Genomic DNA, 72,089 nt, shown 5'->3' on the forward strand with positions numbered 1-72,089 from the left:
TAGTCTAATATTCATTACCTGCTGGGTTTTAATTCATCTCCAGGAAAATGGGCATTGGTAGACCAAAGGTCTTTAGACAGGATGTGATCCCCTATATATCCCCTCCCATACAGGAAGCACTTTAGTTTCATAGCGAGCACTGAATCCTCAAAAAGAGGGGAGGGACCTCTGTGTTCCATGATGTACTCAAAGAAAAGGATTTTACAGGTAAGTATAGGAAAAAATCATATTTTCTTTTTCATACATCATGGGACACAGAGTTACCCTAATATGCATTACCTGCTGGGACATCCTAGAGCAATAGCTTTGAGGGGAAGGAGACACCCTGCCAAACAATAGCCATCAGACCTTATACGGCAGGCCGCAGTACACTGTGGCTGAAAGCTGAATCCTCGACTGCTCAAACATCCACTTGATAAAATTTGTAAATGTATGCACTGAAGACCAAGTAGCAGCCTTACAAATCTGAGCCACAGATACCTGATGGCTAAAAGCCCAGGAGGTTCCTACACACCTGGTAGAATGAGCACTCACCCCAAAGGGAAGAGATTTACGTTTCAGACCATAGTCCTGACTGAACAATTGATGGACCCAATTGGCAGTGCAAGCTTTGGAAGCTGCCTGCCCCTTCTTGGGTCCTTTTGGTAAGACAAAAAAGGAGCCTGATACTCAGATCTCTGCAGATCTAGACAAATAAACCTTGACTGTGCGGACAATGTCCAAAGAATGCAGTCGTTTCTTTTCTGCCGAACAAGGCTGAAAGAAAAAAGAAGACAAAATAATTGTTTGTTTAGGAATTATAATGGTGCCATGTATAGAAAGTTACAATAAAGGTTTTTTCTTAAAAAGATAATTTTATTCTTACAAAAGTATTATACATAGAGACAAAATATGGTACATAAAAACAAAGAGTTTTTTTTTTTTTACGGATACTGGCCACGGTATCCCATTTACATCCTACAAGGCTCAAAAGGGAGCCCAAGAAGGCTCACACACTCGGGTTAGTCCAAATATTGTGGCGGGGGGCACTTGCGTGGTTACAGAAGGCATATAAGGACCCGAACAAACTCTGCTTATCAAAAAGTATAGGTGCACGCAGCAAGTAAAGATTGGATACCTCTAGAAGCCTCATTTACAGAACTGTCCTTATCATCCTCCCCGTGGATTCCTCATCGATTTATCCCACCGAGCCTGCTGCAACACCCTCTTATAGGCCCAACTTTAAGATGCTTTCACCATGTCTGCAAACACTCAAACGTTTCATCCTCTCCGGGCCCCCTAACCCCTCTAAAACTTAACCCCGACTTCCCACCGGGAATGAAGCAAGATTATCTAGCAGACTGTTGGTCCTCGACCCACATCAGAGCTCACCAATTTTTCCATCGCGGAAAAATACAAACCAGAACTCAGCTTGCGACTCAGACAGGGGAAACCCTTATCCCTCCCTGGTCCTACCTCCTGTTGGCCTCATACTTGCGGAACTTAGACAAAAACTCCTGCTGCTCCCGACAACTCTCCCCTTTCGAAACGCTTTGTACTCAGAAACCCCCCCAAACACATTTCATCTCCTATACACACAATTTGCTCTTTGTGGACCTCAGAGCAAATGACACACCAGCTTGCAGAAAATGGGAAAGGGACCTGACCATCTCACTCTCGGAAAACCAGTGGGAGCAAATTCATATCAACATACATAAAGGGTCCTCTAATGTGAGCACCCAAGAGAATGGATTTAAGATCCAATCCAGATGGTACCATACTCCGGTAGTAGTCCATAAATACAAACCTAACGTTCCTGAGACCTGCTGGAGATGTCATCAAGACAGAGGAACTCTATTACATATTTGGTGGTCCTGCCCATCAATCCAGACCTTCTGGACAGAAGTCCTCCTACACACTAGAATTTACTCCAGCCCAATTTCTCTTGCACCATTCCAGCCTACCACATAGCACATACCACAAATCGTTGACAATGCATCTGTTAAGATCCACAGGTGGTGAGTCTGACTTAGTGGAAGGGGACCGCTCTTACGGCTCTGGTTCTGTCCTCTCTGGAATGGGAACAGGGAGACCGGAGCACAGCGGGGTAGGAGAGTCCAGCCAGGTGCAGCAGCAGCAGGTACCGGATAGGAGAGAATCCTCAGGAGCAGGAACTGGCAGTGGCAGGCAGGCCGCTGGGAGGAGACTGCAGGCAGGATGGCGGGTTCTTCTGGATGCAGGGTACAGATGCAGGAACAAGCAGGAGCTGGCAGAGGTGTCAGGTACAGGCAGGGGTTCGGCAGCAGGTAGACAGTCCAAGAGAGGTCAAACAAGCCGGGGTCAGAGCAGGAGAGGTCAGCAGAGTCAGACGGAGCCAGGTCAGATATCAGGTTGGTAGCAGATGAATCACAGGTTTCTTCAGGCACAAGCTGCAGACGAACAGCACAGAATGACTGCAGCTGCTCCTTTAAAAAGGGCCACTGGTGCCAATAGCGCTAACGCGCACTCGTGCGTGCGTAAGCCGCGCGCAAATCCGAACGACGTGCACACGCTCGTGCTTGGGGGCGCGCGTGCCCACGACGACCCGCGGGACGAACGCGCGTGCGCGAACGGACACCCGATCGTGCAGAACGGGCGGATTCCTGACAGCATCTAATAAACGCGGCCAAGTAATGCATACCTATTCATTGGCAATCCTCCCGAGTTCCCACACCCCATCTAAATACAATATGAAGTGGGCCTGCTGGATTCACTTCCAGACTTCACAGGACTATTTGACACATATGGCAACTCACGCATAGCGGAGTGCTCAGTCCCTAAGTATTGTCACATCTCCCCTTTACTCTATGTTGGGGGTAAGCCAGAGACCCCTCCCTCATGATCCCCCTCATGAAGACCATATCCTAGTCATCCCCCCCATCCCACCCCCCTTGCACCCCCTTGCCCCCTCCACGACACCCCCCCCCCATATGTCATTCGTTCTTTGTCACTATTCTTTTTTATATTAATAAAAATATTTGAAACAAAAAGTATAGGTACAGGTGCGCCAATAGTCCTATATATGACAAGAATGCTTCCAGCATGGGATTCATCACCAGCAGTAAGTTGAGTAAGTAAGGTGCCCCTGGATGACGCAATTTTGTTGCGAAACGCGTAGGGCTGAGCGGTACGCTACTTATCACCTCGGTTTTGTGACGGGTTCCAGGAGAACGGGTCTGTCCGTGTGCGTCCGGCCGGCGCCACGGACTCAAGGCGTATTTTCTTTTATATATCTGTAAGTGCATTTTTATATTTTTCATCCCAAAATAAAAGGGTTTTACACTATTTTGAGTTTTATCTCCCTTTATGATTTTGATGCCCCTGCCTTTGAGTCTTTTTTTGGACCTTGAGCCAAGTATACGGGAGCGAGCTTTTCTTCCCAAGAGTTTCTGAAGCAGCAAGGTCAGGAGGACATCGCGGAATCCCCTCCCCCGTGGCTGGAAGTGGTGCACAATTTCATAGAGCTCTGTGTGACCCTCTGTAGTGGGGGGTCATATCCGTCTGGTAAGCAGCAAATCTCAACATACGTTGGTGGTGGATTGAACACGACTTTTTTCAGTTTGGATTATATGAACATTATGTTTTATTTCTAGAGGTTTTTTATTTACAGCCTTACGTCAACCATTTTGGCGTTCTATACACGGACTTATTGTTTATACACTGGGTGTTGATGTTTTATATATTTCTCGTATTTATAAGTTATGTCATGTATTCTTATTATATATAGTGAATCACAGTAGTGAGGTTTTGAATCTGGAACATTAATACATATGTGTTCTACACTACGTACACATATTTATAGGGTTGTTGTACCCTGTATAGTGCATATCTTAATACTACTGTACAAGTAGTTGGTCATATTTTTCTTTTGTTTAAGCGCGGCTTATGTTTTTTCGTTTACCTATTTTGCTTGTATGTGATACAGTGAAGCCGCAGCTGAACACTTTTGATACTTTTTATTATTTAAGAAATTCACAATTATTTCACACACTTCACAATCTTTCACCTTAGCGCAGTTTGTTTCTCCCTTTTTTTCTAGCAGTAAGTTGAAGCATAGTCACCCCTGTTGTCCACCTCTGGCCATATCCAACATTGGCAAATTTCTTGGAACACCCCTGGGTGTAGGGACCATTCCCCGTGGCAGATCTGCTTGTGGCTGAGATAATCTTCCTTCCGGTTCTCTACTCCCGGGACATGGACTGCCGATAGAATCTGCACATGTCCCTCTGCTCGGGCTAGTATGGGGTTCATCTCCTTCAGAGCTGAATGACTCCTGGTACTGCCTTGGTGGTTTATATAGGGCACTGCAGTGGCATTGTCGGACTGAAATCTGATAAGGCAGTCCTGAAGCTGACCATTTCCCCTGAGCTCTTCTAGGGTCACTGCAAATGTAGTCAGTACTTTCTGATCCTGCAACCACCAGTTTAGGCTTAAGCGTGCCCGAGGAGATAAAAACCAGAGCTTGTCCTCTCCAAGCCAACAAGATGCCTTGTTGTAGAGGACTGGACTGGAACTGGGCATAGGGCACCACCTCAAAGGAGGATACCATCCTCCCTAGAAGACTTATACAGAGCTGAATGGAGGGTTGTCTGGTGCCCCTTATCTGATGCACCTGATCCTTCAGGTCACAGATCCTTGCAGGTGGAAATAATACTCTTGCTTGGACCATATCTAGGATCAGATCTAAATACTTTAGACTTTGATCTGGTTTCAAGGTTGACTTTTCGGTATTTACGATCAAGCCTAAGATTTCCAAATACTGCACTGTGCATATTATGCTCTGTTCTAGAACTGGTAGTGAGTGATATCTGAGCAGGAGGTCGTCTAGATACCCATGCACCAGGATCCCTTGTGCCCTTAAAAGACCCAGTACTGGTGCTGGGACCTTTGTGAACACCCGGGGAGCTGTTGCAAGCCAAAGGGTAGAGACATAAACTGAAAATTATGTTCCTCTACTGCAAATCGCAGGAACCTCTGATGAGGCTGAAAGATAGGTACGTGCATATACACATCCTTTATATCGATGGAGGCTAGAAAGTCTCCCATCTGGAGTGAGGCTACTACTGAGCAGACTTCATCCGAAAGGACTGCATCAGTATATACTGGTTCAGGGATCTTAGGTCCAAAATGGGCCTTGTGTTCCCATTTGTTTTTTGAACCCTAAATAGGTTTGAATAAAACCCTGTGCCCCTTTTAGAGGATTCGAGGGAACGCTAGATCTTACATAGTTACACAGTCACATAGTAGGTGAGGTCGAAAAAAGACACAAGTCCATCAAGTCCAACCTATGTGTGTGATTATATGTCAGCATTACATTGTATATCCCTGTATGTTGCGGTCATTCAGGTGCTTATCTAATAGTCTCTTGAAACTATCGATGCCCCCCGCTGAGACTGCTGCCTGTGGAAGGGAATTCCACATCCTTGCCACTCTTACAGTAAAGAACCCACTACGTAGTTTAAGGTTAAACCTCTTTTCTTCTAATTTTAATGAGTGGCCATGAGTCTTGTTAAAATCCCTTCCGCAAAAAAGTTTTATCCCTATTGTGGCGTCACTAATCTGGTATTTGTATATTGAAATCATATCCCCTCTCAAGCATCTCTTCTCCAGAGAGAATAAGTTCAGTGCTCGAAACCTTTCCTCATAACTAATATCCTCCAGAGCCTTTATTAGCTTTGTTGCCCTTCTTTGTACTCCATTTCCAGTACATGCTTCATGAGGACTGGTGCCCAGAACTGGACAGCATACTCCAGATGCGAACGGACCAGAGTCTTGCAGAGTGGGAGAATTATCACTTTATAGATATTACATGAAAAAAAATTATTCTGGTAAACAATAGTCTTGTGGAAAGATTTGTCCCATAAAAAGATTGGATTAGTGTCACCCGTGAGGGAACAAAATATTGGAAAATCCACCATCAATCTGTGGTCTACCACCAATATGTAAAGCCAGCACATTTACCAGCAAATGTGGACTCATATATATGCGGAGGAAGTAGAGAGGAGTTTTACACTATGTGCAGATGCTTGATGTTTCCTTCACATGTATCTGTGAGCTGCCAATTTTCCTGATGAGGTCTGTCATGTGTCGGGAGCCTGTCCTTTGAGCATTGATTCCTTTTACCTACTTGTGGGTCAATTGGATATTCATAACAACCATTGTGAAGTGTTGGATGCGGTTGGAGTGATTTCCTATAACTGCGTGTCCGACTCAATACTTCTCAATAATCTGATCCCTACAGAACATTGGTAATGAGTCAGCTTCAACAGCTCTTGACAATGTAATATTGAAAAGGTGTAAAAAGCCCAGAACAAAATTACTTCCACATCGCTGGTTCTTCATGTAAATTTGTATACAATATGGGTGTGTTTAATAACATGGTACAAAACCTGTAACTAAATAACTTTTATCTACTTACTATCACCAGAGTGTTGAAAGCAGGTTTGTATTTGGTTACAACAGCTTTTGTGCACTAGAATAGCTACTATATTGTTTTATTATCCAATATTATGGTGCACATTCTTACACAATATTTTATCTGTATGAATGCAAGTTATAGTTGGGAGACTTGACACAGCTATATCCTATTATTATTGAAAAATGAAAGTATGCTGACCATTTAGAATCTAGAAAAGCTAAACATTTTTTTTAAACCATAGCGATGGTAGAATAAATTGCAGAAATATTATACTTTCACCAGATTTACTATTCAACATTCAAGTTGCTATTTGCCTTGAAAGTCAGGTGGTTGAGATGAGACCTGTTAGGTAGGGGTAAACTTATTGTTTGGGGAGGTGTTTGCAGAGTGAGGACATGTCCGCCAGTGAAGAGCCCTGCAAACACATTATCGGTTTTAGTGGATGTAAGCTCTTGTCACCTCTGTATGCCTGATCAACATATTTGGGGTGCCATGATGTACACCTGCAGATAAGCTTCCATTGAAAGGAACGGTAGCATAATCCAGGTATGCATTGCTCTATACTGTATTGCATTGCATTGTATTGTATTGCTGTAACTAACCCTGTTTGTAGGGTTTCTGTATTGTCACATCCTGTGTTGTAAAATCCTTATATGGTCATTCACATCCTGTGTTGTTCATTTTCCTGTGAGGTCACAAACTGTGTAGGAGGGGTTTAGCTGTTGGAGGCAAACCCTCCAGGGTGTGGCCTCCTGTTTATGTATAAATAAAAGAGCCAGGCTCACTGCTCCCAAGGAGAGGGATGCTGAGATGAGGACGTAAGAAGGTGGTCATGTCTGATTACTTGGATGAGTGGGTTGATAAGTAAGGTATTATATCATTAAGACAAATGTGTTTATTATTAGAGACAGGAGATACGGCTGTGTGCATAGCATACAGACAAATTTCCCGTACAGCATTACACCATGATTTGGGTCCAATACCTAACCAATTTAGGGCACCTCCACACCATATGTATTAATGTACCTTCTTCATGTTCACATCATGGGCATAAAGAATTATATCTCCTACTGTCAACTAAAAATTTTTTGGGGAGTTCGATCTGAATGATGTATAATAAACAATTGGGTGAGTTTCTGTGTCTTAGACAGGGATACTTGTCCTATGTTATCCAAAATATAAGTCCATTCCTCATCATTTATATGACCATTATCTATTTGCCGCTGCATTCTACATCTTAACAACCTTATATATAAAAAAAAATTAATAAATGAGAACTGGTGCCAATAAAATTACTCTGAAATATTCGAATGCAGCACCAAAAATTAGTAATAACTAATAAGACATGAAAAATAATGATTAAGGTCGCAAGTAGAACATATGCTAAATTCAATATTAAAGTGTCAACAGTTCAAACTAAAAACAAGCAATCTAAAATAAAAAATATATGTATATCATATAAAACAATATAATATAATAATTTGGGTCTTCTATATAAGCTCCATCACTGTGCTTCCTAAAGTGCAACATGCTTCAACTCTTGCCAAAAAAGTGCTTCACCCGAAGTGACATATAATTGTACTCACCAGATATCTTTGGCCACAAAGTGACCACCAGGCATGTAAAATGAAAGGAACCCTTCCTCCGTTGGCTATACTTTGTCAAGCCTCATATAGACATTTTTTTTACTGCTTCCAAGAATTAGCCCGGGCTTCACTCCAATCATTAATAGTATGAGATAGTAAAATCTTCAATCAAAATAAACTCTTATATAGGGATTCATAGCTCCCTTCCACTCAATCTGCAAAGTTTGTCTCTACCATGAATGAGCCACAGAGAGGCATAGATAGTGTAATACAGTCTTTAATTTCTTAAAAACACTTACAAATCGTGTCTAAAAAGGGCAGGTTGCAGCGCAGCTTTGAGAGGAGGCCAGGGCCGTCACTGGTGTGTGATACGAGAAGCGTGGCAGGCGTCTCAGCTGTCTCAATGGAGGGGGAGAGTTCCTGTACCTAGCGTGTCCAAGCCTCACTTTCGATGCATATCACGCTCAAGCACGTGTCATCAGGAAAATGGTGCAGCTTACCAATCATTACAAGTGGTGGCTGTATTCGTTTTCTTCTTTTAGGCTGTTTCCCTTTATTTTTACCTGGTAATCTTACCCGTAACACACCTCCTATATTACTGTGTCCCCACTCTGGATGAAGGGGCACCTTTGGACCGCAGAATTGTTAATTTGGGGGAGGGTAATGTTAGATGAACTAGTAGATTTACATACACTAACAAACTGAAGCCAAACTCCAGCTAACACTTTTATAATCAGTTACAGCAACAGTTTTTTTTTTTTTTTTTAAAGGTTTTACATTATAATTTACATAAAATAAAAGCATATCATTGTAAGCACCCTGTCAGTGGTAAATGGTATCTCTCACCTCTGTAACTGATACATTCTGCTGGAGAGCTAGTTCTGGTGAAAAACAGCAGACTCACTGGCTGGATTACTGGATGAAAATAGAAAAAAAAGCCTAAAAAAGAAAACAAATGCAGCCATCACATCTAAGAAAAGGTAAGCTGCAATATAATAAATATTTTATTTTGGGTTTAATACCACTTTAACTCCACTCCTCATTTAGCAGATGTGGGATATTCAAGCATATTGCCATTATGAGATGGGCGTATTAAAGTGGCTTTATACCCAGTGTGGTGATTTTTACCTACAGGTAAGCCTTATTATAGTAAAAAGAATATCTCCTAAACTTGCACGGTTTTGGAGATATTCACCCTGCATGCAACTGCTGATGTCAGCAGCGTATGTGCTCTGAAGATACGGTGTATCGTGCTGGAACCTCAGAGCTCCTTGCCGGAACGGAGGGCCCATGAACCGCCAGGGGAACATGTCAGCCCCTTCAGCGGTAACCAGGTGCTGATGCAGGGGGTTCGTACTAAGGTAAGTATTTCATAATGTGCTAGTATGCAATACATACTAGCACATTATGCTATTGTCTTGCTTGTTTTTTTTTCATTTGTTAGTTTTTTTCAGCAGTTTGCTAACGCTTTAAGTGTGTTACTTAAAGTGAAGTTCCACCTAAAAGTGCAAACTCTGCTTATCTGCCTCCCCCCACCTGCCCAGTGCCACATTTGGCACCTTTCAGGGGGAAGGGGGAGCAGTTACTTGTTTTTGACAGGTACCCATCCCCACTTCCGAGAGCTCTCATCGCGACAAGAAGGCGAAGCACACTTCACGCATGAGTAGCAGGGAACCGGTCGTCAAGCCGAAAGTCTTCTCTGCCAGTTTCCCAATGGAAACATTGGCTGGGATGCTGACAGGGGCAGCCCATCCATTAGGGGCTCATGGGCGCCACCCCCATCCATCGCCCCCCTATACATGCATCTAGCCCTTTTTAGGACAGCGGATGCATGGATGCCAAAGCGGGTGGGTGTTTTTTGTAAGCACTGATTAGAGCCAGAGGTTTTAATAGATTTCAAAATAGGGAGAGAATGCTCTCACAGCCCAACCAGGTGTGTAACAACAGCAAATGAATATTCACTATTGTAACATTGATCCTCCTCCCGGCAAATCAGGAAGCAGGTTTTGACACCCATTACCTGGCTAAAAGGACAAGTGATCCTATTGGACACCTAAGAGGAGGGGAGGAGCGGCAATGCTGGAAGCTGCCGATGGAGGAGAGGACACAAAGCCATTGCCCGCCCCCCACTACCTGCCTAGTAAGTGCCAAACCAAGGGCAAACAGCGGGCAGGAGGGTGGAAGGTGCCGACATTGCTCAATTCCAGGACAGGAAAGTGTCCTAATATTAAAAGTCAGCAGCTGCAGCATGTTTAATTGCTGACTTAAAATTTTTTGCTGGGGGGCGGAAATCCTTAACCATCAGTCACATTTAGGAACCTTTGCAGAAATGCTTAACATGACTAAATTTCCCCAGGAGGGACCTAAGAAAAGAATCCCCCAGGTCAGTCTTTGATAGCTTTGTAATTTTCCTAAAAGCTATACTTAAAGTGGAGTTCCGCCCATTTAAAAGGCAGCAGCTACATAAAATGTGTAGCTGCTGACTTTTAATAAACAGACATTCACCTGTCCCATGGTCCAGCGATGCGGCCGCCCAAAGCCCCGCTTCTCTCCCTCTCCTCTTTGGCACCAGCATTGCAAGTGTGGGCGCCCGGCTGTAGCTTCACAGCGGGACACGCACTGTGTGATGTGAATGGTCGGGCAATCTTCTGAGACCTGTGACATGTCCCAGAAGATTGCAGGAAGGGGGCAGAGGTAAACTTTGCTCTGCACTGCAAAGCCAGGAGAGGAAGTAGGAGCTGGGTACCTGTAAAAACCCACACCCCCCGTAAGTACCCACACTCCTCTCAAAAAAAATGGATACTAAAAGTGGAAGTTCCACTTTTGGGTGGAACTCCACTTTAAACTGATCAGCCACTTTACCCACCTTATGTTTATTAAAACATTATGATGATAAAGACATTTCTTTATTGTACATCAGAGGACACAGAGCCATAGTAGTTACTATGTGGGTTATAGGCCACCTTTAGGTGATTGACACTGGCACACCCTAAGATAGGAAGTTCCATAAAGAGCGTAGCACGCTTGCGTTGTGTTCTCCGTTCAGTTCGACCTCTGGTGCCGAGGGGCTGAGCCGTGATCCAACTCCCCGTTGAAGGACACACACACCTCCCTCCATCATGTATGCCTGTGCGAAGTTCATCTCTGCCCCTTCTCTGATCCATGGTGGGTCCAAGGCTCTGTACAGACCAATTTCTGCATCAGTTTTGTCCCAGCCAGAGGTCTGAACTGTAGAGGGAAACACACTCCTCAGTGGGACACAAAATCCATGCACCCAGCTGGTACTAAGGGGATGTCAGACCAGTGCAGTCAGCAGGGACATTGATACTGCTGCTAAATTCATTGGTGCTGGTGCTGCCACAGTCGGTGTGGCTGGCTCTGGTGCTGGTATTGGAAGTTTTTAAAAGTCTCATTATTGGTTATGCAAGAAATCCTTCCTTGAAGCAGCAGTTGTTCTCTTACGCCATCTTGGGATTTGCTATGGGTCTGCCCATGTTTGATGGTTGCCTTCCTGATCTTATTCGCCATGTAAATGATGCTGGGAATGTCAACATTTGAGTGAACAGCTGTAAACTTTATTTTACTGTGGCTCCCAAGAAATGTTGTGTTAAGGAAAATGTACCATATTTCCAAAGTCCTTTCATTAAAAATGGTAAAACTTAAGCCGCGTACACACGTGGCGGACTGTCTGGCCAACTTAGTCCGTCAGACAATCCGACGGACAGTCCGTCATACTTTCGAATGAACGGACTTGTCCACACACGGCACTTTTTGAGCGGACTAATACGGCGGACTAAGTCCGCCATACTATCCGCCCTACTTTTGAAATGAACGGACTCGCCCACACACGCGGAGGAAAGTCCGCTCATTTCGAGCGCGTCTCCAGGTAGGCGGGGCCCGCGAAGGAGACGTCGCTGACCCCGCCGCCTGGTATGGACTTAAAGGGGAACCCCAACGCCGAAAAAAATCGGCGTGGGGTCTCCTCCAAGTCCACAACAGACCCTTGTCCGAGCACCCTACCCGGCCGGCCAGGAAAGGGGGGCGAGCGCCCCCCCTCCTGAGCCGTACCAGGCCGCGTGCCCTCAACATGGGGGTGCCTTGGGGAAGGGGGGCCGCGCGGCCCCCCCACCCCAAAGCACCTTGTCCCCATGTTGATGAGGACAAGGGCCTCTTCCCGACAACCCTGGCCGTTGGTTGTCGGGGTCTGCGGGCGGGGGACTTATCGGAATCCGGGAGCCCCCTTTAATAAGGGGGCCCCCGGATACCGGCCCCCCACCCTATGTGAATGAGTATGGGGTACAATGTACCCTTACCCATTCACCTGTGAAAAAAAGTACAAAAAAAACACAACACAGGGTTAAAATATTTTATTGCACAGCTCCGGGGGTCTTCCGTCTTCGGGGGTCTTCTCGCCGGACTCCTCCGCTATCTTCTTGTAGCTCTTTTGCTAGCGGAGGAGTCCGGCTTTCTTCCTCGCCGCCGGCCTCTTCTCCCGACTTCGGGGGTCTTGTCCCCCTCTTCGGTTCTTCTGCCGGGCCACCGCGCCTTCTTATAGCTCTTTTACAGGCGGTGGCCCGGTCTTCTGTCGCCCGCCGCCTTCCGTTCTTCTTCTTCTTCTCCAGGAGATGTTGCCTCGACGCTCTCTCCGGCCGGAATGCCAGGGACGCGCTCCGCTGCCACTTATATAGGGACAATGGGGCGGTGTCACATGGCTTTATGTCACATGGGTTGGTCACATGGTGACCCCGCCCCCTTACGATGTCATAGTCCCCATGTGACATCAACCCATGTGACCAACCCATGTGACATAAAGCCATGTGACACCGCCCCATTGTCCCTATATAAGTGGCAGCGGAGCGCGTCCCTGGCATTCCGGCCGGAGAGATTGTCGAGGCAACATCTCCTGGAGAAGAAGAAGAAGAAGAAGAAGAAGAAGAAGAAGAACGGAAGGCGGCGGCGACAGAAGACCGGGCCACCGCCTGTAAAAGAGCTATAAGAAGGCGCGGTGGCCCGGGAGAAGAACCGAAGAGGGGGACAAGACCCCCGAAGTCGGGAGAAGAGGCCGGCGGCGAGGAAGAAAGCCGGACTCCTCCGCTAGCAAAAGAGCTACAAGAAGATAGCGGAGGAGTCCGGCGAGAAGACCCCCGAAGACGGAAGACCCCCGGAGCTGTGCAATAAAATATTTTAACCCTGTGTTGTGTTTTTTTTGTACTTTTTTTCACAGGTGAATGGGTAGGGATACATTGTACCCCATACTCATTCACATAGGGTGGGGGGCCGGTATCTGGGGGGCCCCCTTATTAAAGGGGGCTCCCGGATTCCGATAAGCCCCCTGCCCGCAGACCCCGACAACCAACGGCCAGGGTTGTCGGGAAGAGGCCCTTGTCCTCATCAACATGGGGACAAGGTGCTTTGGGGTGGGGGGGCCGCGCGGCCCCCCCTTCCCCAAGGCACCCCCCCATGTTGAGGGCACGCGGCCTGGTACGGCTCAGGAGGGGGGTGCTCGCTCGCCCCCCTTTCCTGGCCGGCCGGGTAGCGTGCTCGGACAAGGGTCTGTTGTGGACTTAGAGGGGAGCCCCACGCCGATTTTTTTCGGCGTTGGGGTTCCCCTGTAAGTCCATACCAGGCGGCGGGGCCAGCGACGTCTCCGTCGCGGGCCCCGCCTACCTGGATACCCGCTCGAAATGAGCGGCCTTTTCTCCGGGCGGGAAAAGTCCGCTCATTTCAAAAGTACGGCGGACTGGCACACACACGGGCAGATTGTCCGCCGAAATGCGAGTCCAGCGGACAGTATTTCCAACATTCCGAAATACTTAGTCTGCCAGACTGCACGCTGAAAAAGTCCGCTGAAGCCCACACACGAGCGGACTGTCTGCTGAAATGTGTTTCGGCGGACTAAGTAGGCCAGACAGTCCGCCCGTGTGTACGCGGCTTCAGACACAAAAAAAAAAAAGATAGGAAATTCACTCCCTATATAACCTCTCCCACTACTGGGAGTACCTCCATTTTTTTCTCCAGTGTCTTAGGTGTTGGTCACGAGTAAAAATGTGCTAGGCTGAGCTTCCTTTGCTGGGGCAAGCTATGCATCCAAATCCATTCAAGGTGTCTTTTCAGGCTGAACTGAATGGTACCCGGGCCTTTAGCTCTTAACGCTTCTCTTGTTTGAGAGCTGGACCCTGGGATCCATTGCTTTGTTTTTTTCAGCCATAACATTTTCTGGTGGGGTGCTTTACGGGTCCAGGGGAGTGGAACCCCCAATAAAAAGGGGCCCCCGGTCCCTGAAGGATTTTTAACGGAGCCCACCATGAGGGTTGAACATTGGGTCTGTTGATTTTACCACAGAATCCCTGCGGAGTGGAGATTTCTAAGGAATTTTAAATTTTCTTATGGATTGTCTCCTTTAAAAGTAAATGTTATCATGCCTAAAGTCACCACTGGAGGCTGTATAGAGCACGTACCTTGTTCATGCTTTCCATAGATCACTCTGTGTCAGCAGAAGCTGCAGGCTTCCTCCGGCTAAGCAGTCTCAGGCCCCCGGTAAGATGTAGAGGGGGATTTTTTTTTACAAAAACACCATAATTTTATGAACACCCATGCCTATGGCTCTAATCAGGTGCTTAAAAAAAAACAACCGTTGCTGTAATTCTGGCGCCCTGCACCTGAAAAGGGTCCCGGCACCTGAATAGGGAGTGGCAGCGGCAGCCATAGATAGATTCATGCATTGCATGAATCTATCTATAGGTGATAGAGGAGTGGCAGGAGAGAAGGGGCGGTGCTACCGTGCGCCCTTAATGCATGGGCCACCATTGTGTTCTGGCCATATTTTTATCTTGATAAAAACAGCTATACAGTCTGTATAGCTGTTTTCATCAAGATCAAAATATGGCCACAACAGATGTATTGAAATATAAAAAGATGTACATTGCATTCTCTGGGCTATATGAATTATATGGGCATTGACTTGTCTGGTTCGCCTGGCCTGAGTAGTAACTTCTAATATAAAGTGAAGAAGACATGAATTATCTCATTAACATGATGCACTAAAGTAACCTTTAATGTTACCTGTGGTTCCTCATGGTTCTTATGTTGCCTAGGCACAGGTGGGTAGCATATCACTGGGCGGCTTGCAATTGAGTGGGCGGTGGCAGTGTCGGCCCAGATCTACATAGTGGCAAACTTCCAGCATATCACTCGGCGGCTCACACTTGAGTGGGCGGATCCATCTACACAACATGAGACATACTACACAGGCAGCCAATCACTGAGGAGGAGCGCGGAAAGGTTGAGCTGTGGAGCGGAGGACACTGGACAGTGTCAGTGTCAGGACAGAGCAGAGAGAGCAACCAGCAGAGTAGCAGACCTATTGAGGCCACGGCGGACATCTCAACACAACACAAAGACACAGTGCAACTGCACTGATGATTCCAGAGGGGGTCAATTGCCCCCTTGCCCCTATTTGTGGACACCCATGCCCACCTGGACAGAAGATCTCCCCCTCTCCCGGAACAATTGACGGATGCCGCTCCATTCTTCCACCGTGGTTTGTCTGCTCTCCTCCTCGCCCCCCCCACCCCACCCCCCCCACACACACACGCCGATCCTGTTGGATCGGAGGCCTGCACTCATGTGGGAAAATGTTCTTTTGAAAAAAGGAAAGGGAAGCGTGGAGGGGGCGTGTCTTGGTGCGGCATTAGCATGCAGCAACGTCCAGCGCAGGAGTGCATTATAAAAAGCTCCATTTGGCTGACTGCAGCTGTCAGAGAGACACAAGTGCAGAAGGGGGCATGTAAGTGGTGACACAGGCATTCCCTTGGCACATTTACTGAGCATCAGGAGGAACATTGATAGCAGCGGCAGTTGCTGGACTATTTGCTCAAGCAGTGGGTGCAATTTCTTCTGGTAGTATCTCTGCATTTGTGCATGGGGCTATGGTCAGAAGAGGAGGTAGAAACACCCCAACAAAGGGCTCAAAAGGGTCTACCTCAAGCTCTAAGAAGCTTAGTTTCATCTCTACAATGGCATCCTCCTCTGAGAGATCTGGGGTGGCTGGTCAGAGTGAGCCATCAGGGCCGTCAAATGTTGCAACTGTTTCCAACACTGCAGCCCCTGTCTATATTACTGAAGAGGTATTTTCCTCAGCTATGATAGGATTGGAAGATAGGTTAGCGGCTTTAATCGCATCTTCCCAGATTGGGACAAAACGCGACAGGTCCCCTTTCACTACCCAGAACCCTCAAACAGAGGAACTGGGGGCGGGCGAAGATTAATTTTCCTCAGGGGACCGTGAAGAGACTGATGATTCCTCTTCTGAGGAGTCAAATGCAGAAGGATCTCCTTCAGCTTCACAATCTGAAAGATTGATGGTGCAATCTCTTACTGAGTTGGTCCGCTCCACTTTTATGCTAGCATTAACCACTTAAGCCCCGGACCAATTGTCAGCCTAAGGACCAGAGGTCTTTTTTACAATTTCGCACTGCACTGTTTTAACTGGTAATTGTGCGGTCATGCAATGTTGTACCCAAATGAAATTTGTTCTTCCCACAAATAGAGCTTTCTTTTGATGGTATTTGATTGCCTCTGTGTTTTTAATTTTTTACGATATAAATGGAAAAAGACTGAAAATTTTGAAAAAATATATATTTTCTACTTTTTATTATAAGAAAAATCGAATAAACTCAATTTTAGTCATACATTTAGGGCAAAATGTATTCAGCCACATATCTTTAGTAAAAAAAATGTCAATAAGCATATATTTATTGGTTTGCGCAAAAGTTATAGCGTCTACAAACTAGAGTACATTTTCTGGAATTTACAGCTTTTAATTTATGACTGCCTATCTCATTTCTTGAGGTGCTAAAATGGCAGGGCAGTACAAACCCCCCCAAATAACCCCATTTTGGAAAGTAGACACCCCAAGGAAATTGCTGAGAAGCATGTTAAGCCCATTGAATATTTTTTTTTTGTCCCAAGTGATTGAATAATGACAAGAAAAAAAAAGTTTACAAAAAGTTGTCACTAAATGATATATTGCTCACACATGCCATAGTTATATGTGGAATTGCACCCCAAAATATATTCTGCTGCTTCTCCTACCGCATACCACATGTGTGGGACTTTTTGGGAGTCTTGCCGCATACGGCACCCCGAAAACCAATCACCGCCTTCAGGATTTCTAAGAGTGCAAATTTTTGATTTCACTCCTCTCTACCTATCACAGTTTCGAAGGCCATAAAATGCCAAAATAACACAAACCCCCCCCCCCCCCCAAATGACCCCATTTTGGAAAGTAGACACCCCAAGCTATTTACTGAGAGGCATGTTGAGTCCATGGAATATTTTATATTTTGCCACAAGTTGAGGGAATATTACAAACTTTTTTTTTTTGCACAAAGTTGTCACTAAATTATATATTGCTCACACATGCTATGGGCATATGTGAAATTATACCCCAAAATACATTCTGCTGCTTCTCCTGAGTACGGGGATACCACATGTGTGGGACTTTTTGGGAGCCTAGCCGCGTATGGCACCCCGAAAACCAAGCACCGCCTTCAGGATTTAAATATAAAACACTACAAAAAAAACTGTTAGCGATCGCAAGGATCAGGCCTGACTCTGCGAACGCTGCAGTTATGTGTTTAGTGTTTTGTAAGTGACAGTGATCGATCGATACTGTACTTGGGTGGGCTGGGCGGAAGGGCAAAACGCAGGTGCTAGCAGGTATCTGGGCTAACAATGTGTTTTTTTGGAACCCTAAACTAAATCAGGGGGTGACTGGTGGTTAAAGTGTGCCTATGTGTACCTACATGTTAGTGTAGTGTTGGTGCACTTACTAGGATGTCTTCTCTCCTCGCCGTCCGGTCAAAAAGACCACCCCGAGGAGAGTGACATCACTTCCTCCTGCCTGTGTTTACACTACACAGGCAGGGGAAGTGTCTCATTCACCAGGAGCGATCGAAAGGGGATGGCCAGAAACCAAAGGCCATCCCCTCATCCCGGATCGCTCCTGAAGCGAAATGGACTGCCGCAGCCAGCAGGAGGGGGTCCGATCGGACCCCCCACCCGCTGGAAGGCAGCCACGTACAGGTACGTGCTTGTGTCTGTCCGTGCCACTGTGCCGACGTATAATTACATGCGGCGGTCCTAAAGTGGTTAACTGAGTCTTGTTTGGGTTTGATAAAGCTTCCTCAAGCTGTGCATGCCTTTCCTGTCCATTCATTGCTGGAACAGCTTATGTATTCTGAGTGGGATCACCGAGATAAGCATTTTTTTCCTCCTAAAAATTTCTCAACACTTTATCCTATGAAGGAAAAAAATCACTAAAAGGTGGGAGATACCAGCAATTGACGCTGCTATATCCTCTGTGAATAAAAGTTTGGCTTGTCCAGTAGACAATGCTCAAATGCTTAGGGATCCAACGGAGAAGAAATTGGAATTCCTGTTAAAAAACAAATTTTCTCTGCCAGGTTCAGTGACTCAACCTGCAGTGGCAGCAATAGGTGTATGTGTATCCTTGAAAGATCAGTTTAAACAGGTGCTCAAGGTTATCCCTGATCAACAGGCCCAGGATTTAGCCGAGCTATATGGTGCATATGCGTAGAATACTATAGTTGAAAAATTGGTCAGCCGAGGCGCCATGCAAAAAGCTCTTAGCTAGTTTTGCATTCCGCGGTGAACGGCTGTTTGGGGATGATTTGGATAAATACATGCAAAAAATTTCTAGTGAAAAAAGTACCCTTTTTGGAAAAGGAGTAAACGGATTGCATTTAAACAAGCTCCTTCTCCAGTACCAAGGGCATCAGCCTCCAAGCAGTCACGACGGCCTCTGCCGTCACGTTCAAAAGGTAAACCTCAGGGTCAACCCCAGGGACAAAAGAAGTTCTGCGGGAGGAAACCTACAAAACAAAATACTAAAGCTTCCTTGTGAAGGGACGCCTCCACTTGCTAGAGTGGGGGAAAGACTTCTGCAGTTCTCAAGGGTCTGGCAGGAAGAGTGTCGAGAAAGATGCGTGACTTCCTTAATAGCTCTAGGGTACAAACTAGTCTCCTCGTTTTCTCAGATCAAACATTCCCAAGGATCCAGAGAAAAAGAAGTCTCTTTCGAGCATTGGATTGTCTTTTGTCTTAAAAAGTGATCTCAGTGGCCCCAATGGAGGAGCAGGGATTGGGATTTTATTCAAACCTTTTCACGGTGCCAAAACCAAATGGAGGTGTCTAGAAGATCTAAACCGGTTCCTGAATATCCGCTCTTTTCACATCCGATCAGTAGTCTCCATTCCACAAGGAGGAGAACTTCTGGCGTCAATCGACATCAAGGATGCGTAACTCCATGTGTCTATTTTCCCCGCTCACCAGAAATATCTACAATTCACAGTCATTTTCAGTTTCTAGCTCTGCCTTTTCGGTCTAGCTACTGCACCTTGAGTGTTTACAAAGGTCCTGGCCCCTCCTCTAGCCAGATTAAGGGCCCAAGGTATAATGATTGTTGCTTACCTAGATGATCTGCTCTTGATGGACCAGTCGATAGCCCGCTTAGACCAAAGTATGGTCACCACAATCAACTATCTGGAATACCTAGGTTAGATTCCCAACCTAAAGAAATCTTCCTTAAAGAGGGATTCCGCCAAAAAAAAAAATATTAAAAGCCAGCAGCTATAAATACTACAGCTGCTGACTTTTAATAAATGGATACTCACCTGTCCCGGGTTCCAGCGATGCCGGCAGCCGAGGCCGATCGACCGCTCGGGCCTCGGCTGCTGCCGCCGCCATTCTAGGTGAGGGAATCAGGAAGTGAAGCGAATCGGCTTCACTTCCCGGTTCCCTACTGCGCATGCGCGAGCCGCGCGGCGCAATAGGAAATCTCTGCGCTGTCACTGGGACCCGTGTGTGTCCCAGCAGACAGCGCGGCAGGGCAGGAAATGGCGTAGACTCCCGTGGGAGTCTATGCCCGGAAGTGGGTGAAAATACCTGTCTTTGACAGGTATCTCCACCCCCCTCCCCCCTGAAAGGTGTCAATTGTGACACCGGAGGGGGGGGTTCCGATCAGCGGAGGTTCCACTTTAGGGTGGAATCCCGCTTTAAATCCATCAAAGAGATTAGAATACTTGGTTCTCATCATAGATACAGCCCAGAAAAGGGTATTCTTGCCCCAGGCAAAGATCAGTGCCATAAAGGAACTGATTCAGGTGGTCAAAGCAAAAAACAATCCTTCTATTTGGCTTTGCATGAGGTTTTTGGGAAAGATGGTGGCTTCATTCGAGGCCGTTCCTTATGCTCAGTTTCATTCAAGGCTGCTGCAAAAGAGTATCCTATTAGCTTGGAACAAGAAGGTCCAAGCTCTAGATTTCCTTAATGTGTCTCTCTCCAAAGGTGTGCCGGAGCCTCAGTTGGTGGTTGATAACCTACAATCTGCAAAAGGGAAACTCCTCCCTACCAGTTATCTGGAAAGTGGTAACAACAGATGCCAGCCTTTCTGGTTGGGGAGCAGTCCTGGAAGAGGCGACTGTCCAAGGGAAATGGTCCAAATCAGAAATGGCCTTGCCCATCAACATTCTAGAGATTCAGGCAGCGCGCTTGGTCCTGAGGGCCTGATCATTCAGGTTATGGAATTGTCCTGTTAGGATCCAATCCAATATTGTTGCAGCTGTGGCTTATATCAATCTCCAAGGGAGCACAAGAAGTCATGCAGCCCAGAGAGAGGTGAATCATATCCTAACTTGGGCAGAAAAAAATGTATCTTGCCTATCAGCACTCTTCAGTGCAGGAATAGAAAATTGGCAAGCGGACTATTTGAGTCGCCAGCAGTTGTTCCCGGGAGAATAGTCCCTTCGCCCCGAGATCTTCCTAGTAATATGCCGAAGATGGAGGATCCCAGACGTAGATCTGTTTGCGTACAGGTTCAACAAGAAGATCAACAATTTTGTGTCAAGGGATCCACTAGCATGTGGAACAAATGCCTTGGTGGTCCCGTGGAATCATTTCTAATTGATTTATGCATTCCCTTCTATTCTGCTGCTTCCACAAATTTTTCACAGGATCAAGCAGGAAGGGAAGTCGGTATTCTTGTGGCCCCGGTGTGGCCCAGAAAATCTTGGTATGCAGAGATCATAAGGATGTCGGTAGACGATCCATGGGCCCTACCACCACGTCCAGACTTACTCTCGCAAGGTCCAGTATTCCATCCTACCTTACAAACGCTAAATTTAATGGTTTGCCTATGGAGACCCACATTCTGAAGAAGCATGGGCTGTCACGTTCAGTGGTATCTACCTTGATTAATGCAAGGAAGCCGGCCTCTAGAATCATTTATTATAGAGTCTGGAATGCATATGTTTCCTGATGTGAATCCAGGGATTGGCACCCTAGGAAGTATGTCATAGGTAGAACCCTTGACTTTCTGCAAATGGGGTTAGAGATGAAGCTGGCCTTGAGTACTATCAAAGGCCAGGTCTCGACCTTATCGGTATTATTTCAACGATCACTTGCTTCGCATTCTTTGGTCCATAGCTTTATACAGGGGTAACGTGGCTTAATCCACTGGTTAGGTAACCCATGAAATCTTGGGACTTGAATTTAGTTCCGTTTGCTTCACAGAAACAGCCTTTTGAGCCGATACAACATATTCTCTTGGTCCTTTTGACAAGGAAACTAGTTTTTCTGGTAGCCATATCTTCTGCAAGAAGGGTATCAGAGTTGGCTGCTCTTTCTTGTAAAGAGCCATATTTAATTATTCACAAGGATAGGGTAGTATTGCGTCCTCATCCTAACTTTCTATCGAAGGTAGTGTCAGGTTTTTATCTAAACCAGGATATTGTTCTGCCTTTGTTTTTTCCAGAACCCTGTTCCACTGAGGAAATGTCACCACATTTTTTTGATGTGGTGAGAGCAGTCAAAGTTTACTTGAAGGCGACTGCTGAGATTCAAAAAACGGATGTTTTGTTTGTGTTGCCTGAAGGTCCTAAAAGAGGAGAGGCAGCATCGAAATCTATTTCTAAATGGATTCGGCAAGTAATTGTTCAAGCTTATGGTTTGAAGAGGAAGATTCCACCCTCTCAGATCAAAGCTCACTCCACCAGGGCTGTTAGTGCTTTGTGGACAGTGCATCACCAAGCCTCCATGGCTCAAGTCTGCAAGGCTGCAACTTGGTCTTCAGTCCATACATTTACCAGATTCTATCATCAGGTGGTTGTAAAAAAGCATGAGGATATTGCCTTTGGGCACAGTGTGCTAGACATGGGCGGCATCAAAAAATTAGTATTTCGTAATTCGTGTACGAAATTCAATTCTCATTCGTACGAAATATGAATTTTCGTTAGGTTCATAAACTTTTCATTAAAATAACGAAAGTTAATTATGATGAATTTATCATTATGATGGGCTCCCACCATCCCTGTGCTGTGCTGACTTCCTGGGTTTTTAACCTTTAGTTTCATTAACTTTTCGTAAAAATAACGAAAGTTCGTTATGATGAATTTATCATTATGAGGGGTTTACACCATCCCTGTGCTGTGCTGACTTCCTGGGTTTTTAACTTTTAGATTTGTTCACTTTTCGTAACAATTACAAATGTTCGTTATGATGAATTTATCATTATGAGGGGTCCCCACCATTTCTGTGCTGAGTTCCCAGGTCTGTACACCCGCTGTGCCCATTATGAGGGGTTCCCACTATCCCTGTGCTGTGCTGACTTCCTCTGACTGGTGAACAAAACACCAGTCATGTTTCTGTTAATTTGGATACGAAATTCCGAAATTTGTTAATTAAATTTCGTATTTCGTATGACATTCGTAAGCATAGAAATTCCCATAGGGTTCCCACCATCCCTGTGCTGAGTTCCCAGGTCTGTACACCTGCTGTGTGTCCATTATGAGGGGTTCCCACCATCCCTGTACTGAGTTCCCAGGTCTGTACTCCTGCTGTGTGTCCATTATGAGGGGTTCCCACCATCCCTGTGCTGAGTTCTTGGGTCTGAGTGTACACTCGCTGTGCCCATTATGAGGGGTTTCCACCATTCCTGTGTTGTGCTGACTTCCTCTGATTAGTGAACAAAACACCAGTCACAATTCTGTTAATTTGTATCTCGAAATTCCAAAATTCATTAACGAAATTTTGTATTTCATATGAAATTCGTAAGCACACAAATTCCCATAGGGTTCCCACCATCCCAGTGCTGAGTTCCCAGGTCTGTACACCTGCTGTGTGTCCATTATGAGGGGTTCCCACCATCCCTGTGCTGAGTTCCCGGGTCTGAGTGTACACCTGCTGTGCCCATTGCGAGGGGTTCCCAACATCCCTGTGCTGTACTGACTTCCTCTGATTGGTGAACAAAACACCAGTCATGTTTCTGTTAATTTGGATCTGAAATACCGAAATCTGTTAACGAAATTTTGTATTTCGAATGAAATTTGTAAGCATAGAAATTCTTATAGTGTTCCCACCATCCCTTTGCTGACTTCCTGGGGTTTTAACTTTTAGGTTTATTAATTTTTTGTAACAATTACAAATTTTCGTTATGATGACTTTATCATTATGAGGGGTTCCCACCATTCCTGTGCTGTGCTGACTTCCTGGGTTTTTAAATTTTAGGTTCGTTAACTTTTCATAACAATTATGAATTTTCGTTATGAATTTGGATCCGAAATTCGTAAATGAAATTTCGTATTTCGTACGGAATTCGTATGCATAAAAATTTGTATTTCGAATTCGTACAAATGTATGAATTTTCAGAAATTCGTACGATTTTTCTATTCGTACGAACCTAATCGCACATGTCTACAGTGTGCTGCAGGCAGAAGTATAAGTCTTATGGTCTCATGGTGCCCTACTTTTGTTGTGTCTCCCTCCCTTCAGTTGGCATTGCTCTGGGGCATCCCACATAGTAACTACTATGGCTCTGTGTCCCGTGATGTACAATAAAGAAAATAGGATTTTTATAACAACTTACCTGTAAAATCTTTTTATTTGAGTACATCACGGGACACAGAGGTCCCTCCCCTCTTTTAATACACGTATATATTGCTTTTCTCAAAAAACTGGGGTACTCCCAGTAGTGGGAGGGGTTATACAGGGAGTAAACTGTGTCCATCATCTAAAAGTGGCCTATAACCCACATAGTAACTACTATGGCTCTGTATCCCGTGATGTATTCCAAGAAAAGGATTTTACAGGTAAGCTGTTATAAAAATTCTATTTTTGTACTGTATTTCTGGCAATCCCTAAGTGAGGTTAAGAATGAGTTAATATATGACACGTGTTTGATTTAAATTGTAAGTGTATCTATATTGTTGATGTAGCAATATTCTTGGGCATGTCACAGAACACTAGAATGTAGGATTCTGTTGCCAGGATCTTTGTAAAAACATGTTTTCCATACAACATAAAATACCTCTAATAATAGGTGTGTGCTTAACCCGGAGGCTTCCCTATAATGTTATAATAATTCATCCATATCTAAGTTTCAAAAGGCTTTTATATATAATTACAGACTTCATATATAGGATGATCCTGTAGGTATAATTATTAATACCTTTTGGCTAACAAAATGATTGCATGGTATAATAAATCAAAACTATGACCACAGCAAATTTTTCATCTTATTGCTGTTATATCTACAGATGACTGTGAAGTGTAGGCAGATTAGATTTATTATTGATACAGCAGAGAACATCTAGGGTTTATTTAAAGATATACCAAATTCAGTCATAAAAATTTCATATAATGTTTTTTTTTTTTTGTATGTTCAAATGTATTTGCTTTCTACCTCATTTTTTTTATTAAATGCTGTTGCTGTATATTATCTGATTATGCATGATGGGAATTGTAGTTCCTGACTAACTGGAGGGCCGTAGTTTAAAGACCCTTGTGCTAGACCATGATTATGCTTCCAGAATTGGGAGTATGGCATCTACCCAACTTCTCTTTGCTGGTGGACACAAGAACCTAACATCTATAGATATGCATTTGGGCAGCACAGCGGTGTAGTGGTTAGCACTTTTACCAAGCAGCAAAAGCGGTTGCTGGTTCAAATCCCGCCCCTGACACCATCTGCCTGGGCTTTGTTCTCCCTGTGCCTGCATGAGTTTCCTCCCTCATTCTAAAAAAATGCTGTTAGGTAAATAAGATCCTGTCTAAATTGGCCCTAATATGTATGAATGTGTGTTAGGGACCCAAACAAACACCACCCCATGTTAAAAAAAAAATTCTCTTCCTCAGAGAACAGCGAGCCGGGCATGGTGGTGGGAAGAAATTAACAGAAGTACCAGCAAATTCCTGTAGGGCCGTGATGTAATTCCTGTGTGCTGGCCACCGCTTCCGGGAACATTCGCGCACACAGCAGTTGCACATTTCACATACAAAGTGGTCGCGCATCTAGCTGCAGGAACCCAATTTTTAGGGAAATTAAAAGTAAAGCAAATGCAGATTTCCAGGCCTGGACTAACAAATGTTTCTAGTGAAAGACAAGACAACTGGTATTTTATATTAAACAAGGTCTAAATGGGCCATTAACATGCATCACAGTTGAACTTAGGAATGTGTCTTTGCAAAGTTAAACTAAATTAAATCTTTTCTTATTTTTGCTTGGGGATAGAGTGCAGAGGGATTAGAAGTCTTGTCAGTTTTTGGGGATGTCTGCACCCCTGATAGGGTAAAGACACCTCCAAAATTTTGCCACTTTCTCCTTCAAATGTATTCAATTTCTATCACATAGCCAAACAGAAAGTGAAGGTAAAACTCTACCAATGTCTGTCTTTCTTTGGGGACAAACAGGTCAATCTAAATTGTTTTCCCATTAAGTAAATTGCACTCTAGCATTTTGCTGTGTACACCTCAAATTATTAGCTATCTTGGACTTTGGGGTTTATTTACTAAAGGGAAATCCACTTTGCACTACAAGTGAAAGTGCAGTTGCTGGAGATCCGAGGGGGACAAGCAAGGAAAATAAAAAGACAACATCTTTGCTTCTACATAATTGGATTATAAAATCACCAGTGCTTCCCCTCAGATTTACAGCGAGTACACTTGTATTGCAGAGTGGATTTGCCTTTAATAAACCCCAAAAGACCTAATAATGTGGGGTGTACACAGCAAAGTGCTAGAGTGCAATTTGCCTAATGGGGACACTAGTTAGATTGACATGTGTGTCACCAGGGAAAGACATTGGTAGGGTTTTACCCTCACTTTCTGTTTGGCTATGTGACAGGAAGTGAAGCCAATTTTAACCACTTTTTGCGATTCGGCACTGCGTCGCTTTAACTGACAATTGTGCGGTTGTGCAACGTGGCTCCCAAACAAAATTGACGTCATTTTTTTCCCACAAATACAGCTTTATTTTGGTGGTATTTGATCACCTCTGCGGTTTTTATTTTTTGCGCTATAAATAAAAATAGAGCAACAATTTTGAAAAAAACGCATTATTTTTTACTTTTTGTTATAATAAATATCCCCCAAAAATATATAAAAAAACATTTTTTCCCTCAGTTTAGGCCGATACGTATTCTTCTATATATTTTTGGTTAAAAAAATCACAATAAGCGATTATTGATTGGTTTGTGCAAAAGTTATAGCGTTTTAAAACATTTTTATTAATAATTTTTTATTATTTTTTTTTTACTAGTAATGGCGGCGATCAGCGATTTTTATTGTGACTGCGACATTGTGGGGGACCCATCGGACATTTTTGACACATTTTTGGGACCATTGTCATTTATACAGTAATCACTGCTATATAAATGCAGTGATTCCTGTGTAAATGACACTGGCAGTGAAGGGGTTAACCAGTGGGTGGCAGTGTAGGGGTTAAGTGTTCCTAGGGGTGTGTTACTAACTGTGGGGGGGGGGTTGGGCTTTCATTTAGTGAACACTGATCTCTGCTCCAATCACATGGAGCAGAGATCAGCGTCACTAGTTGCTAGACAGAATGGAGAAATGCCGTTGTAAACAGCATTTCATGCCTTCATTTGGCCGCTCCGTGAGACGATCGCGGGTATGCCCGCGGCGATCGAGTCCACGGGTCCCGCGACCGGATTCACGGGGGTCCTGACCAGCGCGATCGCCAGCGGCGCACTCCTGATGGCAGGGTGGCAAATTTAAAGGGACGTACATGTACGCCCATTTGCCTGCCCGTGCCATTCTGTCGACGTACATCGTCGAGCACTGGTCGGCTAGTGGTTAAGAAAAGGGACACAAATAGGGTTGCCACCTCACCCCTTTAAAACCAAAAACATATTAATTACACAGGTTGTGTGGCTGATTATGGTGGTAATTAAACTCGCTTGGTGTCTTATCTGATTTAAATTAGCCTCAGAACCTGTGTAATTCATATGTGTTCGGGGTTTGAAGGGATGAGATGGCAACCCTAGACACAAAGCCCAACCTAAAAAAAGACAAGCAGGGAGTTCTAACACTCACTTGGTTTCCCTCAAATGCTCACAACAGGCAAAGTTTGCAGGTTTTCCTTCATCTTGCCCAGGTGCTTTAAATCACAGTCAATGGCTTGGTATTTTGGACAGCTATTTTAGCTAAGATAAATTCCCAAAACATGTCCTGTCGGGGGTACTTGAGGACTGAGACTGAGAACCACTGCGCTAAAATTGAATACTTACCATTCTGTAATTCTCCTTTCCTGGTGACTATCCATGGCAGCATACGCACAATCCAAGCATATGCTACCATGGAGGCACCAGAACAATAGGATGTTTGACTTACCATAAAATCCATTTTTTTTTTTTAGTTAATTGACAGACACAGCCTTCTTTATTCAGAACCATAGGTTTATATCGCCCCCTACAGGAGTAGGACACTAGGCAGAAAAAAAACTTGGCTACACCTATGAGCAGTTCTCCATAGAGGGGCGGGTGCTGTGTATGTCAATGAATTCAGAGAAAACTGATTTTACGTTAAGTCAAAAATCCTATTTTCTCATTCATTCATTGACAAACACAGCCTTCCTTATTCAGAACCATAGGGATGTCCCAAAGCAGTGCCAAAAAAAAACAGGCCAACCAGACAAACTGAAGCTCAGCGAGAACAACCTAGAGGCCACCTGACCAGCAAAAAAAAACCAACCCCTTCACGAGGGAAAGAACCTCTAGACTGCAGCCTACATAACCTTGCGGCCAAAATAAGCATCTGCAGATGCCAGCACATCCACCTTGTAAAATTTTGTGAAAGTAGGCACCGATGACCAGGTGGCTGCCTTGCAAACCTTGCACTACTGACCCCTAATGATGGAAGGCCCAAGAGGCACTCAGCGCCCGAGTCGAGTGCACCTTCACCGGGAAGGGAGGAACCGGACCCATAATAGAATAGGCCTGAGTCACCGTCTGCCTGATCCATATAGAAATGGTCTCAGAGGAAGCAGATAGCCCCTTCTTTGGTCCGTCTGTGATCACGAACAGGGAGTCTGACTTTTGAAAAGACTCAGTGGCCGCCAAATACACCCTGACGGCCCGTACCACATCTAAGGTGTGCAAGGCAAATTTCCTTGAATGTTGTTGCCTGGGACACAGAGAAGGCAACACAATGTCATAATTTAAATGGAAATCAGAGACAACCTTTGGAAGAAAAGAAGGACAAGGAGGAAGCAGCACCTTGTCCCTTTGAATCACCAAGTAGGATGTGCGACAGGATAGCGCCGCCAACTCTGACACCCTACAAACATAAGTAATAGCCAACAAGAAGGCCACCTTCTGTGATAGTGTGAGCAGGGGAATTTCTTGAATATTTTCAAATGGAGGCATCTGTAGAAGTGAAAGTACATAGTGGCAAGGGAGATCACACCGGTGGAGCCACATGTCAAACTCCCTGAATGAAGGTATGCACCAGGAAATGCGAAGCCAGGGAGCGTTGAAAGAAAACTGCCAAGGCTGACACCTAGCCCTTGACTCAAGGCTAAATTCTTTTCAATGCCCCTCTGAAGAAAAGTCAAAATTTGAGTCACCGAAAAAGAACCTCTGAAAATATGCCTTCCTGGAAGTAGACTTTCTAGCTTTGAGCAGCGTCTGAATCACCGACGCAGATAAGCCCCTATCCTTCAACACTTGGCTTTCAATAGCTAGGCCATTAAAGCCAGCGATGGTAAAGCAGGGTGGAAGATCAGCCCTTGGGATAGCAGATCCTCCCTGAGAGGCAGCCACCAGGGAACTTCTGCAAGAAGCACCAGGTCAGCATACCAGGGCCACTAGAATGACCGGAATTCCTTCAGCCTCAATCCTGTGCAAGAGCCACGGTAGAAGCTTGATAGGAGGAATGGCGTAGATCAGATGATACTGGCCTTATGGAGCAACCAGAGTGCCTGAGGCATTCGCCCAAGATCCTGAGACCTGTTCCTTCCTGGTGATTGCCATAGGCCACTGCCATGGCATTGTCTGACTGGATCTGTATCAGGAGCCCCTGAAGTTGATCCGTCCAATGATCCAGACATAGCCTGATCACCCGGAGTTCCAAGATGTTGATAGGTAGCCTGGACAGTGTCCAGTGACCCCGAGCCGAGCTCAGGCCCAGGACTCTTCCCCACCCGGACAGACTGGCATCGGTGGTGACCACCATCCAGTACAGCGGGAGAAAGGATTTTTCCTGCCAAAGAGCTGGGGAACGAAGCCACCAGATCAGGGACCCTTTGGTTCCTTGACTCAGCTGAATCTGACTGTCTAGAGACTTGGAACATTTGTCCCATTTTAACAAGATCTCCCTTTGCAGGGGTCTTGTATGGAACTGAGAAAACGTGACTGCCTCAAATGTAGACACCATCAGGCCCAGTACCCACATACAAGTCTGCAGGGAGACCCACCTGCTGGACAGCAGCAATCGGGCTGCCACCTGTAATTTCTGGAGTTTGTCCTGCGGAAAGACCACTCTGGCCTGAGCAGAATCCAGAGTCAGACCCTGATAAACCAATTTCTGAACTGGAAAATAATAATTTATCAGCCACCCAAAATCTGAGTCTGAACAGTGATCGCCACGTCACCCCTCAAGGGCCCCTGGGGACTCTGATCACAGCAGAAGGTCATCCAAATTGCCCAGGACAGCAATTCCTCTCTGACGCAGAAGCACCAGAACCGGGGCCAACACTTTGGTGTAGACCCGAGGAGGTGAGACCAAAGGGTAACGCCGCAAACTGATAATGCTCCTCTCCCATGGCAAAGAGGAGGAACCACTGCTGCTGTGTATAAATTGGAATGTGTAGGTAGGCATCCTTGATGTTGATGGAAGCAAGAAAGTCCCCCTGATGAAGAGATGCCACCACAGAACGAATGCACTCCATTCTGAACTTCCGCACCCGCACAAAGCGGTTCAGGGCCTTGAGATCCAGAATCCAATGTACCATACCCTCTTTTTTTTTTAAACAATATAGTTTTTATTGAAAAAAAAGGTTAATTTTAACATACATCATTGAAAAAAAGTAATTTTTGTAAATGAAACAAATCTGAGCAACGTTTACATCATGGTACAGTTCAATCATAAGAATACAAATCAAAGTTAACACACAAGATGTAATTGTTGTTGATCCATAGGTAGCACTAATGGTCAGCAGATAGGAAAGAGGTTAGAGAGCAAAAAGAGTAGAGATAAGTTAGAAAGATCAAAGAGCCAGTATCGAGGGGTTATAAGAAGGGGTAGAGAAAGGGGGGTTGGGGAGGGAAGGGGAAGAAAAGAGAGAAAAAAAAAGGGGGGGGGGGAGGGTTCATCCAAAGAGGAAATGTTTCTTCATTCCTCCTCTATGTGCAAGGTATATTCTAATATGGCAAAATAGGTGTGGAAAGAATTCAAGCATCAAGAATTTGTCTGTATTTGTGGGAGCAAGTTTTGTGGTGACGCTCCAGACGGTCGTATGCCATAGTTTGTTCCATAGCATGCACTAACTTAATTTCTGAAATCCATTCCTTGATGGATGGGATGTATGTAGTTTTCCAAGCTCTGGTTATTAAGATTTTAGCTGCATTCAGCAGGTGTCTGGTGAGGGAATGTTTGTAGTGTCTGATAGGTTGTGGGCATATATTTAATAAGCAAAAGGATGGGTCAAGGGTGATATTTGTTCCAGTGATTGTTTTAGTAAGATCTCAAACCTTTCTCCAGAACCCTGAGATCAGTGGGCATTGCCACCAGACATGTATCATAGAGACTATTTCCCTTCCACATCTCCAGAAGAGATTGGAGGTCTGTGGATACCAAGAATGTCTGGAGTCGCATACCATTGAGTGAGAATCTTGTAGGAATTTTCTTGAAGCTTACTGCTTATGGAGCACTTATGGGCTAAGATGCATGCTTTCTTCCATTGGGAGTTAGTAAAGCTCGTATCTAAGGCCTTTTCCCATTTAGCCTTAACGACAAGGTTATGCTCACTGGTATGCGCTTGGAGCCATGAACTCAGGCAGATGTTTTCAAGTTGCGTTGTTGTCTTAAAAAATAGGTGTTTTTCGATTTGTGTTTGCTCAGGAAACTATGGAGTTGTAGGTAAGTCCATTGGGGGAATAATTGGTCTTTGCACAAAGTTTGAAGGTTTTCTCTTGATTTGATTAGGCCTGCCAGCGTACAGTGTGAGATGAGCAGGGGAGATCCTGACGAGGTAGTGGGAAACCCCTTACAGTGCAAGCCTGGGGTAAATTCTGGGTTATCTGCGATTCTGGTTAGAGGGCCAGGTATAGTCGCTAGTTCATATTTGTGCACAACTAGGTGGAAAATTTGTAGCGTTGTGCCTATAAATGGATGATTTTGTAAGTTAGTTGGGTAGAAAGGTAAAAAGCACTGACATTGAGCCTATGCCAATGAAGTAACCTCATAACGTAGGTAACGAAACCACCTTGCACAAAACTTTGTTAGGTAATGCCTGCGTAAACCTTATACAACGTTGAAACAATAAAAAGAAAAAGAAAAACAGAATAAAAACAATAGGGCAATAACAAATTTAAATGATATAACCCTCTATATGCTAAGCATCGTGGGCCCCCCCCCCCCCCCGGTGACCTCCCAGAACAACCAAGCAATGCCAGCGAGAAACCGACCACACAAACCCAGAGTGGCCTGGGAGGGGGGGAGGAGGGGGAGAGGCGAGGGGAAGGGGGGCAAGGACATCTATATCCAGGCTGGTGGGGAAGTCACGTGCAGAGGTCACTAATGCAACTAGGTAGTTTATGTACAAGTTTATCAAAAGGATAGTGCAGGGGAACACTACCAGGAGGAAAAAGAAAAAAAATTTTAGACAAGGAGGCTGTAGGTCAACGGTCTCAAATGGCATCTACAGCTCTAGGTGATCTGGAGCCAGAGGGGAGGGTGAGTTGATCAGGGTTGTACTGCCTCTGGTATTTGCCTCTTTTATGAGGTGTGTTGGATGGAGAGTAGTTTGGAGACCTGGTAGATCCGCCCATGGGAACAGGCAGCTTGAAATCCTGATACCACTCAGGGAAATCCACCGGCGGGATTTTCAAGTTGTCACAGAAATCCTGAAGGTCCTGCGGCAGTCTCAATATATGCTGTTTACCATTTGCTGAAACTTGCAAAGCAAAAGGAAATTTTAATCTATAGGATAGATTGTGATTTTTCAGAACCTCCAGCAGAGGTTATTATTCCTATTATTAAGCGTTATAGGAGAGAGATCCTGGAAAAGTTTGAGAGGACTTCCATTAAAGTAAATAAGCTAATTTTATCTGGCTTTATTAAGAATTTCTTCTTTTAGAGGGAAGCTGGCTAAGCAGCAGATGATATCTCGAGGAGGGGCACTATCTGGGCCTTTGGGTCTGAGCGCTCTGTGTGCTCTCTCAAAGTGTTTGGGGATATCAGTGTCTCTCTCAAGCAGACTGTTAAATATTTTTTGCAGAGCTGGTTGTAGTTGTTCCTCTGACACACTTTCAGGCAAACCTCTGAGTCTAATATTGTTTCTTCTTCCCCTATTGTCCAAATCTTCTAAATGTCTATTGATATTTATGAGATGGTTGGAGTGGATTTCAGAAATCTATTCAAGTCTGCTTATGGCCTTGTCCCTCTTTTTCCCTGCCCTCTCCTGCAGCGCCATGTTCTTAGACATCTGCTTGAGCTCTGTTTTCAGCTCAGATGTCACAGAGTGCTTTATATCATTAGCAATATCAGTCATGACTGCTAGCATTAGGGGAGAGTCTGCGGAAGGGGGTTCTCTTACCCACTCATCTGAAGCTGCCGTGGACCCATTGTTGCTGTCCTCCTCATGTCGGGACGCTGCCATCTTGTCTTCCAGGCCGAGCTGTTGGGACGCTGCTCGTAGGGAGAATATCTCCGGAATGAAGCGGGTGTTTGCTTCCACGAGCCGCTTACTTTTTGCCTGGGGTGTTCCCCTGTTTGTTCTGCCCATCGCTTGAGCCAGCAGACCGTTCTAAAGTGATGTGGAGCCGTGGAGGACCGGGAGCTCTTCTAGAAAGCCGCTATCAGCGCCGCTCGTCAGGCCACGTCCCCATACCCTCTTTTTTGGAGATCATAAATAAGTTTGAATAAAAGCCCTGGAAACCTTCCGACACCGGAACCGGGACAATCACCCTTTGGAGCAACAGGCCTTGCACCACACCCTGAAGAGTTAACAAGCGGTCTGGAGACAGATGCAGATTGGAAGGAAAAAATCTGCTTGGGGGACAAGTCTGGATTTTGATTTTGTAACCAGACAGAATCACTTTGTGGACCCACTTGTCATTTATCAGAGAAGTCCATGGGCCCGGAAACCAGCCAGGCCCGGACTGTGGGTGAGGGCTTCTCTTCATGCCAAAGGAGCCTTATCTGGGGGTTTGGAGAAGCCCACTCTCGGTTTGCCTGACCAGGGCCGCTTGGGACCTCCCGAAATGGGGGCTTGAAAGACTCTGAGCCTTTGTCAGTGGACCCTGAGGGACAAAAAAGATTTCTGTGTGCCGAGAAGGAAGGGCCACACTTGCGACTTGGCTCCTTCCCCTTCTTTGACTGTGGAAGAAAAGTACTCTCCCCCTTGTGACACTCTTAATGATATCATCCAGAGTGGCCCCAAACGAGGCAGATCAGCTAGGGCCTTTTTAGAGGCCTGGTCCCCAGTCCAACACTTCAGCCACAATACCCATTGAAGCACTACTGCTGAAACAGATACTGTAGCTTAGAAAGCAAGGGAGCTGCATCCAAAGAGGCATCACGGACAAACTGCAGCCCCTGGACCAGTTGGTCCTGTAATGCCATGAAGGTAGGAGGAAACTGGTCACCTTCCAGGTCACAGCGCAACAGCTTTGCCCATTCTGTCAGCGTTTGCCACACAAGAGCAAACCAGACCCTTGAGAGGTCCTTTGATGAAGCCCTGTGGGGGGGCGAAATGTTGTTTCGGTCCCATGGAACGCACGCCACAAACAACCTTTTCACATGTTCAGATTTATATTTGAAGCCTGTTAGATCGTATTTTTTGTAATTACCCATTCCCCTGTACAAATAAATTAGTTTTAATGGTACTTCACTATCAGTTCCATTTTTTTCTTCACTTTTGGGTACCTGTTTTGTCCTGCTGAGAAACTTCTTAAAGAGATACCACATCCACCATTCCTGGATACCATTACAAAGCTTTAAGTGACCCACCAGACTGAAAAGCGTGGCGACACATGAGGGGGTGTTGTACACCTGAATGTTTCTGAAGCCTTTTGCACTGCTTACCTTCGGATTGGAGCACTTTTTTTTCACTGTTTTGTTTGGTTTAATATACATTGTGATATTTTTTCATCGTGTTTTGCGAGTGCTATATTAAATTTTTTATGTCAGATTTTGTTATTCAATAATGCCTAAGTCCGGACCCATTCTTTGAATCTGTTGTGGGACCTAAGACACCTTACCCTTACAGGATAAGGTTTGTTTGTCTAGATGGGGGTCACTATGATAGTAGCCCTTTTGGTACATCTGATCATATGATCTTGCATCAAGTCTAAGGCCGCGTACACACGGGCGGACTGTTCGCCCAACCTTGTTCGGCAAACAGTTTCATCAAACAGTCCGCTCAAAATTTGCATGAGCGGACTTGCCCACACACGAGCGGACTGTTTGACGAACAAGGTTGGGCAAACAGTTCGCTCAACTTTTGAAATGAACGGACTCGCCCACGTAAGGAGGAGGCAAATCCGCCCACTTCGAGCGCGTGTACAGGTAGGCGGGGCCCGCGAAGGATACGTCGCGGGCTCCGCCGCCTGGAATGGGCTTAAAGGGGAACCCCAACGCCGAAAAAAATCGGCGTGGGGGTTCCCCCAAGTCCACACCAGACCCTTGTCCGAGCACGCTACCCGGCCGGCCAGGAAAGGGGGGCGAGCGAGCGCGCCCCCCCTCCTGAGCCGTACCAGGCCGCGTGCCCTCAACATGGGGGGGTGCCTTGGGGAAGGGGGGGGCCGCGCGGCCCCCCCACCCCAAAGCACCTTGTCCCCATGTTGATGAGGACAAGGGCCTCTTCCCGACAACCCTGGCCGTTGGTTGTCGGGGTCTGCGGGCGGGGGGCTTATCGGAATCCGGGAGCCCCCTTTAAGAAGGGGGCCCCCGGATACCGGCCCCCCACCCTATGTGAATGAGTATGGGGTACAATGTACCCCTACCCATTCACCTGTGAAATAAAGTACAAATAAAAACACAACACAGGGGAAAAAAATATTTTATTGCACAGCCGGGGGTCTTCCGTCTTCGGGGGTCTTCTCGCCGGACTCCTCCGCTATGTGTGTGTAGCTCTTTTGCTAGCGGAGGAGTCCGGCTTTCTTCCTCCCCGCCGCCGGCCTCTTCTCCCGACTTCGGGGGTCTTGTCCCCCTCTTCGGTTCTTCTGCCGGGCCACCGCGCCTGGTCCGGTGGCCCGGTCTTCTGTCGCCGTCTTCCGTTCTTCTGTCGCCGCCTTCGGTTCTTCTGCCGGGCCACCGCGCCTTCTTGTAGCTCTTTTACAGGCGGTGGCCCGGTCTTCTGTCGCCGTCGCCGCCTTCCGTTCGTGTTCTTCTTCTTCTTCTTCTTCTTCTTCTTCTTCTTCCAGGAGATGTTGACACGTCGCTCCCTCCGGCCGGAATGCCAGAGCCGCCCTGCGTTGCCACTTATATAGTGACAATGGGGCGGGGTCACATGGTATATGTCACATGGGTTGGTCACATGGGTTGATGTCACATTGTACAAACTGACAAGGAGAGGATTAAACAGAGAAGCAGCCAAGAGATCCACACCTCAGGTGGGAGAATCTGTCCACAGGACAACTATTAGTCAAATCTGGCATTTATGGAAGAGTGGCAAGAAGATAGCTATTGTTGAAAGGAAGCTATAAGAAGTCCCGTTTGCAGTTTGAGGAAGCCATGTGGGGGACACAGCAAACATGTGGAAGAAGGTGCTCTAGTTAGAGGAGACCAAAATTGAACTTTTTGACCTTAAAGCAAAACACTATATGTGGTGGAAAACTAACACTGCACATCACCCTGAACACACCATTACCACCATGAAACATGGTGGAGGCAGCATCATGTTGTGGTGATACTTTTCTTCAGCAGGGACAAGGCAATCTGAGACTTTTTAGCAGACCAGATTGCAGATAGGTGAGTGTAAACGGACATGAGTCTGTTTACATATGCCGCTCTATAGAGGTGAATGGAGAGTCCCTTTGAGTTCACCTGAAAAACAGACAGGTGGACCCGATCAGACCGATCATGTGAAAGGGGCCTAAGGCTGCACAGCGGTTTACCTGCACCTCAACTGACCTCAAACTTCTTCCTCAGAAAACCTGTTAGAGTCTGCAAAAGACTTGGTGTTTTTCTCATGTCAACCTTGAAGTAGCATAAAAAGAGGACCCATTTCTTGCTATACGGTATTTGTTTTTTCTTTTTTTTTCTTTGCGGTGATAAATGTACCTATGTACAGTTCCCAGTTCGTCCTGCTCTTCTTTGAAAATTCCTTGCCTATTAGCTTAGAAAATAACCAGAATTGGCTATCAAAATGCAACCCCTATAGACTTGAATAGAATAAAAGTTTACATTCTGCTTTTTCAGACTTCACACAAGATTCAAAGTACCCCCTGCTAATCCTGCCCAGGCACATTTGCTCATCCCTACTAATAAGGATTTATATGAATGTGGGGAACACACAAAAAAAAAGCTCCCCACCACTAAAATTCACAGAAATAAAGCCCAGGTTGAAAATTGTCACAATATACAGCATTCCTATATAATCAATGATCTCTTTCTATCTTCTACCTACAGAAGCTTATACACAAAAATGGGTTATCCAGCCCGCCACCACCACCCACCACCCATTATTGTCTGTTTTGAGTCTGCTGCCCAGGGTTAAAAGGTGCACAGGGCATTATGTGTGAGAACACACGTTCACCCACTGAAAATTCACCAAAAATTCAGTTATTCAGCTTGGCAACCTGGGAATTTGTTAAAAATGTATCATTGGGCAAATCCGCATCACATTTCTATTGTGCACATCCCTAATTGTAGCTTGCCAATCAACTTTTGCATGATTCTTTGGTGGAATGAGATGAGGATTCGACCAGGGCCAAGTGACAGGGAAATTTTTTTTAAATAAATATAGTTTCTGCAAACATCAGATTTGGAAGAAATCTTCCTGGTATGCTCCTGAGCATCTTCGAAATTCTGTAAATGTGAAAAAATCCTTCCTATGTAGAATGATCCCAATAATTTTTAGGGCAACAGTAGCTGAACTTAGTTTATACAGTGAATAAAATATAGGCAAAATATTGTATTTGTACAATAAATATATATATATATATATATATATATATATATATATATATATATATATATATATATATATATATATAAATATCTGTAATTGCAATGTTTACTCCCTCTAAACAAGCAATATTTAATTCGTAGAAAATGGTATCATCTACAGGCCATCTGTGTTGTTTTTTTTATGTTTTTTTTTTTTTTTTTTTATGTTTTTGTTTTGTTCTAAAGCTGGTTTTGTCTAACAGATAGCAGAATTCTAAGGAAACTAGATAGAGATGGACAATTAAATGTAAATGAGTGTTCTGAAAACAAGAAGATGAAAATTACATCTTATAGAAAACGTGATTCCTCAATCAGATGATGGCTAATTATCATAATGTCGGAAGTCTGTTGTTTGTATGACCTATTTGTCGATGCTGCAATGTAAATCAATATTTCAGCTGTTCAACTGGGTGTTCCCAAAAGCCTACGGGCATGCTGACAAGTTGTTAATGTTTACATGCCTATATATATATACAGAGAATGTCTGTGCTTTGTCAAGACACATTATGTAGCCTTTAAGAAGAAAGGAAATCACTCATAAGTGGGTCATGACAGGATTGAGCTTCTCAGTACTTATTCTGAATGCCTTAAATACTGACGTCAAAGATTACCACATGGTTTTACATTTTTACATCTGAGGAAATTAGTACAACAATATCTACTTTTGCCAGTGCATCTCTGAGAGAATTTCCTGTAAAATTGGCCTGTGTACAAAGAACTGAAGCTTGAAAAAAAAAAGAAAAAGAAAATCCCTACCACTAAATTACCATGGTGGTTACTTAAGGAGTCTGAGAATCATCTCATTTTATAACTTTACAAAAGAATAAATAAAGATTTAACATTCTGTTTACAGTAAAATTCAGGGAGCCAAAGACTACCCTAACCCAGCCCACAATGATGGCATGACAAGAAATGTCCTCCCACATGTATCAAAAATAAATAAATAGCTGTACACCCACCACTTTTCAATAGCCTCTCTCACTTATGTACATATATATACACCAGCGTGCATGTATGTGTATGTGTGTGTGTGTGTGTGTGTATATGTATATATATATATATATATATATATATATATATATATATATTGTCAATCAGCTAAATGTAAATAATATTATGCATATTAAAGTGATAAGTACCCTTATTACTTTGCCAGGTTTATACTATATGTACTTGAGGGCAACCATATTTATTCATCATCACACGCATTGACTTCAGCTTCTTGCTTTGCAGTGCCGCTTGCAATAATCTGGCTTTAATGCTCCTTCACATTCAAATCTATATTTTATGTTACCAATGCTGAGACCAGGTCATCCAGTGGGCAGGGTGAAGATTTCAAACTCTGCTACCTACCCCCCCCACTCCACCCCCACCCCAATGTGCGCACCCAGTAATTTTATTTTATCCCACTCCCAGCCACCACCACGCTTGCCTTAGCATCACTGCACAGTCCTAGGTCCACCAGTTGGGTTTCATGTGAGCCTAAAATTGGGCAGTGAAGTTGTGGGAACTGATTGTGAATAGCGCCAGACCAGCCAGAGGCAAAACAAATGGTAAGGCACATTTGATGAGCATACCTGGAAGCTTTACAAAGTTGAGGAGCCTAAGCTTGGTTTGGAGCAAGGAGTGGGAAGGGGAGGAGCCATTAGTGACTGATCTCTAGTGACTGATTTTACCTGGCTGCTATATGATAGCTGTTATCAGTATTGTCATTATGATCAAAATGGATACATTGGCTCAGTTATGAAATGCCTCAGAATAATGTTTTAAGAAGCAGTGTAGGCTGTAGATTTTAGCAAATTTCAGGGCAATGTGACAGGTCCTCATGTTGATAATCCCCAAACGATACTTATCGTTACCTCAAGTAGCCTGGATGGTGGCTCATTTAACTTTTTTTTTAAACTTGTTTCAGTTTGTAACTCCTGTTTGAATTGTGAGAAGCTCACAGTGTGCAGTGAAATAAGAATAAACATTTTCAGTACACGAGCCTGTACAGTTGTGTTGAACTATAGAGGATGTCGAAGTTCAGATATAACCAGTTCCCTACCGCCGTATTGTAAAATGACGGCGGCAGGAACCGTTCCTCCCTCCGGGTGGGCATCATATGTCGGTATGACACCCTCTGTTTCCCGGCATTGTGGAGAGCGGGCACGTGCGCTCACCACATCGCTGGGGACCCAATGCGTGTGCCTGGCGGCCGCGATGTCCGCCGGGCACCCGCGATTGTAAACACACAGATCCACATCCTGTCAGGCAAGAGGAGGACTGTTTGGATGTTCCTTGTACAGAGGAACACCAATTGGTCTCCTCCCCTCATCAGTCCCCTCCCCCCACAGTTAGAATAACTTCTTAGGACACACATTTAACCCCTTCAGAGCCCCCTAGTGTTAACCCCTTCCCTGCCAGTCACATTTATACAGTAATCGGTGCATTTTTTATAGCACCGATCGCTTTATAAATGTGAATGGTCCCAAAATTGTGTCAACAGTGTCCGATCTGGCCCCCGCAATGTCACAATCACAATAAAAATTGCAGATCACCGCCATTAGTAGTAAAAAAAATAAAAAAAAATAAAAATGACAAATCGAACCCCTATTTTGTAGACACTATAACTTTTGCGCAAACCAATCAATATACGCATATTGGGATTTTTTTTACCAAAAATATGTAGAAGAATACATATCGGCCTAAACTGAGGAAGAAAGTGTGTTTTTTTTTTTTTTTTTAATGGATATTTATTATAGCAAAAAGTAATAAATATTGTGTTTTTTTTTTTTTTCAAAACTGTCGCTCTTCTATTGTTAAAAAAAATAAAAACTGCAGAGGTGATCAAATACCACCAAAAGAAAGCTCTATTTGTGGGGAAAGAAAACAATCAAAATTTAATTTGGGTGCAAAAAAACCTGAAAATTGTCCTGGGCAGGAAAGGGGTTAAAATGCCCTGTATTGAAGTGATTAAATAAAATAGATATGTTTATTTGTTAAATACTATATAGATTGTGCCATTATTTGAGATAGGTCATTGAAACTCAGGCTGCATTTAGGAATCACAAATCCTGAGAACTTTAAGGCTCTGTTTCCACTAGTGGGAATGTTACGTTGCATGACAAGTCAAAATGCATGTAGTTCAATGGTCTCCATTCTAATTGGTGCGACTCAAGTCGCAGCAACTCCAAAAAAGGTTTCTGCACTACTCTTTGCCGACTTTTGTGCGACGTGTTCTCCATAGAAAGTAAGGTAAGATGGAATGAAGTCACATGTACATACATGACACTGCGACTTTGTTGCGACTTGTTGTGACTTCAACGGAAGCACGTGATCTCTGCATCTGCCAAAGACATCACTATATGTATGTGAGTGTGGTGACAGTAGGAAGCATTCCCAGGCCTAGAAAGAACAAGCAACAAGTTAATAACATTAAAGAAATAATTTGGCTTGTCAGACAACGTCCACCGATATATGTCATCAAAGATCCATTTTACAATGATCTTGTAAAGAAGGAGAGAGTATGGTTGGAAGGGGCTTGCATATATTATGAAACCTGGGACTCTTTATCAGCTACAGAATGGTCAGCAAAAAGTAGGTGGTTGATATATGGTGCTTATCATTGCAGCTAGTACCTATTTATTCCTATAGCGGGGGCAAGGCCAGTTTAAGTGTGTGTGTGGGGGGGGGCCCAAAATAATATTTGCCCAGGGTCCAAACAATATTAAAGATGACCCTGAGCACATCCTTCAGCACATCACAGATTATTCTGCAGGTGTCATGGATAATATAGCTAGCGGTAGTTTTCCAACCATCCACTAATTATGCAGCCTAGCAAATTAATGACCTATGCCAGGTAAAGAACATTTTTATTGACGTGGTATTGTCTTCATGTTTTGCAGTGCACTTGTTACAAACATGATGGAGAAGTCTCAAAGACTGTTACAACCGACATCTCTGTAAACTGCGAGAAGGAAGGAGTTGTTCCAGGTCTAAAAGATTAGCCCCATATGCCCATGCCAGGGATTTTCAATTTTTAAAACTGGTGCTGGAAATGGGAAAGTAAGTTATCAACAGCCATATTTACAGTATTTGACATATAACATTTTATAATAAGGCTTCCTTTAACAATTTGTTATTCATATTTCAGAACCCAAGCAAGCTGGTAAGGTGGCACACAGGGTTTGCCACAGGAAGAGGAGTCGGAGGAGGCTGCTGCTGCAGAGGAGGAGGAATTCCAAGACACTGTTGACTAGGAACAGTTTTTAGATGAAACAAGGTCAACACCAATCTGCATGAATGTTCCCCCAGTTAATGAGGAAGGGACTGAACCAGGGTCCAGCAATGTCTCTAGGCCTTGCAGAAGATCTACAAGGGTAAGTACTAGGGCTGGGAAACCCATGGACAAAATCTTACAGGAGGTCAGTGAGATGTCCACTAAAATGGCCAAAAACCAGTGTGAAGACACTGCATTTCTCACTGTAATTTTAGACATGTGTAAAAAGCCCCCCCCCAGAGAAAATATATATGCACTCAGGATGACTTTGCTGTCAACTGCTCAATCCTTTGTGTGTGAGGAGCCAAAAACATCCTCAGCATGTATACAACCCCCGCATATCCCCCTTATCACTAGTATCCACCTCCTCCAAGTAAACAGTATGCCCCACCAATAAACTGCCCATACTGTGATGATTATGGTAATATGCTGAATCCCATAAAGCATGTTACATCCAATCCCTGCCACCATTACCTCCACCCTTGGCCCCCCGACCATTCACCAATTTATGCTGCCTACACCCAGTCAGGTTCCGCCTTTTCAGAAAAGGCAATACTACCCAGGAACATCAATGAATTACCCTGGACCACCCACTAGTTGAGGTTCTGGGTCCAACCAAAAACCTTCCAGCAGTTGTATTTTTTTTTTTTTTGGTGGCGTTATATTCTAATTTATGTATATTTGTTGTGGATGACAAAAAATGGTGTAGTTCATCAAAAAAAACATTATTTTGTGTGCATTCTTTCAAAAAAAGTTTTAAAATAAAAAATATTCTGGGTACATTTTGTGTTTTTTTTTTTCTCTCTTTTTTGTGTTGTTGTTCTAATTGGTACCTGTTAATTTATGTATATGTGTTGTGGTTGACAAAAAAAACAGTGTAGTTCACTGAAAAACAACTTTATTTTTTGTGCATTCTTGCAAAAAAAAGTTTGAAAATAAAATATTCAAGGTACATTTTGTGTTTGTTTCTACCCTTTTGTTTTTATTCAAGATCTTTTTATTCAGCATTTGAATGCAATTACACATAAACAGACATATAAACCAAAAAAAAAATAACCAAACAGACAAATTAGGAGTATAAAAAATGTCACCTACGCAGGGGAGTAAGGCAAACAATATGGCATAAACGTGGTGTAATAACATTGGTGGCTTAACAAAAAAAATAATGATGCTGCAGTATAGGCAATGATGTGGCGCTCCTCCACCCAGTACCAGGTGATTAGGGGACATGTCCAGAAAATAGGGGACAAATCTATTTGTAACCATAAGAAAAAAGAAAATGCTGGAAAGTGAGATACATTCATTATGCAATAGCACCCCCCTGCCAGGGGACAGAACCAGCAGCAGACATGAAAAACATTGCTGGTGCCCCTATTGGCATTCCATTGTGCACCCTCCATAGCATGCATGAGGGAATCTTCAAAAACACATGTTGCTTTTACCGCAAATATTGCATTCTCCATTTTAAAATTTATAGATGTATGTAGGAACCGCCACATGTTAGCGAAAATTCCAAAAGCGCATTCGACAACTCGTTATGCCCTCATTAAGCAGTAGTTGAAAACTCGCTTCTCTTCACTTAGAAACCAATTGAAATAAGGCCTTAGTAGATGCTGACTAAGAGCATCCCCATCATAGACAAATGGCATTGGAGGTCCATTTGTCCCTGGCAGCAGACAGTCCTGTGACAAGTCCAGGCCATTTTCCCTTAGCATTCTTCTGAAAGATGATCGTGCAAAAATACTAATGTCTGAGCTGCTGCCATACAATCTTATGTCTACATAGCTAAAGCAATCATTTCCATCAGCCACTGCTAGTAAGAAAAACAAAAAATATTTCTTATAGTATTTAGTTGCACCGCCAATGGGCATCACTATTGTTATATGTTTTCCGTCAATTGCAACGGCACAATTCAGGAAATTGCATTGGTCCCAGAAAATTTCCGCTATCTTGCACCAACCTCGGTAGTGGGCTTCTTCATGACCAAATTCCTAAGAACATTCCAGATGGCTCTGTAGGTATCATTACAATATTGCTGGCAGTAGTTTTTCCAACCAATAACTCAAAATGCAAACATGCAAAGGAATGTCTAGTTGCCAGGTATCTAAAATGGCAGAGTATATACAGTTTATTAGAATGATGCATATTAACAATAAGCTACTTCTATATTTAGAAATAAAAAATACATTGGAAGGAGGTGCCTGAAGAACTAGAAAGTGAAGGATGAAGAGGAATAGGAGAAAGACACTGGTGATGTACAGGGGCAATTAATATGGTATAAGTAAAAAGGGTCAAATAAAGATATAGATCTCCAAATGCCACACATGAAGAAGAAAAAGAAGATATGAAAAGTTACCTCAATGTTATGAGTCTTTCAACGGATGGAAAACTTCTTCAGAAATTGATGTTTTGTCTCTCTAGATGACTAGAGAGCAAAGCCACCAATTCATCAAAACTGCAAAGAGAAAATATATGGCTATTAGCTACATTGATCATGTAAAAATGGACCATTTCCTTTGCTTCTGATCTGCTCAGGTTTTATATAACACCACTAGTTATTCTTTGCTAAAAAATAGAAATAGAGTCATGGTGACCATGGATATACACATTTTACAAAAAATATCTTGTAGCAGTTGCAAGTTGACATGAACAAATGTTCTGACCCTCTAATTGACATCTGTGTGCAGTTGTAGAATTTGACTTCACGAGCATGAAGGTCTTTATAAAGGACCCAAAAGGGGCCTCTCTTTTCCCTTTGGGCAATGACAGGATGGATCCAAAACCTATGACTTCTACTCCTTCGGTTCTACTCTCTCGTCATCTATTAACACTGCCACAGCAGTCATAATGACTTCTGACCCAACATATTGCATAGCCAACATGTTTGATAAGCACTATGCAACACCTGACAACAAAAGAGGAAGGGGAAATGACTGAACAGGGAAAGAAAGTGATGTCACTATCAGCAAATTGCATAACATCAAAGTTGCATGAATTAATTTGTAAAGTCGCATGAAATGTCATCAAAACTCGCATTGCAAAGTCGCATGTGAAATCACGTGACTTTTTAGTCGCACTAATGGAAACATAGACAAAAGCTTAAAGAAAAAGTATAATTTTTTAGTACATTTTTATAAAACCTTTAACAAAACGATTTTACAATAAAATATTTATTAGAGGGTGCCTGTATGACACTTTGCTTGCAAAGAATGCTGGGCACATGCAGGGCTTTCTAGTAAGAAAACATGCTGCTGCCAGCATGCTTGGATGCATCCTTTTTACTGAACAAGCCAAACTGGTCATTCTCTGCCGAGATAGAAGGGTGTCTTTCATGCCTATACCACTTTGCAATCTGTATAGCCTGATATGTTAATCAGCCAACAGCAAACTACTACACTCAATTGGAGTTCAGCATTATTTGCTGCAAACTGATCAAAAAGAGATAAAACATTTTTCATTCTCAATCATTAAGGACACAGGATCCAGGTATTGGCAGAAAATTGGGTTATACAGTGCCAGAAGAATTGGACATTCAAAAACAAAAAAGCCAACAAGGTATAACCCCCCCCCCCCCCCCCATCATGCTTCAGTTTTTGGTAGTGTTCTAAGAGGATTGATGATGAAAAATAATGTAACCATTTTTATTTTATTTTTTCTTAAGGTTTTTGTTGCTTTAATTAAAACTTCATCTGCATGCTCATCAGTTCCTTATGTAACTATCTGAAAAGGTGTATCTTCAGCACTAGCTTTTGAGGAAACACCCTTGCCCTGGGCCGCCATCAGGAGGGTACAGCCAATACAGGATAGGTTCCACTCAGAAAAGGCCTCGCCATGGTCGACCAAAGAAGTTGGGTGTATGTGCTCAGTGTCATATCCAGAGGTTGTCTTTGGGAAATTGACTTATGAGTGCTGCCAGCATTGCTGCAGAGGTTGAAGGGGTGGGGGGTCAGTCTGTCAATGCTCAGACCATACGCTGCATACTGCATCAAACTGGTCTGCATGGCTGTCATCTTGTAAAGATGATGCACCCAGAAAGCCCACAAACAGTTTGCTGAAGCCAAGCAGACTAAGGACATGGAATACTAGAATCATGTCCTGTAGTCTGATGAGACCAAGATAAACCTAATTGGTTCAGATGGTGTCAAGCATGTGTGGTGGCAATCAGGTGAAGAGTACAAAGACAAGTGTGTCTTGCCTACAGTCAAGAATGGTGGTGGGAGTGTCATGCTCTGGGGCTGCATGAGTGCTGCCAGCACTGGGGAGCTACAGTTCATTGAGGGAACCGTGAATGCCAATATGTACTGTGACATACTGAAGCAGAGCATGATCCCCTCCCTTCGGAGACTGGGCTGCAGGGCAATATTCTAACATAACGACCCTAAACACACCTCCAAAATGCTGAGGGTAAAGGTGATTGACTGGCCAAGCATGTCTGCAAACCTAAACCTTATTGAGCATCTGTGGGGCATCCTCAAATGGAAGGTGGAGGATCGCAAGATCAATAATATCCACCAACTCTGTGATATCGTCATGGAGGAGTGGAAGAGGACTTCAGTGGCAATCTGTGAAGCTTTGGTGAACCCCATGCCCAAGAGGGTTAAGGCAGTGCTGGAAAATAATGGTGGCCACACAAAATACTGACACTTTGGGCCCAATTTGGACATTTTCACTTAGGGGTATATTCACTTTTGTTGCCAGCGGTTAAGAAAGTAATGGCTGTGTTGAGTTATTTTGAGGGGACAGCAAATTTAGACTTTTATACAAGCTGTACACTCACTACTTTACATTGTAGCAAAGTGTAATTTCTTTAGTGTTGTCAAAAAATATTTTAAAAAATGTGAGGGGTTTACCCACTTTTGTGAGATACTTTATGTACAATCAGTCTAGTGTGTGTGTGTGTGTGTGTGTGTGTGTGTGTGTGTGTGTGTGTGTGTGTGTGTGTATGTATGTATATATATATATATATATATATATATATATATATATATATATATATATATACACAGTATATACTAGACTGAGATATATATATGTATATACATATATATATATATATATATATATACATATATATATATATATATATATATATATATATATATATATATATATATATATATATATATATATATATATATATATATATATATTCAGCCAGTGCAGATAGTGTATTTGGTATATATATATATATATATATATATATATTTTACATTCAGTATAGCCTATACGTGTACAGTATATAATACACTTCAGGCAGTGTAGTAATATAAATATATATATATACACACATACATATATATATATATATATATATATATATATATATATATATATATATATATATATATATATATATATATATATATATATATACAGTGGTGTGAAAAAGTGTTTGCCCCCTTCCTCATTTCCTGTTCCTTTGTATGGTTGTCACACTTAAGTGTTTCGGAACATCAAACCAATTTAAACAATAGTCAAGGACAACACAAGTAAACACAAAATGCAATTTGTAAATGAAGGTGTTTATTATTAAAGGTGAAAAAAAATCCAAACCATCATGGCCCTGTGTGAAAAAGTGATTGCCCCCTAAACCTAATAACTGGTTGGGCGACCCTTAGCAGCAACAACTGCAACCAAGCGTTTGCGATAACGTGCAATGAGGCTTTTACAGCGTCCTGGAGGAATTTTGGCCCACTCATCTTTGCAGAATTGTCCTAATTCAGTTACATTAGAGGGTTTTCGAGCATGAACGGCCTTTTTAAGGTCATACCACAACATCTCAATAGGATTCAGGTCAGGACTTTGGCTAGGCCACTCCAAAGTCTTCATTTTGTTTTTCTTCAGCCATTCGGTGGTGGACTTGCTGGTGTGTTTAGGATCATTGTCCTGCTGCAGAACCCAAGTTCGTTTCAGCTTGAGTACACGAACAGATGGTCGGACATTCTCCTTCAGGATCTCTTGGTAGACAGCAGAATTCATAGTTCCTTTTATCACGCCAAGTCTTCCAGGTCCTGAAGCAAGAAAACAGCCCCAGACCATCACACTACCACCACCATATTTTACTGTTGGTATAATGTTCTTTTTATGAAATGCAGTGTTCCTTCTACACCAGATATACTTGGACACACACCTTCCAAAGAGTTCCACTTTTGTCTCATCGGTCCACAGAATGTTGTCCCAAAAGTCTTGGGGATCATCAAGATGTGTTGTGGAGAAATTGAGACGAGCTTTGATGTTCTTTTTGCTCAGCAGTGGTTTTCTCCTTGGAACTCTGCCATGCAGGCCATTTTTGCCCAGTCTTTTCCTGATGGTGGAGGCATGAACGCTGACCTTAACTGAGGCAAGTGAGGCCTGCAGTTCCTTGGACGTTGTTGTGGGGTCTTTTGTGACCTCTTGGATGAGTCGTCGCTGCGCTCTTGGGGTAATTTTGGGCGGCCGGACACTCCTGGGAAGGTTCACCACTGTTCCATGTCTTCGCCATTTGTGGATAATGGCTCTCACTGTGGTTCGCTGGATTCCCAAAGCTTTGGAAATGGCTTTATAACCCTTTCCAGACTGATGGATCTCAATTACTTTCTTTCTCAATTGTTCCTGAATTTCTTTGGGTCTCGGCATGATGTGTAGCTTTTAAGGATCTTCTGGTGGACCTTACTGTGTCAAGCAGCTCCTATTTAAGTGATGCCTTGATTGTGAACAGGTGTGGCAATAATCAGGCCTGGGTGTGGCTAGAGAAATTGAACTCAGGTGTGGACAACCACAGTTATAGTATGTTTTAACAAGGGGGGGCAATCACTTTTTCACACAGGGCCATGATGGTTTGGATTTTTTTTCACCTTTAATAATAAACACCTTCATTTACAAATTGCATTTTGTGTTTACTTGTGTTGTCCTTGACTATTGTTTAAATTGGTTTGATGTTCCGAAACACTTAAGTGTGACAAACATGCAAAGGAACAGGAAATGAGGAAGGGGGCAAACACTTTTTCACACCACTGTATATATATAATGTATGTGTGTATATATATGTATGTGTGTATATATATATATATGTGTATATATATGTATATGTGTGTATGTGTGTGTATATATATATATATATATATATATATATATATATATATATATATAGTGGCAGAGCAAGGCTCTGCCCCTATGAAAATAGGGTTAAAGTGGACACGGAGTCTGCTCTGGCAGTTTTCCCCAGGTTTTGCTAGTTCCCTATGGGGCTCTGTAGTTTGGAGATCCTTCAGAGTCTCGGGTGGGATGGGATCTCCAACCCTGTGTCCGAGTCTTGTGGGCAGCCAGCAGGGTGTGTGTCCAGGTGCACACAGCCCATATAACAAGGGGCTGGTGAGAGCAGAGGGTGGAGGAAGGTGGAGTGTGAGCAGCTTGCTGTGGCTGTGTGAAGACAGACCTGTGTCTGGAGAGTGGTCTGCCCTGTGGGAGACTGTAACCTGTGTAAGGGGGATTCTTTGCCCAGGGACTGGGAAAGACTGTCCAGCCTTGAGAGTTGGGAAGACTAAGGAAGCCAGTGAGTCCAGGGGGCTGGAAAGAATCAAATCTGTTGAGAGCAAGCAGAGGAACTGCTGACAAGAGAGAGCCAGGTAGCTTGGTATGTTTTCATTTATGAGTGCTGAATGAAGTTAAACCCCTGCGTGGGATTCCTGGATGGACTTTTGTTTTTTCCTCTAATAAACATGGGCTACTAGCCAGGTCCTTAACTATAAATGCCTGTCTGACGTGGACTCACTGCCTGCACCAAAACACATCTATCCACTTAAACTAAACACCCTAATATCACTATATATATATATATATATATATATATATATATATATTCTAGTAGTATATACAGTGTGTACAGTTTCCAATACACTTCAGGCAGTGTACACAGTATATAATACATTGCAGCAAGTGTACAGTTTATAATACAGTGTAGAAGGTGTACACAGTATATAATACAGTGTGTGCAGTTTCTAATACACTTCAGGCAGTGTACACAGTATATAATGCAGTGCGGCCAGTGTGCAGTTTCTAATACAGTGCAGGCAGTGTACACAGTATATAATACAATGTGTACAGTTTCTAATACACTTCAAGGAGTGTACACAGTATATAATACAGTGCAGCCGGTGTACAGTTTTGTAATACATTGCAGGCGGTGTACACAGTATATAATACTAATATAATGCTAATTGAGGGGAGGGGTTAATTGTTCACAGGTGTATAAAGGTAGGTATAAAAACTCCCCAAAGAGCTTGCTCCCTGTTGGTGGTTTGCATGTGGATTTTGTGATCTCAAGTGGAATTTTGAACTAAAGTGGGGAGTTAATAACCAGGAGTTGAAAACAGGAGTTAAGACAGGAGTCTCTAACCTGTAAGTAACATCTTAAACTTCATTTAAGTAATTGTATTGTAACTGGGAAATGAGTGCTAGCAGGGTTGAAGGTTTTGCTCAGTGCACAGTGTGCCACATGTATGCAAAACTGGTGCAAGAGCTCCAGGATGCATACCGCTGTGACAGATGTGAGCAGGTTGCCCTTCTAGAAGCTCGCATTAGAGATCTGGAGGAGCAAGTTGCAACACTGGGTGGAAAGGACAACCTTGAAAGGGGTCCTCTGCTCGCTGAGCAGGTGGTCAGTAGGGTTGATGTGGAGGGTGGAGGGGCAAGTCAGGATTATCACGTAGGAAGATGGGTTAATGTAGTTAGAGGGAGTGGAAGGGGCTCGCAGAAAAGGAAGGCCAGTCCTGTGTTTGTGCATCAAAACAAATTTGCCGAGTTGGGTGAAAATGTGGAGGTGACAAACACAGAGGTGGCAGCCCTAGATGTCACTGCTCCCCCTAACAGCCGGGAGAGCAGCCCATCTAGTAGAGGAGGTGAAGGGAGTGCAGAAAGGCCTAGACAGTTGGTGGTTATAGGGGATTCTATAATCAGAAGGACTGATAGAATAATTTGTCGCCAGGATCGCCTCAACCGAATAGTTTGCTGTCTCCCTGGTGCTAGGGTTCGGCATGTGGTGGACCGGGTGGATAAATTACTGGGAGGGGCTGGGTATGACCCAGCAGTCTTGGTCCACGTTGGAACCAATGACCGTATACATGGAAGGTGGAGGCTCCTCAAGAATCAATTTAGAGAACTAGGCTGCAAGTTGAAGGGAAGGACCTCCAAGGTGATATTCTCTGAAATATTGCCTGTGCCATGCGCAACACAGGAAAGGCAGGGGGTGATTAGAGAGCTGAATGCATGGCTAAAGACCTGGTGTAGGGAGGAGGGATTTGGGTTTCTAGAGCACTGGGCTGACTTTTCATTGGGGTGCAACCTATATGCTAATGATGGTTTGCACTTGAATGGAAGGGGGTCTGCTGTGCTGGGGAAGAGGTTTATGGGAAGGCTGGAGGAGTATTTAAACTGGGTTTGAGGGGGGAGGGTGAACCAGAAGTACATTGGGCAGACAGGTCAGTTAGGGGTCAGACATTAATGGAGGGTGGAATGGGGATAGATGGGGGGTGGGATATGGCAGGTGTCAAGAAATTTCCCATGTTGCAAACAGCCATTGAAAACTATAGTGCAATTTGTACTACTAAAAATAATATGAAAAACACCAGAGCAAAATGTAATAATGCATTAAAGTGTTTATTCACCAATGCCAGAAGTCTGCCAAGCAAAATAGGTGAGTTGGAAGCTGTGGTGCATCAGGAGAGCTATGATGTAATCGGTATTGCTGAAACTTGGCTTCAATCCTCACATGACTGGGCTATTAATATTCCTGGCTATGCACTCTTTCGGAGAGACAGGGTAAAAAGGAAAGGTGGCGGGGTCTGTCTCTATGTGAGAAGTGATCTCAAAGCAAGTGTGAAAGAGGACCTGGTGGATGGAGAGTGTGATGAGTCCGAAGCATTATGGGTGGAACTGCATTTAGATGGGGGTAGTTCAAAGTTAATCGTTGGAGTTTGTTATAGACCACCCAATGTGAATGAGGAGGTGGAGACTCAGCTCCTTGCACAGATGGAAAGGGCTGCAAGGGCTGGGACAGTGATAATAATGGGGGATTTTAACTACCCAGAAATTGACTGGAGTAATGGCACTGCTGGGACAGTTAAAGGGCAAAAAATGATAAACCTATTACAGGACAATTTTATGGTCCAGTTTATTGAGGCCCCAACTAGGAATGAAGCTCTGTTGGACCTGGTAATCTCAAACCATGCAGAGCTTATTACTAATGTCCAGATAAAGGAACACCTGGGTAGCAGTGATCATAACATGATTTCCTTTGATGTTAGCGCTAAACAAGAAATACATACGGGTAAGATAAAAACACTTAACTTCAAGAGAGCTAATTTTCCAAGGATGAGGGATACTCTCCAGGACTTAGACTGGGAGAGAATATTCGCTTCAATGGGCACAGAACAGAAATGGGAATTCTTCAAAAAGACTGTTGGGGACCTCACTGCAAAGTATATTCCCATGGGCAATAAGTTTAAAAGGCTAAAAACAAAACCTATGTGGCTCACGGCCAAAGTTAAAAAAGCTATAAACTGTAAGAGAAGAGCTTTTAAAAAATATAAAAATGAAGGATCACTAGTGTCATTTAAATGTTACAAAGAAATTAACAGTATATGTAAAAAGGAAATCAAGGATGCAAAAATTCAAAACGAACGACAGATTGCAAAAGATAGTAGGACAAACCCCAAAAAATTCTTCAAATATATTAATAGTAAAAAGGTCAAGTCTGAGCATGTAGGCCCTTTACAAAACAATCTAGAGTTGGTGACTGGGGACAAAGAGAAGGCTAATTTATTAAACACTTTCTTCAGCTCTGTGTACACAAAAGAGCATGGGGGAGCTCATGTCCATAATGGGGGTGGTAGTGACACAGCCCCAAATGATCCACAATGGCTCAAAAGGGATATGGTCCAGAAATACTTAGACAGAATAAAGGTGGATAAAGCACCTGGACCTGATGGCATCCACCCACGGATCCTAAAAGAATTGAGCTCTGTAATTTCAAAGCCATTGTATCTAATTTTTAGGGACTCATTAATGACGGGAATAGTCCCACTGGATTGGCGCAGGGCGAACGTGGTGCCTATATTTAAAAAGGGATCAAAGTCTTTACCAAGTAACTATAGACCTGTTAGCTTAACTTCTATAGCTGGGAAGATACTGGAGCGTTTAATAAAAGACCACATCGACGAGTTCTTGCTGAACAATAACACTTTAAGCAACAGACAGCATGGATTCATGAAAGACAGAAGTTGTCAGACAAATCTGATTTCTTTTTATGAGGTGGTAAGTAAAACCTTGGACAGAGGGGTGGCGGTGGACGTGGTATACTTGGATTTTGCAAAAGCATTCGATACAGTTCCGCACACACGGCTCATGTGTAAGGTAAAGTCTACAGGTTTGGAAATATCAGTTTGTAAATGGATAGAAAATTGGCTAGAAGACAGAATTCAAAGAGTCGTGGTTAATGACTCTTACTCTGAATGGTCTAAGGTTATCAGTGGTGTACCCCAAGGTTCAGTGTTGGGACCCTTACTTTTTAACATCTTTATAAATGACATTGGGTCTGGCATCAAAAGTAATATTTCTGTCTTTGCAGATGACACCAAGATATGCAGTGGAATAACGTCTTTACAGGATGTCTCCAATTTACAAGCCGACCTCAATACACTGTCTAATTGGGCGACTATGTGGCAGATGAGGTTTAATGTTGATAAATGTAAAGTTATGCACTTGGGGCCTAAGAATATGCATGCATCATACATGCTAGGGGGAGTACAACTGGGGGAATCCATAGTGGAGAAGGATCTGGGGGTTTTGGTAGACCATAAGCTCAATAACAACATGCAATGCCAAGCTGCTGTTTGCAAAGCGAGCAAAGTCCTTTCTTGTATTAAGAGAGGTATGGACTCCAGAGAAAGAGATATCATTTTGCCCCTGTTCAAATCATTAGTAAGACCTCACCTGGAATATGCCGTTCAGTTTTGGGCACCAGTTCTCAAAAAGGATGTCGGGGAACTGGAGAAAGTGCAGAGAAGGGCAACCAAACTGATAAGAGGCATGGAGGAACTCAGCTATGAGGAGAGATTAGAGGAACTAAATTTATTCACTCTTGAGAAGAGGAGATTAAGGGGGGGTATGATTAACATGTTCAAATATATTAGGGGTCCATATAGTGAACTTGGTGTTGAGTTGTTCTCTGTACGGTCAACCCAGAGGACACGGGGGCACTCTTTACGTCTAGAGGAAAAGAGATTTCAGCTTCAAGTACGGAAAGGTTTCTTCACAGTTAGAGCAGTGAAAATGTGGAATAGACTCCCACCAGAGGTGGTTCTGGCCAGTTCAGTAGATTGCTTTAAGAAAGGCTTGGATACTTTCCTGATGGTACATAATATAACTAGGTACTAACATAGGTAAAGTTGATCCAGGGAAAATCCGATCGCCTATTGGGGGATCAGGAAGGAATTTTTTTTTCCCCTGCTGTAGTAAATTGGAGCATGCTCTGCTGGGTTTTTTTTTCGCCTTCCTCTGGATCAATTGTGGGCATAAAATTGGGTATCTGGATTGTACGATTATTTTTCATTTTATTTATTTGTTTTTAAGGTTGAACTGGATGGACTTGTGTCTTTTTTCAACCTGGCTAACTATGTAACTATGTAACTATGTAACTATGTGTACAGTTTCCAATAGACTTCAGCTGGTGTACACAGTATATGATACAGCGCAGTCGGTGTACAGTTTCTAATACAGTGCAGCCAGTGTACAGTTTCTAATACAGTGCAGGTAGTGTACACAGTATATAATACAGTGTGTACAGTTTTTTAATACACTTCAGGCAGTGTATTAAAATATATATATATATATATATATATATATATATATATATATATATATATATATATATATATATATATATTATACAGTCTAGTGTATTCTGCATTCAGTGTAGCCTATATTACAGTGCATTCTGTAGTGTACAGTTTATAATACAGTGCGGCGGTGGACACAGTATATAAAAAAATATCATGTCCGGTAGGCCAAGAAGGAGAGGCAGACACTCACAGGCCACTAAAAGATGGCAAGCAGCCTCTGTGTCTACAGTGAACAGTGGTGGCTGTGGACATGGTGCATCCTCTGCAGGTGGCCGTGGAGCAGGCTTGTTCCTTTTTTTCTTTTGCTGGGAATGTTATTGAGCCACAACATGCAGAAGAGTTGGTGGAGTGGATAATGAAGCCGTCTTCATCCTGCTCATCCTCTGTCACCCAGGCTCATAGTAGTTTGCCTTCCAACGCATCTGCCAAAGCAGCCTATTTCACAGGTTCCTTGTCCACAGTTACTCCTTCCATAGCCCCACCATCATGCATGGAGGAGTCACCAGAATTATTCGACCATAGTATCGGTTACATGCTGCTGGAAGATGCGTAGCAGCTTGAAGGCTCTGATGGTTCCCAGGTTGAGAAAGGGAGTAACGTGAGCCTAGAGAGAGAGGATGCTACAGAAGGACAAGAAAACTGACAGTCATGTTCTGCCAGCTGCAGCATACCGCCAAGTTTGCTCCAGTAATGAGGAGGGAGGGGATGATAAGGTCACTGACTGTACTTGGGTGTCTGAGAGAAAACAGAAGGAAAGGCAGGATGTCCTCCAGGGGTAAGCTTGAGGGCAGCCACCCTATTGCATCACACCACAGAGCTCCGCAGGTGCAGGGAGCTGACTTGCAAAAGTTGCTTGATATGGGCTTTTTGTGACACAAGTGCAGCAGTTCGCACCATTGCTGCTTGCAACCTATGTTTGAAGCAGATCAAGCATGGCCAGAACAGAAGTCACTTGGGCACTGCATGCTTGACCAGACATATGATGACCTGCAATGCAGTCCATTGGCAACAGCACCTGAAAGACTCACATTATAGAAAACATAGAAACTTCTCCTTATTCCTCATCTGGAATCTCAAACCTTACTATACCTCCAGTCCTCTCAAAAACCTGCACTGAGGGGAATGAAAGTATAGCAATAGGTGCCACAAGTACTTAAAGCCAATCTGCTAGCAGCTAGCAGTACACCACCAGTTGATTTGAGCAGGCAAGTATCACTATCCCAGTTGCTGAACTGTAAAAATAAATTCTGTCACAGCTACCCACGTGCTCAGCGCCTAAATGTTAGCTTGGCCCAATTGCTAGCACTGCAACAGCTACTTTTTCTGCTGGTAGATTCTACCCCCTTTTGTGAATTCTTGTAATGTGCTGTACCTCAGTGGCAGGTTCTACAATGGCATTTCTTTTCATGTAAGCCATTCTGCCTCTCTACTGTCATGTGGAAGGCAATAGGAGCGGTCAGCAGCAAGGTTCATATTACCACTGACTCATGGTCCAGTAGGGATGGACAGGTTCGTTACCTTTCCTTCATGGTGTACTAGCTAACTCTGCTGGCAGCTGGGAAGGATGCAGGACAGGGTTCAGTGTTGTTGGAGCTTGTTCCACCACCATGCCTCCAAAAAGCTGGTGTTGATTCTGCCACAGTTCTCTGCTCCACCCCCTCTTCTTCTTCCTCTATGGCCTCTTCTGTTGAATTGTTTTCTGAACCAGCAGTGCTCCGTAAGCTTTCAAGGGGCTCTGCAAGCAGTCAGGCTAAAAGATGCCAGGCAGTGCTTGAGTGGGTCTGCCTAGGGGACAGGAGGCACACTGGGTCAGAGATTCTGTCAGCTCTACAGGGGCAGGCTCAGAGGGGGTTGACGCCATGGCAGCTTAAGCCAGGAATGGCTGTATGCAACAATGGCACCAACCTTCCCTCCACCCTCTGACAGTGACTCTTGACCCATGTTCCATGTTTGGCACATGCCCTGAATTTGGTGGTGAAGCGTTTCTTGACCAGGTACCCATGCTTACAAGTTCTCTTGAGACAGGCCAGAAAAGTCTGTGGTAACTTCCACTGGTCATACAATGCCAGTTCTTGGTTGGCTGACATTCAACAGGAATGCAATAGGCCAACCAACCTCCTCATTTGTTACATGCCCACCAGGTGGAACTTAACATTGGCAATGTTTTAGCGACTGCACACAAAGCAGAGGGCCATCAATGAGTACCTCTGCTAGTATGGCACCAGGACAGGGTCAGGGGAGCTTGGCTCTTTTCGCCATGCCAGTGGCTACTGGTCAAAGATGCATGCACTGCCCTATTGCCATTTGAGGAGGCCACAAGAATGGTGAGCAGCGACAATGCATGTATCAGTGACACTGTCCCTCTAGTCTTCCTGCTGGAGCACTTGAGACAGAACAGCGGGAGGAGGACTTCCTTTCCTTTCAAGGCCCCCTTTATGCAGATAGCATTCCTGCGGGACCACCAAACACACAGGAAGAAGAGGAGGAGGAAGAGGAGGATTGTATCAGCGTGGATGTAGAGGATAACACACAGCAGTCTTCAAAGAATGGTTTTCAGTCCCCAGAAACCCAAGGAGTTGTATGTGACTGGGAGGAGGTAGTTACAGATAATGTCATCCTTAGTGACCCAGAGGGCTCAGAATCGAATGCCTCTGCAAACTTACACTGCATGGCCTTCCTGATTGTGCAAAGCCTGAGAAAGGACCCTAGGATTCGTGGTATCAAGGAGAAGGATCATTATTGGCTGGCAACCCTTCTTGATCCATGTTACAAGGGTAAAGTTACAGAACTCATCCTGCCTTTGCAGAGGGCGCAAAGAATGAAAAATCTTCAGGAGGCCTTGAGGAAAAGTTTGTGTAATGCCTTTTTAGACCCTGGGAGGCTACCATTTCTCTTGTGCTGGACAACGTGTTTATGAGGCTTTGTTCGGTCAGTGGAAGAGTGGTGGAGAAGGTGGCCACCTGACCGATGCCTTTAAACAATTTTTCAGTCTTCAGCACCAAGGTCTGATAGGTTCAAGCAACCATTGTCAGGGTCTGCATTATATGGTGCAGGAATATTTAGGGTCAAGAGCAGACTTGGAGACCTTACCAACAGAACATCCACTGGGTTACTGGATCTTGAGGATGGACCACTGGACACAGAACTTGCTCAATATGCAATCAAGCTTCTTTCTGCACTTTAGGGCACTGCCCATCTTCTAATTACCTCTATTCTCTGTTATAGTTAAAATATTTTGAAAAGGAATGGGAACTGGACCCGCAGGGCTACAATATTCTAGCCTACTCCTTTCAAATATACAAGGTAACCACATAGATAGATGTGAACTACCATTGTCCACGCATGAACCATCCCCATGCAAACATATGCTCAGGGACATTACCACACCTGCACTGTATCCACGGACACATCTAATCAGGGAAAAGGTTCCACCCTATATCAATACTGCCAATGTTGTGTGATACATGCCTATATACCCTTACGTGTACTAATGTTATTCTGATTATTTTGTTGTTGTGGTCTCTGTGGACCAGTTTCCTGATATAAATATAAAAAAAAAAATACAATCAAGCTACTGGCCTGTCCTGCATCCAGCGTGCTTTCTGAATGCACATTCAGTGCTGCTACAGGGTTTGTAACGGATCAAAGAGTGTGCCTGTCCACATACACGTTGATAGGCTCACATTTGTAAAAATGGATCAGCAGCTATCAAGCACCTAATGCTGATGTAACTGATTGAATTTGCAATGGATCTGGGATCCTTTGAAGACTGCCTATGATGCCTATCCTAGTCATCCTAATTCTTGATGATGCTAGTTTCCAACAATATTTTGGTATGGGCACCACCAACACACAAGGCTCAATTTCTCTGCCCCTGTTTAACAGGGGCATGTAATTACAATTTTTGAAATCATATATAATACCAAGGCCCGTTCCTGCATTTAACAAGAGTAACTGTGAGGGGTTACAGTGTTCTGGCACCACTAAAACCAAAGACCCAATTTTTCTGCCCCTGTTTATTAGGGGCATGTAATCACAATTTTTTAAATCATATTTAACACCAGGGCCCGTTCCTGCATTTAACAAGAGTAACTGTGAGGTGTTACAGTGTTCTGACACCACCAAAACCAAAGGCCCATTTTTAGTATATAGTGAAGTATATATACTGTAGTTCAGAGTACATAGTGCAGTCCGTATAGGAAGTATACTCTATATACTGCAGTTCAGAGTATATAGTGCAATATACAGTGCAATATACAGGTATTGAAGTGGTTAAGGGGAATCCTGTGACAGAATTAAGAAAAAAATTGGTTCCTTCCCTGCCCCCAGTCCATACCAGGCCCTTTGGGTCTGGTATAGGTTTTAAAGGGAACTTCACGTTAAAATTGAAAATAAAAATGGTGTGGGGTCCCCCCCAAAATCCAGGCAAGGGTTGTGGGGATGAGGACCTTATCCCCATCAGCATGGGGACAAGGTGCTTTGGGGGGACCCCAAAGCAGTCTCCCCATGTTGAGGGCAAGCAGCCTTGTATTCAGGAGGGGTGCTCACTTGACCCCCCCCTTTCCGTGCCTGCCACGGCTGCTTGCTCGAATAAGAGCCTGATATGGATTTTGGGGGGGACCCCACACTGTTTTTTTTTACATTTTGGCATGGAGTTCCCCTTAATATCCATACTAGACCTGAGGGGCCTGGTATGGACTGGGGGGGAACCCACGCTGATTTTTTCATTGATTTTTTTCTATATTGCCAGTATCCAGCAATACATTACAGTCACAAGCAATTTTAAATTACATTTTTTCCCTTGGAAATTACATTTTTCAGCGGCACAGTAAAACACATGAGAAATATTCACCACTTAACAGGCAGACTAGGCATGATATTCAAAGGAATATTTCATTTTTATTGCTTCACTTTAAGCATTATTAAAATCACTGCTCCTGAAACCCAAACACAAAACTCAAACCCTGGGTCCCCAAACACTTTTTATGGCAATAACTTGCATATAAGGCTTTAAAATGAACACTTTTGATTTTTCATGTTCGTGTCCCATAGACTTTAATGTTGTTCACATGTTCACACAAATTTTTTGTCTGTTCGCATGCTCTTTTGCAAACCGAACCTGGGGGGTGTTCGGCTCATCCCTACCCTTTAGCATCCGAGTTTGGGAGAGGGGTAGAAGGGCTCCTCAAGAAGCCAGCTATGCTGACCAATTATGGTTATTACAAGCTACAGTCCTTTTCGGGGAAAGTCCCTACACCCTCAGGAGAGGATGACTTTGACACCAGGATTGACAAAGCTATCCAAGCGGTGGAAGAGTGGGAAGTGGCCAACGTAGTGAAAAGGCAGAGTGGTTAAAAGTCTGCGGGCTCCAGCTCTGGATGTGATTAGGAACCTAAAATGGGATAAACCCAGCTGCACTACAACTGAGTGTTTGGGAGCACTCTGTGAGGTCTATGGAAGAACCGAAGATGGTGCAAAATTGATCGATCTGTTTAACCACACTTACCAAATGGAGGGTGAGAAGCTATCAGCCTATGTTATGCGGCTAGATCACCAAGTCATAATAAAGGGTGGAGTGGAAGCCAAAGCTGCCAGTAGAACTCTTATGCGACAAATACAAAGGGGAACACAGCTGCTGAATCCTACCATGCTGCAACCTTGAGCATGGGGTCTGAGTGACTCTCTCACCTACTCTAAACTGATGAAGGTCATTAGAGAAGAGGAGGCTCTGCAGGAAAGCAAGAAGAAGGGTGGAAGGTTGGAATCTGCTGTTGGGGTCAGAGTCGCCAATACAGTCGAGAGTGAATCGGAGACCCAGGTCTTAAAGACTCAAGTTTCCCAGTTAAGAGAGATGATGACTGGATCATCAAGCCAAGTCATCAGAGCAAATATGGCTGCTATTTCCAGGTTGTGCTCAGAAGCAGAGCAGCTGGACATCAAGTCTGAGAAAGCTGCATTGAAGTTACAAATAGTACAGATAATGGATATGGTAAACATGTTGGCAGCAGAGTTCACCGAATCATCCAGTGGGGGGTGTTGTGGGTTGGAATGTGCCCTCGGACTTGCCTGCTGTGCCTGGCCAGAGGCCAACGAGTCAAGACATCTGTCTAAACTGTGGAGGTGTGGGTTATTACCAGAGAGTTTGCCCAAGCCTATGGAGGGTAGAAGACTGGCATGGACCACAGAGATGTGATCCAAAGATGGAGAGAAGCCCTGGGCCTTCAAGAAGAACCTTCACTGATTCTGCAAGAAAACAACGGAGGACACCTGCAGTTTATGCCGTTTCAGTGAGGGATGCCTATCAGCCTTCAAAACGACACCAGAAACAACATTCCCAATGCCGGAAATGTCACGCCCACTTACTGTTCCAGATGCTTCCAACAGGCCTCCTGTCCAGTTAGTAGGCCCTTTGTCTGTAGTGCCTGTATTGGTGGAAGGAATCTACAGATGAGCCATTCTTAATTCAAGTGCTCAGGTTACCCTGCTGACTAGAGAATATTATTATGAGAAGTATTTGTCATACATACCCCTACGAAAGTTGGAAGATATAGAAATCCAGGGTATTCAAACGGAGGATTACCCTTGTGATGCATATCTGCAGATCTAGTTGTCGTGCAAACCATTGTGTGCTCTTGGCTGCCGGGGTCCACAGGAAGTCCGTTAATCTTAGGGACCAACACAGATCTGGTGAAGCGGCTGTTAGCCCCTGCTGTCCCCAGATGCAGTGGCTTAGCATGGGGGGTGCTAGGGGGGTGGGGGCCCCGGGCACAACATTTGGGGGGGGGGGGGCGAAATCCCATGTCGGTGTGTGTCACTCTGGCTCTGTCATCCTATTTTCTATTTCCTGTGTCCCCTGCTATCCGGCCTCCATGTTTAAAGTCAGCTGGGCGGCCAGCGCCCTGTGATTGGGTGAATAGGGTCATGTGAGGCGGTGAGGTTGACCTGTTCTTAATGCTCCTGGAGTCCCACCTCTACTATATTCTTCTCCTCCTTCTCTCCTCCTGACCGCAGTATCTGGGACTCGTATATTCCCCATTGATTGTGGCAAACAGCCAGTGAGTCTGGCAGTGTGGCAGACAAAGGTCAGATCGATGGTGGACAAGGCGAGATGAGGGAGCAGCCGCTCCAAGGCAAAGCCAGCACTGTGAGTGAGTTCTGCCTTTCTCCTCACAAGAAGTGCATGCATACTTTCCTGGCTTCCTATTGGCTGTAAGACTCGGGACACTGAGCTGCTTCCAGTCCAAGGAGTCCATGCAGCATACTGCTCAGAGGCCCTCTGCTGTTCCATGGACATGTGTGCTGCTGTACCCAACATGTAATGAAATAGACATCTCTGGGTCACTCACTGTGGTATCTGACACTCAGCATGTATAACACAGTCATATAGGATAAACTACACTCACAGTCTACACTACACATATACACAGAGCATCACCCTCATCCCCACTTATCCCAAATGTCCCTCCTCTCCCCCCACTTATCACATATGTCCCCCCTCTCCCCCCACTTATCACATATGTCCCTCCTCTCCCCCCACTTATCCCAAATGTCCCTCTTCTCCTCCCACTTATCCCCAATGTCACCCCTCTCCCCCCACTTATCCCCAATGTCCCTCCTCTACCCCCGCTTATCCCATATGTCCCTCCTCTCCCCCCACTTATCCCATATGTCCCTCCTCTCCCCCCACTTATCCCAAATGTCCCTCCTCTCCCCCAACGTATCCCATATGTCCCTCCTCTCCCCCCACTTATCCCAAATGTCCCTCCTCTCCCATTACTTATCCTAAATGTTCCTCCTCTCCTCCCACTTATCCCAAATGTCCCTCCTCTACTCCCACTTATCCCAAATGTCCCTCCTCTCCTCCCACTTATCCCAAATGTCCCTCCTCTCCCCCCACTCATCCCATATGTCCCTCCTCACCCCCCACTTATCCCAAATGTCCATCCTCTCCCCCCACTTATCCCAAATGTCCCTCCTCTCCCCCCACTTATCCCAAATGTCCCTTCTCTCACCCCACTTATCTGAAATGTTCCTCCTCTCCCCCACTTATCCCCAATACCTCTCTAGTCCCATCACTTATCCCAAATGTCCCCTCCTCTCCTCCCATATATCCCCCCACATATCCCCAATGTCCCCCTTCTTCGTCTACATATCTCCAATGTCCCACTTCTCCCTCTTATCCCAAATGTTCCTCATTTCCCCCCACTTAGAACCAATGCCCCCCTCCCTCTCACTTAGCAACAATGTTCACACTCTTCCCCAAGTTAAAAATTAGCACATTGCCCCCCCCCCCCCCATTTAGCACCAATGCCCCATTAACTTAGCACCAATGTCATCCTCTATCCCCTCTCTTTGCACTAATGCCCCCTCTCTCCACTTAACATTGCACTCCTATTGTAAGTTGTAGTTGCTTTTCTGTAGCAGACCCTCTTTCTGATACTATGTAGGTGGGGAAGAGATGATTTTGGAGTGGAAGGAGAGCTCTGTACTGGAAGGGGGGTAGTATACTGTCCTGTGATATATGCATTCCTGATTCCTGCAATCTGTACGTAGCACAGTCATGAACTCTGCACTCTGTATGTAGTGCACTCCTGAACTCTGCACTCTATACGTAGTACAATCTTGATCTTTGCATTTTGTATATAGCAAAATCCTGATCTTTGCATTCTGTACGTAGCAAACTCCTGAACTCTTCACTTTGTAAAGAACGCACAAGTGGTATTTCCCCATTAAGACTCTCCCACTGTTAGGTGGTGGTGGCGGCATGGTTAGGTTCCTGCACCAATTATCTGAGGAAAATAGCCCTGCATATAGAATGTCTGCAGTCTTTCACTGTATCTCCTGTAGTATGTCTGCAGTCTCTGACCATCTCCTGTAGTATGTCTGCAGTCTCTGACCATCTCATGTACTATGTCTGCAGTCTCTGACCATCTCCTGTAGTATGTCTGCAGTCTCTGACCTTCTCCTGTACTATGACTGCAGTCTCTGACCATCTCCTGTATCATGTCTGCAGTCTCTGACCATCTCCTCTAGTATGTCTGCAGTCTCTGACCATCTCCTCTAGTATGTCTGCAGTCTCTGACCATCTCCTGTATCATGTCTGCAGCCTGCTGTTCCAGGATGTTCATTTGGGCCTTGATCGCAGGATTGGGTGAGATGGGATTTTTCCCATCTGCACCGAACAGAGATACTGCACCATAGAAGGAGTATGAAAACTGTATACAGACATCAAGACATTGTTGCTGGTAGTTATCTTGCTGACACTTGTAGTACCACAAGGATAATGGATAAGGCTATCCATCTCTGGGACACTGTATACAGATATAATTGTCCTCTCACCTTGATGAGGATCCTGCCTCTTTCACTTGATAAGCTGGCCCAGTTGTGTTGTTTGGGCCTGCTATACAGTAGTTTAAATGCACCAAGAACGTGGCTATCTGAAGACACCAAATTGTATCTTTTCTACTAGTGCCATATGGATACGCACACACATATTCAGGGCACTGTATATGCATTGGGTGTGTGGGACAGTTTATCTAGGAAGTTAAGCCATTGCATGCTGATTTGAATAATTGTTTAAAGTTGGGCCTCTGCTGTCAGGGGATAGGAGAGAGATGCCTGACACAAAAATGGTAATTTCTCCTTGTGCCTGGACTCATAGAGCCAACCTGAGTAAAGGTATATAATCTGATTTAAAGTGTCATATTGTGCCTCTGCTCTTGTGGACATTCTCAGTTTTGGAATCCCCTGAAAGCAGCTTGAATCTATATTGCTCTTAAAGCAGGGTTCCACCCTAAAGTGGAACTTCCGCTCATTGGAACCCTCCCCCCTTCCGGTGTCACAGTTGGCACCTTTCAGGGGGGAGGTGGGGTGCAGATACCTCAAATCTAGTGCCAAAGGAAATCACCAACGGTGAACATAAGAAAGGCACTAGCAGCGCTTTTATTAAAAAAACTGAAACATAAAACTATAAGTATGAATTTGAAATGTAACACAAAACTAAGTATATGTAAACATCAACCTACACACAGTAAAAACCTTATAATATAAAAAAAATATATGTATATATATTTACTTTCAAACAGAAAGCATAAATACTGTATGTTATTTAAACTTAATTCGTTCCTCTACGGATCACTCTGCGTACAAATTCCTCAAATAGGCATATGTCCATTCATGTATTTGGTTGCAATACAAATGCAAGAAACCAAAAAAGTCCGTTACATATGCCAGAAACAAAAAATGTCCATCAATGTTTCAATAATAATTCGTAGTCAGCAAAACTAATGCAAGCAGAAGAATATATATAAAATGTAGCAAGTGTTACTAGCAGATCAGTCAGAATCTCAGTAGTCCACCACCACACCTCCTGTGCAAATCCCTATGGGCTATGCACTTACCAGAAGCACCTGGTTCAACAGCACATCTCTTATCAACAGATGACCAATCGTATCTTCAGCTCTCACATATGACAAGGCATCAGATATATACCCTTCGGTTATATATTAATCACTGTCTCCTTGTGTTCATCTCTAGAGGTGTTCATCTCTAAGACAGGTATTTGCACCCACTTCCGGGCATAGACTCCCACGGGAGTCTATGCTTCTTCCTGTCCCGGGGGGCGGTCTGCTGGGACACACATGGGTCCCAGAGACAGCGCGGACCATTCCCATTGCGCTGCGCAACTCAGGTATGCGCAGTAGAGAACCGGGAAGTCAAGCCGCAACGCTTCACTTCCTGATTCCCTCACCGAGAATGGCGGCGGCAGTAGCCGAGAGCCGATCGATCGATCGGCCTTGGCTGCCGACACCGCTGGACCCTGGGACAGGTGAGTGTCCATTTATTAAAAGTCAGCAGCTGTGGTATGTATAGCTGCTGGCTTTTAATAATTTTTTATCCAGTGGACTCCCACTTTAAATCTCAGTTATTGCTCTCTAGTTGATTTCTTGAATATAAAGTGTTACTGTCTGTTATTCTTCCACAGAACTATTGCAGTGGTGGCACAGTGGTGGCATGGGTAGCACTCTCACCTAGTAGTAAAAAGGGTCACTGGTTTGAATCCAAACCATGACACTACCTGCCTGGAGTTTGCATGTTCTCCCTGTGCCTGCGTGGGTTTCCTCCGGATACTCCGGTTTCCTCCCACACTCCAAAGACATGCTGTTAGGCTAATTGGCTTCTGTCCAAAATTGGCCCTAGTGTGAATGTGAGTTGGGTAAAAAGAGGTGAATACCACGATAATCTAATAAATCTAAAATCTAAAAGTAGAAAAAATCACTAAGCAACTGCTAGAGGTGGGATACACACAAAAGTAAATATAGAAAAAATGTAGCAGCGCTGAAAACAAAAATCAGTGTATTAACCTAATATTAAATTAATATATTAAAAGTATATTCAATCGATGTGTTGAAGGGTGTAATGATTATCACATAATTAGAAAAAAGTGTGTAGGATCAATAGTGTTGATACCCGTGATTAATAATGGTAAACAGTACCAAAAAATGTAACAAGCAAGAATATAATGAGTATATACCAAAAGTTTTGCGCTTTTAAAATAATCAAATATATCAATCAATATTAAATAAGTAAATAGATGAAATCATAAAAATTCCAATTGTAGTGATTCCTATACGACAATCGTGAGAAAATGAAATTGACTTCAATGGTGAAAAGAATGAAGATAGCGATAGTCCTTATATATCCATCATCAATGTGATCACTGTAAAAATTGAAGGTTTAGCAGCTAGCAAGCCTTTGGGGCTTGCGACCTAAACCCGGTTGGGGTCTTTAAATTTGAAAGGTGTATCGTGTGCCTCTTGTTCAAGACTCCTCTTTCTGGGACACGATGAGGCTAATAGAAATCACCAAAACCCCTCACTCCACCAATGGAAAATTTCAGCCGACTCTCCAGAGCACAGAAGAAAACCTCAGGGGCAGTCAAGGGAGACCCAAAAAATAGAAGCTCACCATGGCATAATAACGTATGGATATTTAATAGTAAGATAAAAAGTATTGCACTTACAGTAAAAGATTTTCAAAAGAGCGAAAATAGCCGGACGGCTGTGTATGGATGCCCGTCCAAAAGATTAGGTACACGGAGACGTCAGCACGTCAAACTTCTGCCGATGCACGTTTCGTCAAAATACAATGACATCTTCATTCTTTTCACCATTGAAGTCAATTTCATTTTCTCACGGTTGTCGTATAGGAATCACTACAATTGGACTTTTTACGATTTCATCTATTTACTTATTTAATATTGATTGATATATTTGATTATTTTAAAAGCGCAAAACTTTTGATATATACTCATTATATTCTTGCTTGTCACATTTTTTGGTACTGTTTATTAATCACAGGTATCAACACTATTGATCTTACACACTTTTTTCTAATTATGTGGTAATCATTACACCCTTCAATATGTCGTTTAAATGTGAGTTGGGGACCTTGGATTGTGGGCTCCTTGAGGGTAGGGACCGATGTGCGTGTGCAAAGTATGTGCAGCGCTGTGTAAATTGACAGCACTATATGGGTACCTTAAATAATGATATAATAGATGAGCATCTTAATGAGACACAATTTACAGGGATAGGGACACTCACTCTGGATGGACTGGTGTCTTTATTCAACCTTACTAACTATGATACTATGAAGAGAATTGCTGTGTTTTATTATAACATGTGTGTTTCTCATTGGTCATTGCACTATTGCCAGGTGTGCCAGAGGGGGCTGAGGCTATTAGGGTTGAGAGGCAGAGTAACAGACTGAACTAACTTAAGCAGGTCCTTCAGAGGTATTGCTACATATTTATTTATTTTCTCTTAATTTTATCATCTTTTGTATGGCGCTATATTAGCGTACCAGTTTTATGTAGTTTTATTCTTACTCCAGCTGCAGAGGGGTAACTGTTGGCTACGCAAATCGTAAACATTTTTGTCTGATAATTAATTCTATATATATGGTTTTTATGTACACGGGGAGAAATTAATCCTTTCATTTCATTTACATTGCTTAGCAAAACCCATTAGCGAGTGTTGCAAATAATTTTGTATTTTATGTAAGATTTTATTTATGTCACCCATTATCTAACTATTTACTGTGAATACATGTCTAGTGAATACATATTCCCTGTTTAGTCATTTAGTCTGTATTCATATTGATTGATGTGTGCTTTTAAAAATAAATTTGATAAAACAACTCGTTATAATTATCATTCGGGAAATTATTCTCAAACACAAATAACAATATGGCACTAGTTAAAAAAAAAAAAAAAAAATAGTTCCTAAAAAAATAAAAATAAAAATAATAGAAAACTTCTACTTACACAATTCTATGCCCACAGCTGAACCAGAGGAAAGCAAAAAAACAAAACAAAAAAACAAACAAAAACAAAGCATGATTCAATTAGCTCAGGGACAAAATCCTTCCTGATCCCCCCCAATTTAATCCAGACAATTGGATATTCACTGTATCAAATACCCTTAGAATTAGTACCTATAAAAGTTAGTTTACATTTATTTAGTATTTTGTGCATTTAAGGATGCATGCAGTGCTTTCTGAGCTGACCTGAACTAGTTTTTGGAGGAGTCTATTTCACATTTTCACAGCTCTTACTGTGAAGAAGCCTTTACATATGTGATTGTTAAATCTCTTTTCCATGTTGATCATATCTCCCCTTAGTCACCTCTTCCCAAGAGAGAATAAATCCAGTTCCTCTAATCTTTCCTCAAAGCTGAGCTCCTCCATGCCTCTTATTAGTTTGGTTGCCTTTCTCTGCACTTTCTCCATTTCTCTGATATTTGTGAACTGGTGCCCAAAACTGAACTGCATATTCCAGATGATTTGTACAGGGGCAAAATTACGTCTCTCTCTCTCTCTCTCTCTCTCTCTCTCTCTCTCTCTCTCTCTGTGGAGTCTATACCTCTTAACAAATTAAAGTATTGTGCTAGCTTTAGAAACTGCAGCTTGGCATTGCATGCTATTATTAAGTTTAATATCTACCAGAACATCCAGATCTTGTTCTTTAATGACAACATTCCTGCTCAATGTAAATCTTGAGCAGCCCTCAGCCTTGGAAATATTTCTCTCTTAAAATTAAGTGTGTTTACCTTTCCCGTATGTGCTTGTTATTTACTGCTAATATTAACCTCTTGGCCCCAGGCGCGTGCAAATATGTGGCCTCTCGGCTGGTGGGCCTTGACCTGGGGGGCCGCATGTCCTGCGGTCTCCTGGCACAGTTACCGGTGGCTAATGGAAAGTTCCTGATCACTACTTGCAATCAGGAGCTTTCCGGCTTCCTAAACCTCTTAAAGGGCTGGAGGCTCCAGCGCCAAGTGGTTAAATGAAATAGAGTTTTGGTCACCAAGATTTTCTCTTACATAAATATTAGTAATAAGCTCCAAATGGTTTGAGTTTCACCGATCCAGCAGAGTATAATTTCTAGTTGGGGGTTGAACTGTACCATAAAATTGTCTTGTAATATGTTTATACATTTCTGCTCTTTCACTGTTCCAGCAGAGCCATTTACAGTCATAAAATATAAATACAGTGCTCACAAACAAAAACTGATAATAAGTGATAACAAAAACATAAAGTCCATAAGAAACTGTGAAGGTGCTTCACAAATAGTGTGAAAAAATTCAGGGAATGCTTCGCATCTGGTGAGCAAAAAGTGTAGAGAAAAAGTTGCAGAGAAAATTTTCAGGTGCGTGCCCACGTCTCCCCACTCACTAAATGACGACGACACCCAGATTTTCAGTCTGGGAGTCATTATAGGCTTATAGCGATATCCAGAAAATGTTGTAGGATGGCAAATTCCCTGATGAGATGATAAACAATCCTTCAACGTTAATACTCAGCCATACAAAAACACGCACCCAAAAAGGAAGAAAAAAAGGGGGGACCAATAGTGAAGTATGCTAAGATTGAAAATGTATTGTGCATAAAAGTTTATACTTACAAACGTAAGTTAAAATCAGCCATTGAAATGAACAGAAGATGCCGCAAACATGATTGTATAGCGTTCCCACGGGCCCGGAAATGACTTCAGTACCGGAAGTGCATCACGTCAATGCATTTCGCCCTCCCACAGGACGTCATCCATGGACCTATCTTCTGATTGGAACTGACTGCCTTATATCACAAAAGAGAGAAGTACACTCTCCTTCCTCTACGAATCAGATCGGCACAGTGGCCATTTTGTTGGTTGGGAAAAAACATGTCGCCCCTATGGATAGAGCACACTCCATATGAGGGACTAAACTACCAAATACCACTTCAACATAAACAAATGCCAGCTCCATGCTCAATCCAATGCTTTAATATACAAATAAAAATCACAAAGTCAAAAAATGTATTACTCCATTCAATTTCCCATTATTAAAAATCCCCCATTAGTATCACTGTCCCAGCCCTTGAAGCCATTTCTATCTGTTCAAGGAGCTTGAGTCACCACTTCCTCATTGACACTGAGTGGTGTCATGTACCTGATAGGAGACTGAAATTACTAGGTCGGCCTCTCTTATATCTCTGTGGCCCCACTAAGGATGAGACAGAGCGTGCCAAGGGATAGGAGGGACACGAGTGCCTGTGGGTGTTGATTGCAAAACCTGCATCAGGTAGTGCAACTCCAAGGAGACTATGGAATCAGAGGAGCAGGAACATCTGTAGTGTTCGGATGACTGGTCCAGACTAAATGGGCTGTCCGCTTAAGCTGATGGTTCTGGATAGGTAGCTTGTCAGGACTCTGGAGGCTGGAACATACAGCTGTTTTCATAGCTGGTACAGCAGACAGCCAGGAAAGCAACTCAAGTAGTTATAAAAGGATCAGGATCAAAGGCAGAAGTAGGTTCTCAGGAATAGCCAGGGTCGAACAGAGTTGAAGTCAGGGATGGTGCCGGGACAAGGGTAAACAACAAGACCATAGCAAAATTCAGGATCAGATAAAGAACATTCCAGGTCAGTAACAGGGAGAACATGCAGGATCAATGAGCACACAGGACACAGCTGAAGATCAGTCAGCAAAGGATATGGGAATGTGCTCCCTTTAAATAGCCCGTCTGGTACCAAAAGGGATTGTGCGCATGTGTGATCATGAATTCCCACGTGCATGCGTGTGCCTGTTAGCCGTTCTTCGGGAAATAACATGTGCATATCTATGCACCGGATGTCTCTCTCCCTGACAAGAGCCCTGTAACAAATTCCATTAACTGAGTTTGAAAAATCCACACTCATATGCAGCTCCACCCATAATGCTTCAGCATCATCACATCATCACAATCTCCTTCAACAAGATCCTCCCTCCCAATCACTTTGAGATCAGAGAGACAGATCTCATCTTTTCTTTTTACCTTGATTCTGAGAAACAAAGCATAGCCAAGAATATTAATAGCCCAAACATAGAGGGATGAAGCCAAGATTTATCAATACCAGTTAAATTATAGTTCTCTTCAGCACACCAATGCTACCTCCACCTTTCTATGGACACACAAGTCTGCCAATTTGCAGCCTCTTAATTCGGTCTGTCTTCCGCAACTCAAATGTTCACCAAGGTGTTAGCATGCAAGCTATTCATAGTACTCTCCCTGGGCTTTCTCATTTTGGAATACCTGGATGATCTCTTATTGAAAAACAAGTCAGCACAGACTCTATCAGACATTGTTTTATTACAATTTACAATGTGATGCAGAAAATTCAGACCTCATGACTGGTTCCTGAAAGCTTTAGGATTGTAAATAATACATCACTTGGAGTATCGTGGGCTCATCCTGGATACAGCGGAAGTCAGAGATTTTCTTCCACTGGAAAAACTTTAACTCTCTGCGCTCAGGCTTAGGCCCCCTACACACTATTAGATTCTCTGCAGATTTTTGTCTTCAGATTTACCAAAACCATGTAGTGCCTGATTAAACTTAAAACTCTTATGCCCCGTATACTAGGTCGGAGTTTCTGACAACAAATCCATAGATTTTTTTGCAAAGGACGTTGGCATAAACTTGTCTTGCATACACAAATGTTGTTGGAAATTCCGAACGTCAAGAACGCAGTGAAATACAACACGTACAACGGGACTATAAAAAGGAGGTTCAATAGCCAGTGCGCCACCCTTTGGGCTCCTTCTGCTAATCTCGTGTTTATCTCGTGCTTGTCAGTGTGTGCTTGTGGGTTCGTATCTTGTCTGCTTGTTTCTGATTTTCAGCTCATTCTTCTCAGGTTATTTCTGA

General features: G+C 43.8%; 1 long non-coding RNA gene and 1 pseudogene across 1 annotated transcript; both read left to right on the forward strand.

The window, feature by feature from the left end:
• The first annotated feature begins 7,211 nt into the window (after window positions 1-7,211).
• On the forward strand, window positions 7,212-42,759 carry LOC143962907 (uncharacterized). Its single transcript, XR_013270828.1, has 3 exons — window positions 7,212-7,300; window positions 41,616-41,775; window positions 41,864-42,759. It is a non-coding gene; the product is annotated as an uncharacterized LOC143962907 (long non-coding RNA).
• On the forward strand, window positions 11,060-11,685 carry LOC143962905 (ATP synthase F(0) complex subunit C3, mitochondrial pseudogene; annotated as a pseudogene).
• Window positions 42,760-72,089: the final 29,330 nt, after the last annotated feature.

Source organism: Lithobates pipiens, unplaced genomic scaffold (assembly GCF_037356315.1).
Source record: "Lithobates pipiens isolate NorthernLeopardFrog02 unplaced genomic scaffold, aLitPip1_a1.2 Scaffold_8, whole genome shotgun sequence".
NCBI classification, from domain to species: domain Eukaryota; kingdom Metazoa; phylum Chordata; class Amphibia; order Anura; family Ranidae; genus Lithobates; species Lithobates pipiens.